Raw genomic sequence first — 72089 nt, forward strand, 5'->3', positions numbered from 1 at the left:
CAAAAGCTTATTTCCCCTTATTCTCTAAGCACTAAGGGATCTCTCTAGGAAATAACTCTCTGGAATAATCAAGCCTCTATGGTGTATTTTCCAACCAAGTGCTTTGTGGATGGAAAATGGTGTGTCTTATAAGTGAGCATTAGGCTCCTATTTATAGAGTTTTGAGACATCATTTGAATTTCAAATTCCACCAACCCCCATGGCTGTTACCAATGATTAATTGAATGTTTATGGAATTAAAATAGAGATTTGGGAGTTACTTGGTTGTTGGAAACATTCAAAATTGGATAAAACCGAAGTTGGAAAATGCTGTTAGCCGCTCAGGCCGCGGCCTGAAAAACACGAGCCGTGGCCCACGGTGTTTTTTTTTTTGCCTATTTTTGCCTCTTGGGCCGCGGCTTGAAAAACATAGGCAGCGACCCAAGTAGTTTTTTCAGCAACTAATTTTCCAAATTTGCCAAAACGTTCCAAATTCATTCCCACTTGATTTTGTAACTTCCATACACATTATGGGAGTTAAAATCACATATCTAACAGCCATATTTCACATATGGCTTTAAGAAATTCAAATCAAAATGTGTAATAACAAATCTACACATTATTGGGTAATATTTGAGAGTTACAAGTTTGTAACTCCAAAATATGTTACATTTGGACACATAAATGTGTCTAATTTTGTGACTCTCAATAATATGTTACAAGGTGTGACAAATCACATTATGTCACATTATTTAATCTAACATTATATTATTTAAAATATTATAGCATTCCCCCACTTAGATTAAATAATCACTTTTTGTAACACTTATTTAATCAATCAAAACATTATATTAAAATATAATACCTTCCTCTTCCGCCTTGAACTTTATCTAAAGTGCATCCCATTTCTCCTTGGCCGATTTGGTCTCGGTGTAGAGGTCATAGAGCCTATCAGTAAGGGCGTTGAGGATATGACCCCTACAAAGGAGATTGTCCTCCTCCATCTTCCTTTTTTTCTCCACCTCCTCGGGAGTGTCCTTGTCGGATGGCGTTGGGAGAGGTTCTAGAGTGGATTCTAGAATGTAGGCGATTTTGAGAGTGGTCAAAAGGAATCTTACCTTGTCTTTCCACCTAGTGAAATTGGACCCATCAAACCTATCTGTTGACCCAGATTTTGGCCAACTGACACGGAGTCAAATTTTCCTGATGTGGATAGACACGTTAGAAAGAATGTGATGGCGAAATGATAAAGAACACAAAGGTTTATAGTGGTTCAGCCCTAGAATCTGGTAATAACCTACGTCCACTTGAATTGTTATTGATATAGGATTCAAAAGAGTGATCAAAGAACTAGGGTTCAATGAGTTTCACTCACTTCTGAAGAACAAGACAATGTATCAAATAGAATCACTCTAGTCTCAAATAATTCGAAAGCCAAAAGTCCATTCCTTGAACTATCTTTCTCTATTTATAGGCTAAAGGGGGATTACATTAATTTGTTACAGATATTCTTTTCTAAATAATTGGATACTCAGGAAATCATGGGAGTCAATTTCGGGATTGACCAAGATCTTTATAAAAGTATCGTGAGGCACGCGGAACCTGTGACCATACTGGTTGCAGGTAAGCTTCGATTGCCTTCTGCTTGTAATATCTCTTCTGGTTGATACCCTAGCAGATTTCCGCCAAGTGTCAGCCACGTGTCCAGGAATCACTTGCCACGCCATTCGTGCCTGTTTTATGGATAACACTATCCAACCTCACTAGGTCTTGATTCATTATCTTGATGGTTTCTCCTTCCATTGAAACAAACAAAAATAAGCTTTTGAATGTTAGGAAATTATGTATTTGTCTCAATGGAAATGGTAAGAAAATTACATCTCTATGCAAAAATATTACAATAGACAAGGATTGATTAAATAAAGTGTTACAAATCTATAACTGAAAATACAAATGAACAAAAGAAGAAGAAGAAGAAGAAGAAGAGAATAGTGAAATACAACTCTAAACAAAAGATTACAAATAAAGTAAAGTGTTTGAAACAAAAGAAAAGAAAAGAAAAGATTACAACTCTTAAACAAGAAATACAAGTAAATAGAAAAGAAGAATATAAAGATGAAAAGTAATAGAATAAAAGAAAGGAATAAGAAACAAAAGATAAACAACTCTCACTCACACTACCAAAGTGAAGAGTGTTGGGGATCACCAACTTGAACAAGGTTTGAAACCTTTGTCCAAAATCTTATTTTACCCTTAACTCAAGCACTAAGGGATCTCTCACAGATTATAGGAAATGCTTTATGGAATTATCAAGCCTCAAGGTGTTTCTAGCCAAGTGCTCTAATGGATAGAAAAATTGTGTCTTTCAAGTGAGCAATAGGCTCCTATTTATAGAGTTTAGAGACACCCTTTGAATTTCAAATTCCACCAACCCCTATGGCTGTTACCAATGATTAATTGGATTTTTATGGAATTAAAAATGAGATTTGGGAGTTATTTGGGTTTTGTGAGCTGTTCAACAAAGATTGAAAAAATGGTCAGTTTTTGACCTGTGGCTGCAGCCAGGGACATTAGTGGCCGTGGCCACTGCTCTCTGTCCCACAGGCTACGGCCACTGACCATTTTTAGCACAAAATTTTGTGCTGTTTTTCCAAAAGGTTCAAAACCCTCCCAAATGATTTTGTACCCCCCAAAACACATTATTAGGGTTAAAATCATACCTGTAACAACCATTTCACATATGACTTTTATGAAATTCATCTCAATATTGTGTAACAACAAATTTACACAATAAATGGTAAAATGTGGAAGTTACAAATTTGTAGCTGAATTTGTAACACCATATATGTTACATATTTGAATATTTATCATAGATCTAAATATTGTAACTCTCTATTCTATGTTACAATATGTGACACTCTTTGTCACATTTATTTAATCTAAAACATTATATTATAAAATAATATAACAAAGAGTACCCAGGAATTTCTAGACCGAGCAGATAGGTACATCAAGCTCGAGGAGGCCATTGCCAACGAAAGGAAGTCTCCCACGGACGACCAGGACCCAAAAGGATCTCCCGCCAAAGCCGCCAATGAGTCTAGAAAAACCAATGGCAACGACAAAAATAATGGGAAGAATGGGGGAAAAAGGGCGAACAACGAGCCAACAATGTCTGAGAACAAGCGCCTAAAAAGTAATAGATACGAGCCGAGGTTCACTAATTACACAGCCTTAGTCGATAGCCGAGCGGAGGTATATCAGGCCAATCATACTACTGTTCCCTTCAGGCGACTAGCCCCAATCAGGAAAGATATCTCTAAACGAGATACTACTAAGTTTTGTCATTTTCATAACAACTATGGCCATGACACCAACGAATGCAACCAACTTAGGGATGAGATTGAGTTCCTTATTAGACAAGGACACCTGAGGAGGTTTGTGCGAGCAGCTGGAGGTTCTATGCGAGAGGCTCAAGGAGGCAATGAGCAGGCACCTATATGCCAACGCTCGCCTCCTTTACAGCCAGCTCCAGTTGCTGGTAAATTGCTGACCATCTACGGAGGACCACACATAGCATGTGATAGTGGGAAGGCGAGGGAGAGATACGCTCGAACCTTACGTCATGACCAGGACATTGAAATGCTGAACGTAGATGAGCGAACTCCCAAAAAAGCTCGAACAGAGGAAGAATCGATAACTTTCTATGAGCTTGACGCACAACATGTTCGGTTTCCTCATTCGGATCCTCTGGTCATGGACGTCCAGATTGCCAATATGATGGTTAAGCGGGTGTTGGTAGATACAGGAAGCTCAATCAACATTCTGTATAAATCTTCACTGGAGAGGATGAAATTGTCAGTGCAATATTTGGAACCATGCAGCCAAACATTTATGGTTTTTCTGGCGAAGGGCTTGCCCCAACTGGGTCGATCAGGCTTCAGGTCACAGCAGGAACTACACATGTGAACAAGACATTACTCACTACTTTTATAATAGTTGATTGTCCTGCATATAATGCTGTGATTGGAAGGCCTATTCTAGTCGACTTGCGAGCCGTAACCTCAGTTTGGCACTTGGCCATGAAGTTTCCAACTGACGTAGAAATAGGGTGCGTGTTGGGAAACCAACGAGAAGCACAGGAATGTTATAATTCCTCAATCACCAAGGCAAAAAAGGGCAGATCACGGGAAAAAGCCAAGAAAAGGCTGCTGTTAGTAAATGAAGCACAAGCCCAATCAGGTGAACAAGTCACCAAATAGGGTGTTGCCCAAAGTGAGGATAGAGACTTAGATCCTCGCTTTGGGGATTTTAAAGAAAATGTTGGACCAGTAGAGGATCTCGAGGAGGTCCAACTAGAAGAAGGAGATCCGACAAGGGTTGTGAAAGTCGGTAAAAACTTAGAGACAAAAAAAAAAAAAAAAAAAAACTGGTGGAATTTTTGAAGGAGAACCACGAGGTGTTTGCCTAGTCGCATAAAGATATGGTTGGGATAGACCCAACGGTAATCAGCCATGTCTTAAATATAGACAAAAACTTTCCACCAGTACAACAAAAAAGAAGGCTCCTCAACAAAGACAGATCAAAGGCCCTAAGAGAGGAAGTCGAGAAGCTGAAGGAAAACAGATTCATCAGGGTAGTGTTTTATCCATCTTGGGTATCTAATCTCGTACTGGTTCCCAAGCCGAATGGAAAGTGGAGGACGTGCGTGGATTTCACAGACCTTAATAAAGCCTGCCCAAAAGATTGTTTCCCACTCCCAAGGATCGACCAGTTGGTCGATGCTACATTAGGACATGAGATTTTATCATTCATGGATGCATAATCTAGGTACAATCAGATCAGCATGCATCCACCTGATGAGGATCACACTAGCTTTTGAACAAATACAGGGTTATACTGCTACAAAGTAATGCCCTTCAGTTTGAAAAACGCTGGTGCGACTTACCAGCGACTGGTCAACCATATGTTCAAAGAACTGATCGGTGTTAGCATGGAGGTCTACGTCGATGACATACTGGTTATGTCAAAGAAAGCTGAAGAACACATCGAGGACCTTCGAAGATGCTTCAACATCTTGAACAAATATCAGATGAAGCTAAACCCCCACAAGTATTCGTTTGGTGTTGGATCAGGGAAATTTTCGGGATTCATAATGAACTCGCGAGGAATTGAGGATAATCTAAAAAAATTCAAGCCCTAATTGAGATGAAGTCTCCTGCCAAGATTAAAGATGTTCAAAGCCTAACTGGGAGGATCACCGCCCTGAGTAGATTCATATCCAAGTCGATGGACAAGTGTGTCCCATTTTTCAATCTACTCAGGGGGAACAAGAAATTTGAATGGACAGAAGAGTGCGAACAAGATTTTCAGGCGCTAAAGACCCACATGTCGCAACCATCAATCTTGTCCAAGCCGGTGGAAAAGGAAACTCTGTTCATCTATTTGGCAGTCACAGAATATGCTGCTAGTGCTGTTTTAATCAGAGAAGAAGACAACGTTCATAAAGCAGTGTATTATGTGAGCAAGAGGTTAGTGGGAGCAGAGTTGCGGTATCCACCCATTGAAAAGTTAGCCTATTGCTTGATTCTGGCCTCAAGGAAGTTGCGGACTTACTTTCAGGCTCACCCCATCGTGGTGCTCACCGACCAGCCATTACGACAAGTCTTGCAGAAACCAGAAGCCGCTGGTTAGTTATTGAAATGGGCAGTCGAACTAGGGCAGTTCGACATTTCTTATTCTCCACGGGCAGCTGTGAAAGGACAGGCTCTAGCAGATTTTTCGCAGAATTCACCAGGATCCCAATTAGCGAGCCAATGGAAGAAAATGAAAGTCAAATTCAAGTTCCTTCATGGAAATTGTTCGTAGATGGCTCTTCCAACGAGCACAATGCAGGAGCAGGTCTGATATTAGTTACACCAGAAGGACATCGATTCCATTGTGCAATCCAGTTTAACTTTACAGCGTCCAATAATTAAGTTGAATACGAAGCTCTGCTCGCAGGATTAAGGCTAGCCAACGACATGGATATAAAGTTACTAGAAATTCATAGTGATTCCCAGCTAGTATTTAATCAGATTATGGGAGAATATTAGGCTAGGGGTCTCAAAATGGTTGCTTATTTGAACAAAGCAAAAGACTTATTGGCACTGTTTGAAAGGTATACTCTCCAACAAGTGCCCCGTGATCAGAATTCGAATGCCGATGCCTTAGCCAAGTTAGCAAGCGCGAAGGATGCTGACACTTTGAACATAGTACCAGTTGAACATTTGTCGGCACCAAGCATTCAAGTAGAAGAGTCTTCACTGGTGATTCAAGCGACAGACACATGGATGGCACCCATCATTAGATTCCTTGAGCAGGGATTGCTGCCAGCGGAATGAACCAAAGCAAGGACTCTCCAGAGGCAGTCGGCTCGATTCATTCTGGTTGATAGAATTTTATATAGAAGAGGGTACTCAATGCCTTTGTTACGGTGTGTCTGTAAGGAGAAAGCTAAGGAACTAATGCAAGAAGTCCATGAAGGTTTTTGTGGAGATCACGCTGGGGGGCAAAGTTTGTCAAAAAAGATCTTAAGGCAAGGGTATTTCTGGCCTACCATGAATGAGGACTCTATGGATTTCGTTCAGAAATGTGACAAGTGCCAAAGATTCTCCAAAATACCACGAGCAGCCCCAAATAAGCTCAAACAGATGCAAAGCCCGTGGCCATTCGCAGTATGGGGGATTGATTTGATCGGGTCTTTACCCACAGGAAAAGGAAATGTCAAATATGTAGTAGTTGCTATGGACTACTTCACAAAGTGGGTCGAGGCTGAGCCACTGGCAACCATAACAACCAAGAAAGTTTTGGATTTTGTGGTCAAGAATATCGTGTGTCGATACGGGTTAGCAAGGAAAATTGTCTCAGACATTGGAGCACAATTTGACAGTGATCTTTTCACTGATTTCTGCGAGAGGCATGGGATTATAAAAAGTTTTTCATCGGTAGCTCATCCGCAAGCAAACGAACAAGTTGAGGCTGTCAACAAGACTCTGAAGGACACCCTGAAGAAAAGGCTCGAAGAAGCAAAAGGGGCATGGCTAGGACAGTTACCAGAAGTCCTTTGGTCGTATAGAACATCCCATCGAACAACAACAGACCATACTCTGTTTTCCTTAGCCTACGGGTTTGAGGCCATGTTGCCTGTTCTCAACCCACCATTACATAGAAGGCTGACATACGATCAAGGCACTAATGATCAATTATTGATGGAGTCCTTGGACTTGGTCGATGAGAGGCGCGAGCAAGCTCAACTTCGAGTAGCAGCTTACCAGCAAAAGGTCGCTCGATATTTTAACTCTAAAGTACGTGAAAGAAAGTTTAACATGGGAGATTTGGTACTTAGAAGAGTATTCTCAACACTTGCGACCAAGCTGCCGAAGTGCTCGGACCAAACTGGGAAGTTCTGTATCAAATTGAAGAAGTTCTTCAACCAGACACATATAAACTTTCTCGCTTAAACGGAGATCTCATTCCTTGATACTGGAATGGAGAACACCTGTGCAAGTACTATCAATAAACAATTCTTTTTAAAGAACTGGCTTGTATTAATTTTACTTTTTACAAGTTTATGAACAAGGGCTAGTCAGTTATATGGCTAGTCGCTTACAAGTGTAAGATTAATTTTTTGATCACTTGTACAGACACAATTTTGTCCACTTATTACGAGAAATAAAAGGAACTATGCGCAGCCAGTTATTCTTGCCGAATAATTGTATTTATTACAAGCATTTGCTCATTATGTGTGTTGTTTTACTATATTATCGTTATTGATTAAGAATACGCGAGTAATGTTCGAACATGACTTGGTCATGGCAAGTGATCGAGAACTCTAAGCTCCACGATCACTTAGGGGGCATATAAGATACCAAGCAAGCAAAGCATATCAACATATATATGTGAACACATGAGCAAAAGAAGGGAAAGCATACTACGGTACTTAGAGTATTTTTCAAAAATTTTAGTTTAAATTTTGTAAAAATCAAAACAAAGTGCTATGCTAAGTTTGGTCATACGGACATATGTTATAATAATAGCAAAAATTATAATATCAAAATGAAATGTTTTACGCCGCGAGCAGTTACTGCTCGGATGTAAATTAATAAATTAAAAGAAAAGCTACCTTGAGCTAAAAAATTGTCTTAACATTACGAACCGTAGTTCGTATGTTCCAGTTACAAAAATGAAATCAAAAATAAATTACTGAGTAGTAGGAGGATCTGGCTGAGATTGCTGGTCAACGGTGGTCCCTGCATCATCTTCGACAACCTCGGTGCCAGTCTCCAGGGAGATCTTTTTAGGGGACTCCTGAGCTTTCTGTTCCTCCGCTAGACGAGCAGCACACTATGTCAGCTTAGCCTTCTTTACTTGCTCGGGGAGATAGTCAAAGTTTGCCTCTGGATTGTTCTTCCAGAACAAGTAGAAGCAATTGAAAGTTTCTCCTTTGAACTTCTCCAGATTGTGAGCATTGGTTTCCTCGAGCAGTTTTGTTCGCTCCTCCAGCTCAGCGGTTTCCTTTCAACTGATTACTAGGTCATCTTGAAGTTTGGATTCTTTTTTGAAGTTAATCTCTGAAGCCTCCTTAAACTTCTGCTTGATCGCAAAATTTTTGACCACAGACTCTTGGCATCTCCTCAGCTCCTCGCTCAGGTCGGTAACCCTAGCCTCGGCCGCCTTAAGCTCTTCGGCAACTCTGATCTCGACCGCCTTCACCTCTTTGGCATGTTTGGCCTCGACCGCCTTCATCTCCTCGGCATATCTGGCCTTGATCGCCTTGATTTCCTCAGCAAATATGGCCTCAGTCTCCTCGGCTCGCCGCCAGCTATGTCCTATGGTGAGGATACCCTGTGAGCAGAAAAAGAAAAGTAAACCAGTCAGGAGCTGTTAAAGAAGGTGCTGATCGATTAAAAAGGAAAAAGAAGAAACACACTTAGGCTGAGGACTTCAGATAGTCCACGGCTGATGACCTGGCTGTTCGGTAGTGGAGGAAGAAGCGAGAAGGCTTCCTGGCTGCGGCGATGCTTTGAATGCCTTTGCAACTTCTCATAAGTAGCGTTGAAGGCGCTACTCAGCGAGTCATTGACCAAGGGTCTCCTCGCTGGTTCGGGGGGGGGGGGGGGAGGCTACTACGAGGAGGAGGAGGAGGAGGTGTCATATTCCTGGACGGATTGGGCCCTGGGAGAGGCGCCGAAGGATCCTCTGTTCAAGCTTTTTTCTTAGAGGGATCGCTGCTGCTCTCCCCTTGGTGGTTCTTGCTTGCCTTCTTTTTGGTCGTGGGAGCTTCAACGTTAGTGTATATGTCGAAGGCTTCCTCAGAAGGCATGACTGTAAGATAAAAACAATCGATCAAACTATATAATTTAGAAGAGCAAGGAAATAATGAAAAAAAGAAATTCTAAGTAATATACCCGAGCTATTACTACTGGTCGATACATTATTTATAGAACTACTGCTACACTCACCCTTTGGCTCGAAGAAGTTTGAATTAAACTGTAATGCCCCAAAATCCCTAATAAGGTTTAGGACCTTGATTAGGAGGCCGGAAGGGCTATAATTGATTTATTATGCTATTAAATAATTATATGCATGTTTATGTGAATTATATTATAATATGATGATAAATGCATGCATATGGGTCTATTTTTAATTATAAGGACATTTTGGTAATTTGGCCCGTTGAGGGCGTAATTGTGTATTTTCATGCATGTGGGTGAATTATGAATAATACCACATTATATGTGGATTTTTTCGAGCCATTCGACATGAGATGATCTTTGAATGCAAGCTATCGGTCTGGTCATAACGAGATTAATTTCGAGGTTCGGGGTGAGTCTTTGGGTAATTTTGAGGATTAGAACATTACCAGGAATTAAAGGGTAATGGGACATGATTTATTAGCATTTGAGGATATTGGGAATAATGGGAATTGGAGGGTGTTATTTATGATTCACGAGATAGGCGGGAAAGGACGATTTTGACCTTGGTGACTTTAAATAACCTAAGGGCATTTTAGTCTTTTAATCCTAAAGGATATATATTAGCCATTAGATGGCTGTGGAAGTAACCAAAACAGAGCAAAGCTTCCTCCTCTCTCGTGCACCATTTCTCCACCTTTTCTCTTTGAATTTTTGAGCTCAATTTGGGGAATCAAGCTAGGGAACCAAGCCTTGAGGGTTTTGGGTTATGCTCTACCATTGAAGAGGGTCCTAAGCTGAGATTGAGGTGAGTTTCTGGCCATTAAAACCTTAGTTCTTGCTTTGTTTTTCATTTGAGTTTCAGTTTGGTTTTTGAGTTGGAAAGTTGAGAATTTGATGGAAATTTTAGCTAAGGTTACTTGGGTTGTGATGCCTAGGACATATGTAGAGGGTATTTGGGTTCATTTGGGGGTTTAAATGAAGTTTGGGAGCTTGAGTTTCAGGTTGGAAATGGAGGATTCGAAGGAGGGGAAAAACTAGGGGGATCTGCCTGGTCCTAGCACTACAATGCCCAAAGGGAGCGCTACAGCGCTAGCCAGGGGTTTTTCATTCTGGTTGTAGCGCTGGGGCGCTAGGGGGCAGCGCTGTAGCGCTATCCTGCTCTTTCAGAATCCTTTTTTAGGAATTTTTGAGGGTTTTTGGCTCGGGGTTTCAATTCCTAAGGCTCGGGATCGAATCTACTCATCGTTTGGGTACAATTTGGGATCCCGGGAGTGAGGTTTAGGTTAAGACCCTTTTATTGTTGATTTCATTAATTGGAGATTGTATTTTGTTATGACTAGGTGACCGCTAAGGAATTAAAGGATCGATCGTTCTCACGGGTCGTTCTTAACGTATTTCTCGCTCGAACCAGAGGTAAGAAAACTGCACCCAGTATGTGATGCATGAGAAACATATGGTTAGGGCATGCCATGAATGTTGAATATGAGATTGATCAGAGCTTGAGTCTCTGTGTTTGTGCATGATCCTAATTATGCTAGCAATTGTTAAGTAAGCATGTTGAATGCCCTACATTTGGATATTTGACATATGATATATGCCTGGAAGCATTTCTTACTTGTGCGTGGCACTGACTTACTAGTCAGAATCAACAATGGTGTCAGAACTAACTGTGGAGTTGTGACTTACTAGTCAAGTTCGACAATAGTACTGAGCACTGGTGTATGTTATTGACCTATGAGTCAAGAGCGGCATAAGCGTCATGAACGCAGAGCCGAAAAGATTAGATCTAATCGACATCTGCATTGAATGACTCATCATGAACATTAATGCCAGACCGACCTCAAGTTCGATGAAAACTATAAGCGCTTGTCAAGTTTATGGCTAGTTACTCAGAGCCAGGGCCAGAAGGCCCAGGTGACTGTATCGTCACATGGCTAAGGGTACGAAACCCACACTAGTGACTCCTTAGTCACTCATCTAAGGGTGCAGATCCCATTTAATTAGGGCTATAAGCCCCATCATGGTTATCGAAACCTCAAGTGTAAATCACTCATTTGTTTAGGATTGACTTGATAGTCATCCATACAGGAGGGCAGGGCCCAAAACCATCATTATTTGAACTTATTTACATGCACGATTAAGGCTATTATTGCTATGCATGCACATTATGATTTGATGACATGTTATTACTGTTCATGAGCATATTGAGTTTTCTTGCTGGGCTTTGGCTCACGGGTGCTATGTGGTGCAGGTAAATGCAAAAGAAAGCTAGACCATCCTTGAGTTGGAGAGCTTAGGTGGCGATGTGTACATATGCAGCTGCTCGACCGCCACGGCCGAGGGTTGAAAGAGGAACTATGATTGAACCCTATTTTGCCGTTTAGGTCGGCTGGTTGTAAATATTTTGTTGTAATTAACCTTTAAATTATATTTTTGGGATCCCAATGTATACAATAAATGTTCTAGTGAAACGTTATATCTTAACCAAAAATTTTAACCCTAAATCGCTAATCATACTTAGTTACACAATTATGGCCAAATGACTCGATTAGCAAGTTTAGCACTGTTTAAAATACACACCGTAACGGTCCCTGGAGTTTAAAGCGTTACATAAACTGGTCGTAAATTTAAAGTTGCCATCCCTGTCAAATAAATGACAGGGGATAGGTAGGCTATCTAAGAGTGAGAAATCTATTTTCATCGGAGGACTCGAGTATAGGGTCAGTGTACTCCGAAAGTTTTTGCTTGCCTCTCCCGTGTTGAGAAGGGGCAGCAGCAGCCCGAGGGTTCCCGAATGGTCACTCCTGTAGCACGCTGTCTCGGGGGTTGTGACACATCCTGTTGCTGCTCGGGGATTTCCTCTCTAGTAGCACTCCCTGCGGTGGACTCTCTCACTTCCTGGTGAGGTGTCAAAAGGCTGACCAACCTCAGATTGCTTTCTGTGACTAGCTCTTTGACGCTCTTCTCAATATTCATTATGCTAGCTAGGGCTACGACCCTCATCTCCATCTCTGGAGTGGGGTCTGGTCGATACCATGGACCTAGACACAACATCAATGTTATAAGGACGGTGAAGAAAAAACTAGAAGAAAATAAACGACCTGTGATTTGAGAGAATTACCTCCTCGGGTGAAGGCCAGGTTTTCGGCGACTAGGTCTGTCGTAAGAAAGTACTCTTGGAAGTACTTTCCTATGTTGGATTTGTAGGTGACGTCACTCAGGAATATGGGAGTAGATTCCTGGTGACAAAAATGGAAAAACCCCGTGTTGTTCTGGTTGGGGTTGGACTTGAGATCGAACAGGTAGTTGATCTCGTGCGGTGTGGGGACATGCCACTTCTTATGGTTGTAAATGATATAGAATGCTGATAGTACTTTATATCCATTGGGACCTCAAAGTAATTGGCCACCCCTTGAAAAAATTTGTGCAGGGGCAAGATTGCCCCTGGCTCGATGTGTCACCTCAACCAGGCGCTGAAGGTGCCTCCAGATACGTTTGCCCATTGGTTGGAGGTAGGTTTGATTAAGGTAAACCCAGGAAGACCATACTTCTTGAGGTACCTTGTCACCGTCCTAGCCGAAATGACACTAGGAGGCGCGACATACCAGTTAACTTCTGGTCGAAGGCCGTCACGAGGCCAGGCTTTGGGTTGAATTTCTGGTGGTGCAATATTTATGGGATGAGGATCATTTGAAGGACCCTCGTTGTCGGTTGCTGGTCAGTTAGAAGGAGAATTTGTGGTTTTCTTTTTCCTACGGGCTATATGTTTAACATGACCCATGTGTAGTTGGCGGTCTGGGAAGCTGGTCGTGGGGTTTTGTTGTGAAGGTGGAAAGTCAAAGGAAGGAAGTGACGGTTGCTCTTGATCTTTGAACAACAACGTGAGATGATCGTCGTCTATTGGCCTCTCACCTCCCCAAGGATCGTGCATGAATATCTGAGAAGAGAAAATGGGAAATGAGAATATACGATCAATAGATAGAAGAAGAGGAAGTGAAAGGATAACGTTGCATGTATAAAAGTTAAGATTTTATACGACTAGCAGCATCCTAACATAAACACTAAAAACATGTGAACAGTTTGGAAAAACAGATCAAAAAGGGGAAGTGAAAAGTTTTTTCAAGAAAACTTTTCGACTCCGAAAAAAGGCAGGAAAAACCAAGTTTTTCCAAAAACAGTAAAATCGAATTTTTACTTCGATTTTGGGCCCTAAAACAATATTCCTATTTCCCACACTGATTTCTAAGCCTCACCTGATGTTTTTTTACTGCCTAAAATACCTAGTCTATCATGTTTCTGCATACAAACCCGATCACCCAGAATTTTTTCTCAAGAACGTCAAGAAACTCAAACCAGAAAACTTACGAAATTTATTCTAGAATATATAGCAGAGAAGACGAGTTCAAAAACTTACTTGAATTGCAGATTGCAAAGGAGTTGAGAATGTTGTCGCTCAGAACTGATCGAACACGTCTCGGATTACCAAAGTTTTCTGGGTTACTCTTGGGAGTTTTTCTGAGTTCTTGAGGAGAGAAGGATTTGGTAAAAAGTAAAAAGTGGGAAAAGTGACTTATTTATACTGATCGTGGTGCAGTTAAAGAGGTAATGATGGGGGTAAGTTTTCGATGCATGGGAAATCGCATTAGCCATCAAAATATTTTTGGGAAATTGTAACGGTCATGATTGTTTACTTTTTCGAAAAGGTGTTGACAGATGTGACAGGTCGGACGAAACGCTGGTCGAGTAAGTTTATTATTGCTGGTCGCAGTAAAATAAACTTGTGGGGCAAATGTTTACCTAAAAAAGATTCGCCTGATGATGTGGAAAAATAAATATGCATGTGGGGTGCACGTGACTATTCAAGTGGATACGTTTTGTTCGACCATTGACCAGAAGATGATTCACTCAACAGAAGGCATATTTCATAGGCGACCAGGCTGGTCGTAGTATTTCACATATCTTTTATAGATTTGTAGTCTCACATTTATGTAATAATGGTAATTTCCATTATTATTTGAAATATGCTTGTATTAAATGTAATTAAGGCCCACCGGCCCCTAAGAAACTCCTTGAGCCTATAAATAAGACTCAAATGGCTCAAGAAATGAGACTTTTTTTTTTCTTTTCTGGAGAGAGAGAATTATAGTGTTTTTATCCGCCAAATTTGTATTCATCTCCAAACTTGTGAAACTCGTGAATCCTAGTTCATTGATCACAAGTTTTGGAGTTCTACATTAATAAGAATACTAAGTGGACGTAGATCATTACCATCTCTGGGGCCGAACCACTATAAATTTTTGTATCATTTATCTTTTTGGCTTGATTTCATCTCATTTCTATCGTTTTACTTGACTCCGTGTCATTAACCAAATCCAGGGTCAACACCCTCTATCTATTTTTCCCTTTAATCTAATTTTATATTCATTTTATAGATTATAATAATATAGTAATTTAAAAAAATGTAAGTAGTTACATATTTTTTAAATTTAAATAAGATATTTACAAGATATTATTATTAACTCTATCTATTTTACACATTTAAAAAACTAAAATTGCTCCAAAACACTTTATCTATTTTCTCCTTTAATTTAATTTTTTATTCATTTTATAGATTATAATAATATAGTAATTTAAAAAAAAATGTAAGTAGTTACATGTTTTTTAAAATTTAAATAAGATATTATTATTTACTTTATCTATTTTAATCGTTTAGAAAAATAAAATTGCTCAAAAGCACTCTATTTATATTTAACCTTTTGACAAAACTTGAGGTATACAAGTTAAATTTTATAAATAAAGGTCCCAACGGGTAATCAGCTAAAATACAAGGTTCAAAATAATGTAAATCCTTACAAAAAACATAAATTACATATAATTTAATTTTTCTAAAGAATTTTGAACCTTTTGAATAAATATATGGTCCAAATGTTAATTTATAAAAATAAAGAGTCAAAATGGGTAATCGGCCAAAATACAATGTTCAAATAATCGATCTATCTAATCCTATATTTATCATTTTGACAAACCACGAGGTTTAAAAGTTAATTTTTAAAAATAAAGGGTTCAAATGGGTAATTTCTCAAAATAAGTCTTACACAAAACATATTTTCATATATATAATTTAGAATTTTTATAAAAAAAATCACACAAAGCGTATAATAATGATAAAAAATAAAAGCACACGTATAACAAGTTTTTTGAACTTTGTTTTCGACACTTTAATTATTTAGAATTTTTCAAAAACTTGCAAGATGTTTGCTATTACAATGAACACCATTATGAAAAAAAATTGTGGTCGAGACGCTCTTATGTGTCCATATAAAGATCATGTTGTACGAGTAAGGTGAAAAAGAATCCATGCCGTAACAATCTCCCAAAAAGTATTTTAAAATATGTATATTTTTTAATAATTACAAAGACTTGCTTAAAATGGAGTTATGTTTTCTAATTTTATTTTATAGGATGGGCTTATGGCACCTTATTATTGCTTCCTATTTTATAATTAGCAAGGTTTTATTAAAAAAAAAATAAATGGAGTGGCCAACCTTACCCCTGCCTCTTTCCCTTTCCCTCCCTCCCTATGAAGCCTACCCTCAAGCCCATTTTTTATTGCCTCACTCTCGACCGTTCGTCACTGAGAGTCGCCTAAGAAATTTCACTTCCCCGCCCATAGTGTCTCTCAATTTAAAAGAGAAAAGTATTATTATTTCTTCCCACCACACATGTGAGTGAAAAATAGTATGAAAAACATTTCTCAAAATAAAAATAAAAAAATTGAAATATATTTGGTTATGTGTGCGAGACTTAATTGTAAGACTACAAAACTAATAATTCCTCATATTTCTCAGTTGGCAATCTCTACAAATTGATCAGCTCAGATTGTACGATTCAGGGTACATACATATCATATTTTTTTTGGGATAATGGGATCGATTCGTTTTCTCGAAATAAAATTCCCTTTTACGACTGCCCAACCCCGACATTAACTCCTCTTCCACTGTAAACCATTTCAGTTTCGAACCAGACAACACAACCCGTCATTCGGTGGCGACTAAGAAGTGGTTTCAGTGGTTTAGCCACCACCCACCAATTCGGATCCGAACATTCGACCCATATCCAATTCACAATTCCTCCACCACAAACTGATTCGGATCACAACAGTCGACAGATACCCCACCCTAAATATTTGATAGCTTGCGACGGTGTGGAAGCACCAGACGCTCACCCGCGACCTCCCCCACCACAACATGTGTTGGAAAAATTATATTTTATATATAATAAATAGCCAATTTAGGCTAATGTGTGAATGGAAAATTGATGCCTTAAATGTGGTCCATTGATAGCTGCTAATAAATGCAGATTTGGTCAATGATGTAATCACCGTAAAAATGGTGAATATTCTGATCGATATCAGAAATTATGGTAAAGATTGTGATTGATCAATATCACTAATTTTGTGGGATTTTTGGCATTAATTCCCTTGTGTTCACACTTGGTATTCCACCCCATATGAAGCCTATAAAAAGAGGCTTCACCTTTCATTCTAGACACCAACAAAATAGAGTCACTCACTAAAAGCTCTCTTGTCTTCTTCTTTGTTTTTCGTAAGTCTTAAGGTGATAGAGTGAAGGTATTAATCCGAGTTCGCTGGAGTAGTGAAAGTGGTGTATTCTTCTACTCGTTAGTCGTTGTATCCTGGGAAGTGGTTGCTCACGTATCCTCTAACACCAATCAGGTAGAGGGGGCAAATCTGCTTTAAGGAAAGCGTGTTTTACGTGCCTCGGCTCTCTTTTCACTTATCAGTTTTATAATTTATTATTTTGTATTTATTTTTTCTGTTCTTCAATTAAATATATTACTATATATTTTGTTCTTCTCCACTATATTAGTTCTAACAATCTTAAAGCAGATTTTGGACTCCTTCGGAGAAGACGAAAATATTGAAGGGTGGAAATCATTTCTGAATTTTTTGTGGTTGATTGCTGCTGATAATAATTTTATTATCTTTCTATGCTCTCAATTTTCTTTAAGATATATATATATATATTTATGTATTAATATGAAAGTTTTACATATATTTTATATGCTTCATTTTCTTGTCTCAATTATTAACATATATGTGTTAGTCATATTTTACATATACACGTGATTCCTTTTAATGCATGTTTTATCAAGTTATCACATAAAATAGTCTACATGTGACTAGTTGGATTATTTCCAGGGAAAATCACGTGTTGCTATTCCAATTTTTTTTTTATATTGAGCTATTGTATTCAAGCACATATGGGCATATATCTATTTTCTTCGTGTATCATTTCGGTGGTAGCAATATATATATGCATAGTTATATGCACTGATTTTTTTTTCCCAGTACTTTCATATTCTGGTATGTTCCATATGAAATATATTCTTTGTATTTATATGCATGAAACACATATATAATGTCATATATGTTTAATGTATATTCTAGAATTTTAAATATATCATATATTTATAGTTTGAGCATATTGTCTAATTTAACTATGTATATGCATATTGATGAAATGTTCCACACATTTTTATAATAAATAGGGAAATGTATATGCATATTCACTTACCTTAATTGGTATTGTCATTACAACTATTTATTTATTTATATATATAATTTACTGCCACATATCAGTAGGTAATTATATAATTTTTTGGTTCACATATATTATCTTTCTAATGTTGTATTATTGCCTAATTATTTACGAATTATGTAACCAATCAGATATGGCTGAAAATATGGATGTCATTGCTACTGGAAGCATTGAAGGATCTCCCCGAACTCCAGCTTCAACCACCAAGGACCAATCTAAGGGTCAGGCTGTGCAAGTTTCGGTACCATTGGTACCAATGGTCTCAACGGTTCCTGTGAACCATAATGAGAAACCGGATAAGTTCACTGGGGTGAACTTCAAAACGTGGCAGCAGAAAATGCTTTTCTATCTGACAACATTGAATCTTGCGAGATTCCTAAAAGAGGATCCTCCCTTTATTGGAGAGGATGAGATAGATGTGCAAACTCAGCAAGCAATTGACGCTTGGAAGCACGCTGAATTCCTGTGTAGGAATTATCTTCTGAATGGCTTATCTGACACTCTGTATGGTGTGTACAGTGTGAAGAAAACAACCAAGGAATTGTGGAACTCTTTGGACCACAAATATAAGGCTGAAGATGCTGGCGCCAAGAAATTCTTGGTTGGTCAATTCTTGAACTTCAAGATGGTAGACTCCAAGAATGTGATAAGCCAAGTGCAAGAGCTTCAATTGATCATCCACGGGATCCATGCTGAAGGAATGGTTTTGAGTGAATCATTCCAAGTAGCTGCAATTATTGAGAAGCTACCCCCTGCATGGAAAGACTTCAAGAACTATTTGAAGCACAAGCGAAAGGAAATGAGTGTTGAAGATCTCATTCTCAGACTTCGCGTTGAAGAGAATAACCAAGGTAATGAGATGCGAACCTTGAATCCTAATGCTGCCAAGGCAAACTTGATGGAGCATGATAGAGGCTCAAAGGGGAAGAATCCTAAGCACAAGCAAGGGCCCAAGTTGGGACCAAAAGGTGGAATTGCAAAGAAGCCAAAGTTCCAAGGGAAGTGCTTTAACTGTGGTAAGATGGGACATAAATCATCTGAGTGCAAATTGCGCAAGAAGAAAAGCAATGAGACCTATATGGTGGACGCGATATCCCAAGAGGTCGCTGAATTAGACTTATGTGCCGTGGTCTCTGAAGTCAACCTGGTGGATGCGAATCCAAAGGAATGGTGGCTCGACACTGGAGCTACTCGTCATATATGTGCAAACAAGTCAGCATTCTCTGATCTGACTACACTGGAAAATGGAGAGAAGCTCTACATGGGCAACTCAGCAACCTCTGAGATAAAAGGGGAAGGAACTGTGTTCTTGAAGATGACGTCTGGAAAGAATGTCAAGCTGCAAAATGTACTGTATGTGCCTGACATTCGTAGGAATCTGATATCTGGAACTCTGCTGAGTGTACATGGGTTCAAGATGGTGTTTGAATCTCAGAAAATTGTACTCACTAAAGCGGGTGTTCCTATTGGGAAGGGTTATGTAAAAGAGGGCATGTGGAAGATGAATGTAATGGCTGTTAAGCCAAATGCTGGTATTGATAATAATAAAGCTAGTACTTCTTCTGTTTACCTTCTTGAGTCTTCAAATTTATGGCATGGTAGACTAGGTCATGTTAATTATAATTCTCTGCGTAGATTAATTAACTTGAATCACATACCCACGTTCAATATTGATTCAAAACATAAGTGCGAAACTTGTGTAGAAGCGAAATTAACCAGGTCATCGTTCAAAACAGTTGAAAGAGACACTGAACCCCTTGATTTAATTCACAGTGATATTTGTGAGTTAAAATTTGTTCAAACAAGAGGTGGTAACAAATACTTTATTACTTTTATTGATGATAGTACAAAGTATTGTTATGTGTACTTGCTAAAAAGCAAAGATGAGGCTATAGAGAAATTTACTCTCTATAAACAAGAGGTTGAAAATCAACTTAATAAGAAAATTAAGATGATAAGAAGTGATCGTGGTGGTGAGTATGTAGAACCATTTAGTGAAATTTGTGCACAAAATGGAATCATTCACGAGGTAACACCACCTTATTCTCCTGAATCCAATGGAGTAGCAGAACGGAAAAATCGCACTTTAAAAGAGATGATGAATGCCATGTTATTAAGTTCTGGATTACCGCAGAACATGTGGGGTGAAGCTATTTTGTCAGCTAATTATCTTTTAAATAAGATTCCCCAAAAGAAAGATCAAAAGACACCATATGAATTATGGAAAGGTAGACAACCTTCATACAAATACTTAAAAGTGTGGGGGTGTCTGGCTAAGGTGATTGCACCATTGCCAAAAAGAATGAAAATAGGTCCAAAAACAGTAGATTGTATTTTCATTGGTTATGCACAAAATAACAATGCATATCGATTTCTTGTACATGAGTCTAAAAACCCGGACATTCACAAGAATACGATAATGGAATCAAAGAATGCATCATTCTTTGAACATGTATTTCCTTGCAAAGATAATGGGGTTGGACCAAGCTCTTCTAAGCGAACATCTGAAGCGATGGATGATCGAGAACAAGAAGAGGAAACTGATGAAGTCCAAGTAGAGCCAAGGCGAAGCAAAAGGGCAAGGATAGAAAATTCTTTTGGACCAGGTTTTCTAATTTATATGATAGAGGCAGAACCTCGAACATATAAAGAAGCTGTGAGCTCTATTGAAGGTCCTTTTTGGAAGGAAGCCATAAGGAGTGAAATTGATTCCATCCTGCAAAATCATACTTGGGAACTAGTTGACCTTCCTCCTGGATGTAAACCTTTAGGTTCCAAGTGGATTTTCAAAAGGAAAATGAAAACAGATGGAACAATTGATAAGTACAAGGCCCGATTAGTAATAAAAGGTTACAAACAACAAGAAGGCTATGACTACTTTGATACTTATTCTCCGGTGACGAGAATAAATTCTATCAGGATGATTTTGGCAATTGCTGCATTGCAAAATCTAGAAGTCCATCAAATGGATGTAAAAACTGCCTTTCTAAATGGAGATCTTGATGAAGAAATATACATGGAACAACCCGAGGGTTTTGTAGTTCCAGGGAAAGAAAGGAAAGTTTGCAAACTTGTTAAGTCACTGTATGGACTTAAGCAAGCACCAAAGCAATGGCACGAAAAATTTGATAGTGTCATGATGACAAATGGATTTAAAATCAATGAGTGTGACAAATGTGTGTATATCAAAACCACAAACGAGGGATACATCATTCTATGTTTGTATGTAGATGACATACTCATTGTTGGAAGCAACCAACGAATGGTTAAATCCACCAAAACAATGTTAAACTCAAGGTTTGACATGAAGGATATGGGACTGGCTGATGTAATTTTAGGGATAAAAATTATAAGGACGCCAGATGGATTCAGTTTGAGTCAGTCACACTATGTGGACAAGATACTTGACAAATTCGGTAAAAATGATTCTGGAATTTCCAGAACACCAATTGATACAAGTCAGCATCTATCCAAGAATAATGGTGAAAGTGTGTCCCAAGTAGAATATGCTAGAGTAATAGGAAGTCTAATGTACTTGATGAGTTGTACTAGACCAGACATTGCCTATACTATAAGTACTTTGAGTCGATTCACGAGTAATCCAGGTGTTGAACACTGGAAAGCAATTGCAAGGGTACTTAGGTACTTAAGGTATACTCGTGACTATGGGCTAAACTACACCAGAGATCCAGCTGTGCTTGAAGGATACACTGATGCAAGTTGGATATCTGATATTCATAACTCAAAAGGTACTAGTGGATATGTCTTCACTCTAGGTGGTGCAGCGGTTTCATGGAAATCTTCGAAACAAACTGTAATCACTAGATCTACAATGGAATCTGAGTTTGTTGCTCTGGATAAATGTAGTGAAGAGGCAGAATGGCTATGTAATTTCCTAGAGGATATTCCAGACTGGCCTAAACCTGTGCCTGCAATATGTATATATTGTGATAATCAAGCAACAATTGGCAGAGCAAAGAATGCTTTATATAACGGTAAGTCAAGACATATACGTCGACGACATAATACCATTAGACAATTGATCTCAACTGGAGTTATCTCAATTGACTATGTGAAGTCAAAAGATAATATTGCGGATCCGCTAACCAAAGGGTTAAATAGAGATCAAGTTGAAAAGACATCAGAAGGAATGGGACTTAAGCCCAGAAGAAATAAGGTAGATATAAAGGAAAACCCAACCTAGTTGACTGGAGATCCCAAGATCTAGGTTCAATGGGACAACCTAATTATATAAACCTTGTAAGATCACTGTGGGGACTAACCCTACCCATTCTGTTGATGAAACAGTGATTCTCGTTGGAAAAAGGATAAGCATTAAGCTTTTAATGACCCTTATGCGTCGGAAGTCCGAACGGGGCAATGCGAGATTGTTCTTAATTAAGAGGTCACCTATGTGAGAGAGAAGTGGGGCCGCTTCAAAGGAGAATTGTGGGGGCTAAATTCTCTAAAACCTCTCGCAGAACCAGGCAGATGTTCATGGCCAAAATGAACATAATCATGAGAACCGATATGATGCCAGGAAGATACCTGTGTGAGATATATCATCATTTACATCAACAGCAGACAGTTCAAAGACATCGCGTCCACTGATCAGCTAGTAAGGTAAATATATTTTCACAAGGGAAGGTTCAAAGGTTAACACCCACCTATCCTATACAGGTATCTACCGTAGAATTCTATCACCGTGTTGAGTCGAGTCGAGTCTTGTCAATTCATTGTGAGTCTTTTCTCTGTGTATTCCTTATCGTTAATCAATTTCATTCATGTGGGGGATTGTTGGAAAAATTATATTTTATATATAATAAATAGCCAATTTAGGCTAATGTGTGAATGGAAAATTGATGCCTTAAATGTGGTCCATTGATAGCTGCTAATAAATGCAGATTTGGTCAAGGATGTAATCACCGTAAAAATGGTGAATATTCTGATCGATATCAGAAATTATGGTAAAGATTGTGATTGATCAATATCACTAATTTTGTGGGATTTTTGGCATTAATTCCCTTGTGTTCACACTTGGTATTCCACCCCATATGAAGCCTATAAAAAGAGGCTTCACCTTTCATTCTAGACACCAACAAAATAGAGTCACTCACTAAAAGCTCTCTTGTCTTCTTCTTTGTTTTTCGTAAGTCTTAAGGTGATAGAGTGAATGTATTAATCCGAGTTCGCTGGAGTAGTGAAAGTGGTGTATTCTTCTACTCGTTAGTCGTTGTATTCTGGGAAGTGGTTGCTCACGTATCCTCTAACACCAATCAGGTAGAGGGGCAAATCTGCTTTAAGGAAAGCGTGTTTTATGTGCCTCGGCTCTCTTTTCACTTATCAGTTTTATAATTTATTATTTTGTATTTATTTTTTCTGTTCTTCAATTAAATATATTACTATATATTTTGTTCTTCTCTACTATATTAGTTCTAACAACATGTACTATTTCTCATGTTCTTTTAGATTTTACAGTTGAGATGACATCTTAACATGAACTCATAATATATCAAACCATTATTATTAGAACAGATCATATTATTAATCATACCAAAACAAGTCTTTTACCACACAATCTCCGAGAATTAGTATATAGAAATGGCTTACATACATCATAATTAAGTGGCGAAAAATTACACGTAAGCATACAAACAAGAAGCTTATGAGTTTCGGTGTCCTCCTTTTCAATTCTGCGCATTTCCAAGTTCCGGTAAATATGGGTACACTTGGTTTAGCAAGGATCTGCATCTCCTACAAAATGAACACCACAAATAGAACCTTTCTATTTTTTTTCCTTTCAAAACTACACATTTTCTGTGTCTCTCTAGTAGTCATTCTCTCTCTCCTGTATATAGTGGGGTTGATCGCCTACAATTGTGACCACCTAAAACAACTTACACTTTCATTACGGGAAGCAACCCACAAAATTTACCAATTATTTCATGCTACGTGGATTAACTAGATAATTGGATTAAACTTTTAAATATAAAACTAATCTAATTCAATTTTTTTTTTTTTAGTTTTGGTTTAGCATGACATTTTAATTTGTAATTTTTTTAACATTTTTATTTATTTATTTTCATGCGTGTTTGTGCTTACTCTATGATAATTACTATCCAAACAAATTCACATAGAGGGGAGAAGCAAATAGAGGCAAGGAAAAGAATTGGAGGAAGGAGGCCGACCACTTGTTACGTGTTATTAGAACACTCTCAATGGATGAATTAAAATGTCTAATTCTTTATAATATAAAGAAAAAATGATTAAATAGTTTTTCGATAGGTGATGTAAACTTATATTTTTTTTTATCAATATAAATAGTATTTCTTTATATGTAGTGAAACACTATTCATCAAGTTATAAATATTTTATTATTTTTTTTTATAAACTTTTGTATATATATATGAGTGTGATACTATTATATTTAATTATTTTATTTCTTAAAATGAATAAAATATTTTTTTAAAAATATAATATTTAAATAATGTAGAGAAAAAATAGAGAAGTTGGTATATAATATAATGTAAAAGTTTAAGGTAAATTATAAAAAAATATATTTTGTAATATACATTCTCTATAATATTTAGCTAAAACTCACAAAAATATCTTCCATCAGCTCTTTTATACATATATTTATAATAGCTATGCACAAACTCCAATTAATCCATATATACATTTACATATTATTTATGTAATATTTTAATATTATTATTTTTCTTTATAAGATTTCTCTTTCATTTAGTATATATTTATTATTATTTTTTTTATTAATTATTTTATTTACTTTAATTAATAAAATATGTTTAAAGATATAATATTTAAATAATGTAGAGAAATATATAGAGAAATTGATGTATAGTATAATATAAAATTTAGTATTTTTTTTTTGAAATAAATAAAGTGTTAAAATAAAAAAATGTGTGTTTTTAGGAGATATTTAAAAAAATGGGTAGACGATTCATTAAGAATGCTCTTACTTTGTTTGATCCAAATTTTTACTAAATATGTGTCGGATGGTCTACACGATAATGACGTTTTATTGTAAAAAGGTAAATGAAATCATTGAATCTATAGTGGTGCATGTAATATTTTTTCCATCTTCTCCAACATTTTTATGGGTCATTTTGTTTTTAGGTGTCTTTTATTTTATTTTGTGTGATTTTTTATATTTCCCCCCCTTATTTATAATAAAGGTAGATATTCTACCATTTTCTACTGTTTGAGCTAGGAAGTCGTATAGTTTTCATTGGCGGTGTCCTAAACTGGTTTTACTTCACTTGGTTATAGGATCCAAGATCAACTAGGTAACAGTCATGTGTGACTACTTTACCAGCCATTTAATTATTGTAGTATATATATATATATATTGCGGGTGTAAATATAATTATACACGGTTATTAAAAAAAAAAAAATCATACACGGCAGTTGCCGGGAGCCAACGCAACGGCAGTTCCCGGGAGCCAACGCAACCCGCTTCGTTAGCACATTCAGCTTGAAAACCCCCCGCTCGCCACGAGTCGGAACTAAAAGCCTAAACAGAAACTCTAATTCCAGACACCTCTAAAGACTACTCCACATCCAACTACCGACACGTTTGTTCCCACTTCTTAGTAAAGTTTTCCGTGAGACTTGATTGAGTTTTTCCTCAACTGTCGTTTTTTTCCTCGGCTGCGTTTGCTTTTCTTTCCTCATTTGTTATTTATTGTCATGCCCAGTTCCTGACTAAGTTTGCTCTATAAAAGCCTTTGGATTGCACCTTTAACTTCCAAGATCATGGCATATTACAAAAGAGCCAAGCTTGCGCTTGATGGCTTTCACCGTATTGGTTCCATGATTTTTTCCAATATTCTTCTTACTCAACAGCCCACTTTGAAAATTTCTCAAACTGGGCCTTCGATTCTAGCACGGAATAGTGCTAAATTATTTGGGTTTTGCTCATATTCGACGATTTCGCAGAAATCGGTTTCGCAGTTGGGACTAGCTAGAAGCAAGTGTAATAGTCCCTTTCTCGGCGGCGGTAAGAGATATTACTATGTTGATCGGTACCAAGTTCAGCATTTTAGGCCGCGGGGTCCTCGGCGGTGGTTTCAGAATCCAAGAACAGTTTTGATTGTGGTTCTGGTGGGTTCGGGGGCTCTGATTACAGTTTATTTTGGGAATTTAGAGTCTATCCCTTATACCAAGAGAACCCATTTCGTGCTTTTGTCGAGAGCAATGGAGAGAAGGCTCGGAGAGGCCCAATTTGATCAGATGAAGGGTGCCTTCAAGGGAAAGATATTGCCGGCAATACACCCAGAGAGCGTTCGAGTTCGGTTGATAGCAAACGACATAATAAAGGCGTTGCAGAAAGGATTACGACATGAACAAGTTTGGAGCGACTTGGGTTATGCGTCCGAGAGTGTTGGGGCATCCCAGGAGGAAAGTGGGCACGATACGTTGATGGCTCTCAAGGAAAGTGGTGGAGAGGGGACAGTGGAAGAGAAGTGGTTCCGTGACGATGAGATTCTTGATGATAAATGGGTTGAGGAGACTAGGAAGAAAGGTCAACAAAGAGGGTCTCAATCTGCTACTTCCCATTTAGAGGGATTGAATTGGGAGGTTCTTGTGGTGAACGAGCCTGTTGTTAATGCTTTCTGTTTGCCTGGTGGGAAAATTGTTGTCTTTACAGGATTGCTTGAGCATTTTAGAAGTGATGCCGAGATAGCAACTATAATTGGCCATGAGGTATGAATAATTATACTTATACTCTATAGTTCTTTAGTAGGTTTTGTAGTTGATGTTATTTGTGAAATTAGTATGTTGTTTTAAATGGGATTTTGTTGATTGAATGTCTAGGTTGGGCATGCTGTGGCTAGACATGCCGCAGAGGGTATTACGAAGAATTTGTGGTTTGCCATTCTGCAATTGGTGCTTTATCAGTTTGTTATGCCCGATATTGTCAATACCATGTCAGCACTATTCTTAAGGCTTCCTTTTTCACGAAGGTAAGTACATTATTTTATTTTTCTTTTTCGATATGATAGTGATTTTATGAAAGATTCTTGTTGTAGCTGTAACTCATATACGTGGAAACGTCTCCCATTTTGATGATTTTTTTTTTCTTTGTTGTAAAATTAAACTTGTTATCAATGTATAATGAGAACCATAAGAATTAGTTTGGGTTGTTTCTTTTGCTTTGCTTCTGTTTTTATTTTTATTTGTTATCTAATATTATTTTTTGCCTTTCAATTGGACAAATTGTATTTGTAGCGAGTTTTAATGTATGTGTTTCTCGTGTACTTTGTGTTGCTTCCTGTACATTATGATGGTGTTTTAGTCTTTTAAAAGCAGCATCATCTGCATCTGTAGTGCCTTGCTGTTTTTTCCCCTTCATTCCATATATTTTTTCTCTGTTCGTTGCATTTCATTCATGTCACTCAGTCACTGGTCCCGCTAGTTGGACAAGAGTTGGTTAGAAGCTTTTCAAGAATGACAAAGTTCTGTACTGTTAGACAAAGGGTAAGGGGAAAATGTGGCATTGTTAGTACTGTAGTTGTGTATTATACAGATTTCAAGCAATATAGCCACATTAACATCAATCCAAGTTATTTCAGTTAGTAACATGTTGGGAATTTTATATCTTGTCAAGTGAATTTTCAGCACTAAGAGCTCCAACAATATTGGTAAAACAGGGACTACCATGGCAAGATTTTAGTTAATTGTATTTTACTATAAGAAATTGATTCACACACACCAAGGTTGCTATTTGAAAGTGTAGTGAGAAATTTATTTGCCTTGGTTCTTATAAACAGTACTTACTGCACAGCTGCAGTGATATAGTTTAGCTTATATATCAACATCAAAGCACTTCCTTTTGTCATGAATAAGAGAATTAACAGTATTGGTCACGAGTAGAGAAAAAATATTTTAAACAATGCTGCTTCTTTTTTGGTAAGCCAAAGACCAAATAAGAATGTTTTTGCTTTTTACGAGTCTGTAATACAATACAGGCAACACTAGATAGAATATAGCAGGTTCTGGTTCTGCTGTTAAAAACATTGGAAACTATAAATGTTTGTTTTCAAGATGGTCTTTTGACTCTCTTCCTTTATGGTGGCATGAAATTTCGGAACATTGATTTTAGGCTAACATAAGAGCTTTGCTTATAACATGCTTCCTTTGGAATCCATTTTTTTTGATGTTAATGCAATACAATATATTGTTCAAGTTACTTCCTTGACAATCTTTGAATTCTCTGTGTTTATTAGGATGGAAATGGAAGCTGATTACATTGGACTGCTATTGATCGCTTCAGCTGGGTATGATCCCAGAGTGGCACCAAAGGTGTATGAGAAGTTGGGCAAGGTTACTGGAGAATCTACATTAAGAGATAATCTTTCGACCCATCCGTCGGGAAAGAAGAGAGCTCAGTTGCTGGCTCAAGCCAAGGTCATGGAAGAGGCCCTTACTATATACAAAGATATCAGAGCTGGAAGAGGGGTCGAAGGTTTTCTTTAAGGACAAAAAGCAAAAACTAAGATCACCTGTACGCTGTACGGCTCGGGATTCTCACAGTTTTCTATCTTTTATTTTATTTTTCTTGAAACATACCCCTTGACGGATATAAGTTTATATTGTTTTATTTCAACTGTAATCAAGAATAATTCTTACAACCTCTCCAATTTATTTTGACTGGGGACAAATTTTGGCTGACAATAAATGAATAAATGTGTAAATTGGTCATCAGTTAGTGTATTCAATTTTTTTTAAAGCTTGATATTTGCTTTTCAGCTTGGTCCATGCATGGTTTGATAAGCAGGAATAACTATTTGAATATTACCAATTTTCTTTAAATGGTACAAGAATTGGAGGAGAAAAAGAAGGAAATACTATTTGGGTGTGTTTACAGCACCACAAGCTTCTGACTGCTGCAAAGCTTGCTATAACTTGGAGCCAAAGGATTAATGTCAAGTATGATTGAAGGTCAAAGACTAAATCTTAAGAACGTGATATTACGATTAATCGAAGAATGTAAGAATATGAGAGAGCTTAAACAAATCCATACCCAAATCATAAAATCTCCATTCATACACCAAACTGACCAACTTTTGCTCACTTCTCGTCTCCTTTTCTTTTGCGCCATTTTACACTCGGGTTCTCTCAGCTATGCGTCTGATGTTTTCCGGGTCTTTAAGAACCCAAATCTTCATGTCTATAACATAATGATCAGAGCCTACGCCAGTAAAAACTTTGGTTGGGATAAGACTCGTTCTTTCAAGTCATTGCTGCTGTATAAGGCAATGCTTTGTGATGGGATTTTGCCAAATTGCCTCACTTTTCCGTTTCTTGTCAAAGAATGTGCCACCAGGGTTGATGATGGCACCGGTAGAAGTATTCATTGTCAAATCGTTAGATATGGGTTTTACGACGATGTTTATGTGCAGAATTCATTGATAAATATGTATTCTGCATGTGGGTTTTTAAGTACTGCTCGAGTACTGTTTGATGAAATGCTTAAAAGAGATGCTGTTTCTTGGAACTCGATGATTGTTGGTTATCTGAGAAATGCGGGTCTAAAGGAGGCATTGGATCTATTTAGGATGATGAACAACAAGAACATAGTCACGTGGAATTCAATCATTGCAGGGTTTGTTCAAGGTGGTCGGCCAAAGGAGGCCTTGCAACTTTTCCATGAAATGCAGATAGTAAGCAGGGATATGGTCAGACCAGATAAGTTTACTATAGCTAGTGCACTGGCTGCTTGTGCTCATCTTGGTGCCATTGATCATGGAAAATGGGTGCATAGTTATATGAATATGTGTGGTGTGGAGTGTGATGTGGTGATTGGCACAGCTCTGGTTGACATGTATGGTAAATGTGGAAGCATTGAAAGAGCTTGTATGGTTTTTGAGGAAATGCCGGAGAAGGATACTTTAGCGTATACAGCAATGATTTCGGTATTAGCTCTCCATGGATTCAGTAAAGAGGCTTTTGATCTGTTTGGAGAGATGGAAATGAGTGGGGTGAAACCAAACCATGTAACGTTTGTTGGGCTACTATCAGCTTGTTCTCACGCTGGTTTGGTCGAGAAAGGTCGCTGGTGTTTTGATGTTATGAAACGTATTCACTTGATTGAACCACAGGTCCATCATTATGCATGTTTGGTTGATATACTTGGCCGAGCAGGGCTGTTTGATGAGGCAGAAAGGATTATAAGGTGCATGCCCATGGAGCCAGATGTATTTGTTTGGGGAGCATTACTTGGAGGCTGTCAAATGCATGGGAATGTAGAATTAGGGGAAAGGGTGGCGAAGTATTTAATTGATTTAGAACCTCTGAATCATGCTTTCTATGTGAATTTAAGTGATATATATGCCAAATCTCGTAGATTTAACGATGCAAAGAGCATTAGAACCTTGATGATAGAAACAGGAATCAAAAAGGAAGTTGTAGGCTGCAGCATGATTGAAATTGATGGGATGGTTCATGAATTTTCAGTAAGAGGATCGTCTGATGTGGGAATGGAGAGGTTACTGCGAGTCTTGAGTGTGTTATATAATGATATGAGATTTGAAAAGTTATCTGTGTTATTATGATGGTAATTATGAGGTGTCAGTGCTGTTGTAAATTTCTTGTCTACAAGTGTTTTGTCCCAAGCCATTCATGCATTAAATTCTAAGGCCTTGTTTGGAAGTCAGATTTTTCAAGGAAAAAAAAATTGAGGGAAATTTATCCTGTTTGGAGTTTTAGAAAATTGGAAAAACAATTAACCACGGAAAAAGTGAGGGAAACTTTTCTTTAAACAAAATATGGATTCCAGTGAAATAAACCATTAATAACAAATATATGATCCCCATTCTTCGAACCATCGCACTCTGAATCCCAATTCATTTCGTTTCGCAGTGATTATTCGAATAGAATCAAATAGAACTAAAGAGCAAGAAATTTTTGAAACAGAATTTTTGGAGAAACAAAGAGGAAAAGAATAAAGAAACCGCCCCTTTCCACCATCCTCATCATCTCCATTTCTCTTTACAGTATGTGAATTATATATTGGTCTTTTACAAATTCCATTTAGATATCATATTGTTAAATATCCTATATTATTCTCTAGATTGTGATAAGATGTGTGATTCTGTAGGAATTAGCATATAACATATATACATGATCATGGTGACTTTTCTTTACGATCATTATATTATTTATTTAGGGTCTGATAGTTTTATTTTTTAATTTATATGCGGTTTCTTCTTTTCTCAATTCGTCACCAAATCAAATAATTTTTAAACAAATAGTTTTCTTGGTCTCCATTTAGTCATTCTCTTCTTTTAAACACCAGTTATACTATTTGTTGCCCTCTTCTGTAAGTTGGCCTTATTTGTGCTCGCTCCTTTTAATCATAGTTGTATTGTCTTTTGGCTGTGTTTATCATGTACAAACTTTAAGGGAGTGACTTTCCCCAATAAACTAGGAGATATAAATCATGCAAAACGTGTTATTTTATGAAAAGAAGAAGAACTCCAAATGAGCTCATTATGAGCACATCGAAGGGCAGAGCCTAGAATAAACTCATCAAAGAAAAAAGCTAGCAAGAACTTATTCATCGAGTAGAATCCGACAGAGCTTGTTTAGATTAATGAGTTCTGGGCTCAATATGATTGAATAGATTGATGAGCTATGAGCACAATGTGATTGCACAGATTGATGAGTTGTGAGCTCAATGTGATTGCACGAATTGATGAGCTCTGAGCTCCTTGTGATTGAATAGACCGATTGCATAGGTTGATGAGCTCTGAGCTCAATGTGATTGCACAGATTGATGAGCTCTTATTTCAATATGATTGAATAGATTGATGAGCTCTGAGCTCAATGTGATTGCACATGTTAAAGAGCTCAGAGCTATTGTGATTGAATAGACCGATGAGCATCTGAGCTCATAAGATGAAGAAGAGAAAAGGGCAAGAAGGAAGTTAGTAAAGCAAGACATGCAGACCAATCCTGATAAACTTCTCTAACTTTTCTCTTTGTTACTTTTTCTATAAATAGTAGAAGGGGGACCAAATTTTGGGACCTTGGACTTTAGTTCAACTAAAGCTTGCATAGAATTGGGATTGAGTAAGAGTGCATTGTGCAGACTTAAGCATCGAAATATCTTTTGCAGGTACACCCCTTATGTTTTCTCAATTCATTCCATTGAAGAACACATTTATGCCATTGGCCTTGCCAATGGAATGTGTAAGTTATTGGTAATCTTCATCAACAAAGGAACAATCTCAGATTCCCAAATGCGTGGAATTCAAAGTAAAGATTTGGGAGGAAGATTTTGACCCAAACAGTTAGACTCGTCTATAGGAAACATATAAGAAAGCGATGTGCAATAATGATAGAGTTGATAAAAAAATCTTAACATTTCTTAATTTTTGTATGTTTTGAAAAATTGGATGGTAACAAGTAAAGAAAAAAATATGCCTCGTTCAAAAACACAACTAGAAGAAGACGCAAGCCAATCATCGCAAGTAGACTACTTGCAAGAGTTACACAAAGTGATGCAATATATGTAACAAATGAGAGAACAAGATGATGTTAGATTCTGATTGATCAAGGAATGACGACAACAGGCGGAAGATCGATACCAATAGTGTAATATCCGTTCAAGCATGTCATGGTATTTGGTAATTTGGCCTGAGAGGACAATTCGGTAATTTTACCCTAGAGGGGTATTTTCATAATATGGTAAACCATTAGGGGTATTTTCGTAATTTTATGTGAATACATGTTTTTGTGTCTATTTGACTATGTTTATGATTTGAATATGTTATGTGAGCAATTGTTGAAATTGTGTACATTTATGAGTAACAACAATAATTCCTTCAAGTTGTAAAAGCATAAGTGTCACATATTATGTAATTAAGGACCTTGATATAATATAAGGGACTTTTGGGTCATAAGTTAATTAAGGAAATTGAAAACTACTAGCTTTTGTGTGAAATTATTAAAAAGACTTGATTCTAGTTATGAGAAAGTTAGAATTGGGGGTAAATTAGTCTTTTCGTTCTAAGGTGAAAGCAAATTAAGAAGAGACTCTGGGTTAAGAGTATCGTAATATGGCTGCCACTTTCTCAAGCAAAGCAAGGAATCCTTTCATTCTCTCATTCAGACCTAGAAGGGTGGTGAATTAGGAATTGACTTTAGGTAAGATTCAATTACTCTATAGACTATAGGATATGGTTATTATAGTTCGTGGGAATTGGAGGTAGAAGTCATGATTTAATCGTTAGAATTGCATATTATGATGCCTATGATTGTGATTCAATGGTAAAAACATGCTAGGGAATGATCTATGGGTAATCATTAAGAATGTAGGTTATGGTTAATAGTTGTATAGAGGTTGAAGATGAAGTTAGGGTTGAACCCTAACAATGTATTTATGATAATAGTTAATGAATGCATGAAATGATGATAAATTAATGATTAGATATGTTTAGGAATGTGTGTTTTTTGATTATGGAATTGTTGTAGGTTGAAATCTGGGTTTGATGATGTTTAAGTATGTGTTCTTGGGGAAAATGGGTTAAAAATCGCATCATCTCATCAAGTGCATCCGCGCTCAAGCCTAGCACAACCGCGCTACGCGTCCAGAAAGTCAAAACTCTCTATGAGCGCGAACGCGCCCAGGCCCTAGTGCGATCGCGCTACTCACCCAGAAAGGGGAGTTTGTTTAGCTTTATGTTTTTGTTTTGATTTTTGTGTCTCCGATTAGGGGTTCTGTGTAGAATGGTTTTGAGACTTTTGTGAGGACATTTTGAGTATGAATCAACATTAAGAGGGGCATGGTACATTTATAACAGAGTCTTGGTTTGATATGAAACTTAAGATTTTGGCATTTTATGTTGCGACTAGGGCTCGGTAAGGGAACTTGAAGGGAATGGAATTATTGTTGCTTCTTGGACCCGAGATAAGAAGAGTGGACACCTACACGCAGGGCGTACGCTTGACGTACTTAAGAATAGTTTTATTTATATGTTATTAGTATGATTATGGTTTAAGCTAGGCATGATATGTGTATTCGTGATATGTATGTGTATGTTGTATGTTTTGCGTGACATGCTTACGGTATGGTAATTTGCATGTTTACGTTACGATGAATTGCATGCTTATGATGTGTTGAAATGCATGCTTATGTTTTCATGCTCAGTTGCACACTTGAACAGAATATTATTGGTCTACGATTGGAGTGTTTCTGGTATGGTATGATATGTTATGTTAGTTATGTTTTTTATATGATTTATTTTGATTGTGAACATGTTATGTTATGTTATAGTTATATCTTATTCTATGAATATATTGTGTATGTCTAGTATTGCTATGAGTATAATATTTTTGTTAGGCTATTTAGGATTCCCCCCCCCCCCTCCCCCCCAAACTATTACATATACCAAATCGTGCCCCCTCAGTTTTTAAGCCCGTTAAAAATTACCCCCGAACTATTGAGTGTGTTGAATTGTGAGACTTCCTTCCAGTTCCATTCAATTTTCATAACGGAGCTGTGATCTGGCATTTTTTTCATGTGACGTGGCTTGCACTTAGACCATCTATGGCTGGTGGTGTGGGAATTTTTAGGAGGGAAAATCGATTGTCTCAGATAAGTCTGGGGAGGAAAATAGGGCTGTCATTTGGGGAAATTTTTAGTGTGTTGAATTGTGAGTGTTGGGTCGATGATAATGGGGAGGAAGAAGGTTCGTGCTGGAAGAGAGAAAGGCCACCCGAAGCAGACGAGTGAGGATGCGATTCCATTTTATGGTAAGTTTTTTTTTCCTTCGTTTCATTTTCTCCTTTGTTTCGGCGTTTTCCTTTCCCGAAAATGTTATATGAACAAGGTGATGGGCTGCTATGGTTCCAAAAATAAATGCTTATGCTTATGCTTTAGGTTATTTATACACATAGAAATAGGTGTTTTTGGTCATTTTAGTGATGTTGGGTCCGAATGTAATTTTGTCCTTTTGCAGAGTATAGTGAAATTGTTTAAGACTTTTGATGGGTGATTGTGGTGGGGTATTGGTGTGTGTGTGCTTTAACTTGGTCAAGATTCCATTTATTAAATAAATACAAAGTTTTTTTGGGACCACTGATTGCTTAGTTTTGACAGATTAACATATTATATTTTGTTTTTTTATTGTGCAGAGCCAACATCTTCTGCATTCACTCTCAAGGTGCATCACAAAGGAGAAATAAAGTACATAGGTAACCTTCCTAGTACTTACATTGGTGGGGTGGTTAATCATGTGCATCACTGTAGTGTCGACACTATGAGCATATTTGAATTACATGGGATAGCAAGGGATTTAGGTTACTTGGATCCTGCTTCAATTGGTTATTATTTTAAGTGGGAAAATTGTAAGACACTGGAGTATGTAAGCAGTGACACTGTGTTACTTAAGAGAGTTAGTGCTTCTGTTAAGATTAATCAAGTGGTTGACTGGTTTTTTAGTCAAATTGAATTAAATGAAACTCAAGCTTCTGTTGTTACTAGAATTAATTTAGTGAGTGGGGTTAGTGTGGGACCTAGTTTGGGTGTTGAAAATGATGAACTCGGTTCTGGTTTGGGTGAGGAAAACTTGACCCAAAATGTAGAACATGACATTAGTTTGAATAGGTCTGATCTGGGAAGTGTTGGTGTTAATGTTGGGCCTGCTTTAGGTAATCAAAATGATGATGTTGGGACTCTTTTTGGTAGGCCAGATTTGGTTAATGAAACAACTCAGTTTGGGCCTGGTTTGGTAAAGGAGAAATTGAGAGAAAGTGCTCAAGATGATGTTGGGCCTCTTTTTGGTAGGCCTGATTTGGTAGAGGAAAACTTGACAAGAAATGCAGTTGATTTGGTAGGGGAACAATTGACAGAAAATGCTCTTCATTTGGTCGATGACACAACTCAGTTTGGTGATGAGGGTGCAGTTAGAAATGAATCTGAAGCTGGGGATGATAGTACTGAAGAAAGTGATGTTGAAACTGATGATTATGAAGGAGACCCGGAGTATGCACAGGATGATGATGGAATGGATGTCGACCAAATGGCCGAACAACATTTGCTAAGGAAGGGAAAAAGGCCTATAGAAATTGATGTAGGAGATGGGGGTATGGTGGAATCTGACAATGAAATGGGTGCACGTGATAGCTCAACTGAGGATGAGAGTGATGGGAATGATGGTAGTGAGTTCCACAAAGGAAAGAAAAGATTTAAAAAAGTGAAACTACCTGATTTGCCTGAGTTTGTAGCAGCAACTGACATGGCCAAACCAACCTTTAAATTGGGATTATTCTTTTTATCAGGAAAAGTGTTTAAGCAAGCAATAAGGGAGTATGCAATACAAAATGGAAATGATATATGGTTTAAGAAGAATGATCCACATAGATTCAGGGCACAATGTAAGGGTGTTAACTGCCCTTGGGTGTGTTTTGCATCTAAGGTTGATGACACTCCCACTTTTGTCATCAAAACATATGAAGCTGAACACAAGTGCTCTAGGACAAATAATAATCAGTTTGCAACTTCCCAGTGGTTGAGTGACAAATACTTGGAAGAGTTCAAGATTAATGAAAAGATAGGTGTTTCCACATTTATGCACAAGGTTAGTAAGGACCATGTGCTTGAAATATCAAGGGATAAAGCCTATAGAGCTCGGCTGATTGCAACAAAAAACATTGAAGGGAGGTATGAGGAACAATATGCTGCTCTTTGGGACTATGCAGAGGAAATTAAGTCAATTAATAGGGGTTCAACAGTTGAGTTTCTGACAGAAATTGCAGAAAATGGGGTGCCACGGTTTAAGAGGATGTACATATGCTATTATGGGTTGAGAGATGGTTTCAATGGAGGATGCAGACCCGGCATTGGTTTAGATGGGTGCCATATTAAAGGTGTACATCCAGGACAGCTACTAATAGCAGTTGATGTAGATGGAAACAACCAAATGTTTCCTGTTGCCTTTGCTGTGGTAGAAATAGAAAATAAAGACTCTTGGAGTTGGTTTGTGAACCTGCTGAGGATAGACTTGAAAATTGACAACTCTAACCACTGGACCTTTATCACAGACAAACAAAAAGGATTGGAACAAACTTTGAAGGGGATGTGGGAAGAAGGGTTACCTGAAGTTGAGCATAGACATTGTGCTAGGCATTTGGAGAAAAATTTCATCAAGGTTTTCAAGGATAAATCATTAAAAGACCTGTTATGGAAGGCTGCTAGAGAAGTAACTATTCGAAGATTTGAAGCAGTTATGGAAGAGATTAGAAAGATCAATAATGAAGCCTATGAGTGGTTGATTGCTGCAGGTCCAAAACATTGGTCTAGATCACACTTTAGGACTAACCCTAAATGTGATATTCTGTTGAATAACATGTGCGAGGCTTTTAATGGGACAAAAAAAATATTGGCTGCTAGAGACAGACCAATATTGTCAATGCTAGAGCGGCTCAGGATGTACTTGATGCAAAGAATGACCAAAAATAGACAGACTGCAAACACATGGAATTCTAACCTTGCACCAAAAATAGTGACCATTCTTGAAAAAATCAAGGTTGAAGCTGGATCACACTTGCCCACAAAGTCAGGAGATTTGATTTACCAGATCCAAACCATGTATGGGTTCATGTACTCTGTGGATTTGAAAACGTGGGTGTGTTCATGTAGAAAATGGGAACTTACTGGCATTCCATGTAGTCATGCAGTGGCTGCTATTTGGCATAATAAACAAGATCATGAGTTGTATGTCAGTAAGTGGTACATGAAAGAATACTACATGAAGGCTTACTCTCTCCAAATTTTTCCGATTAGAAATCAAGATGAGTGGCCTAGAAGTGGGAAGGTTGCAATGGTTAGCCCTATTTGCAAAAAACAGCTAGGTAGGCCAAAGAAATCAAGGAAATTGGAGCTTGATGAAATGACTTCAGCTACTGGAAAGAAATTGAAAAGAAGATATATCACAATTAAGTGTTCTGGCTGCGGTGGAAAGGGGCACAATTTTAGAACATGTGCAAGAAATGCAGCAACCTTGGTATGCTCTTTTTAATTTATTTATGATGTTGTTTCTATTTCAGTTTTGAAATTACATAAATGTTGTTGATTTGGTTGCTTTAACTTGTTTTATAGGCTAAGAAGAACCCACCAAAGGATCCTGGAACTTATGCAAGAAACCATAATCCAATGCCTCATGATTCAGTAAGCTCATCAACCCAAAAAACAAGTGCACAAGAAACCACTCAACAGTTTCAGGTACTTCAAACAACTTATGAAATCATCAATTATTATTAGCTTGGTTTTTTACACCTTTATAACCTTTGAACTTGTTGATTTTTGCAGAATAGAGCTCAGGCCAAGCAATTTATTCGAATGAAACCAGCAAACAAGCAAGATAAAGGTGGAAACATTTTGAGGAAGAAAGTGAGAGTTGCATCAATGTACAATGACCCATGAATGTGACCACTGCATGCTTTTTTTTTTTTTTTATACTGGGATGCTTTTCACCATTTTGAATGTGTATCATTTATGTGTATCAGCAGGGAAATTGGCAAATCATGTCTTCCATTTTGATTAGTTTGTGTAAAGGATGACCATGAACTTTGAGATTTTAGATTTGTCATATTGATAAGTTTATGTACAGCATCTCAGAAGGTTCTTAATTTTTGTCTGCCATTTCGATTAGTTTGTGATGATTGTGTAAAAGGCCTTTGTGGAACTCTTTGTAAACATGTTTCTTATTCAAGCACAAGTGCTATCATGAGTTCACATTATTGTTTGGAGTTCTTATTTTAACAGTTCATAACAACAAATGATACAGACTGCTAGATTAGTAACCATTCAAAAAAAAATTCATTTCTTTTAGTCATAACAACAAAATGATAATTGCTACCCATTACATATATCAATCACTACCTATTACATATATCAAACACTGCCAAAGATCAAATACAAAATAAAAGCAAATATTACAACACAAATACATACACCAAATTTAATATTTTTCAACAACTTTAACATTCTATCAACTTCTTCATTTATTTCTTCAACCAAAATTTGCAGCTGCTTAACATTAGCCTCAATCTCCTCCAACCTTCTAAACAACCCTCCTAAATCATTCCTATTTCTTGCACCGTGTATTGGGTCTATCCATCTAAGAAACCGACAACCATCATTCACATTTCTCTGCAAAACAAAAAGAAAAAATACGGCACTGGACCAATATTGTAAAACGTCATAACCCCATTTAAAAGAAAAATAATTAACTAACAACTAACCTTGTAATTTGGGCAGCCATAAAACCTTCTACTTGGATTATCAACTGTCCAAGAAGTGCGGATTACAGACTCGAACCCACAATCACAAATGGGTTTATTAAATTGAATCTCTTCCTCATACCTTCTACCACTATTGATTGAATTGCTGGAATAAGACATATTTGCTGGCTGCCCATGAAAAATGAAGGTCTTCGCTGGTGCTGATTGAGAGAAAAAAACTGAATAAGTCGATTGCACATGAAGAACTATGTTCTTAACAAAGACCCTAAACCATTATATATAGAACTAGGGTTATTTTTTGTATTATTTTTCAATAAATTTATCAACAATTACTGACGTGTTAGGTCACATGGTAGGGGTAATTGCCAGATCACAACTCCGTTATGAAAATTGAACGGAATTGGAAGGAAGTCTCACAATTCAACACACTCAATAGTTCGGGGGGAATTTTTAACGGGTTTAAAAACTGAGGGGGCATGATTTGGTATATGTAATAGTTCGGGGGGGAAAAAAATCCTAAATAGCCTTTTTGTTATATGTTGTTTGTAGTAAGGGTTGGAGGGTTGTGTCCTACACAACTCTTCTTACTAGGCGTTAACTCATGGGTACTCTGCGTTGCATGTACCATAAGTTGTTTTGTTTCATGACGATGGGCGAAGTCCAATCCAGAAACGAATGTATATCATGAAAGCCATTCAACCTTGTTACGATCAAAGGGACGTTAACGCTAAAGTTTTACTTTATATTGTTATTCATATGGTTTTAAAGATGTTTTAATGTGAATTGAGACCAGAAATAGTTTTGTTTGTTTACTGACATTTAAATTAATTTTTATTTTAAATTATGGATATCCGAATAATGCATGTTTTAAATAAGAATGTTTTAATGAAGTTTTATGCATTATTTATTCTATCATTTTGTTTTCAATCTTTAAAATGATTTGAAATGACTAGTACCCTGGTGTGGTCTCGGGGTTAGGAATATGGGATGTTACAAATAGCGAATAGAAGAAATGGCTGCACAACAGGCCAATTTGATGGCGGAACTAACCATGATGAGGAAAGAGAAATATATATATCAAGGGCGAGCTAAAGCCACAGTGGCAGGAGTTGCTGGTGAAACTCAACCGGAAGTAAACCCGGAGCTGTAAAAAATGGAGGAAGATGCCCCAGAGATCTACGAAGAGGAGGGACAAAAATCATCCTAGAAAGAAAAAGAGCACAGTGCAACATATATTTAGCAAAAAAAAAAAAAAAAGATTGAGATGCCAACCACACAAAAACAGTCACAGGCTCGACAATCTCCATCGACACTTGTGATACCGTCAGACTGGAAAGAACAAATGATGAAGGAAGTCCTTGTTAGGAATAATGCCCTAAAAGCATGTAAAGACTTTTTATTGATTTAAATAAAAGTACAATTTTATTATATTTGAATGTTATAATTAATGTTTGAATGAATTATATAATAATATCAAGAAAATTCCTTATTCATTCATGAGAATATGATCTTGTATAAGTATGAGAGAATTAAGATCATATATAATGAATAAAATAGTCAGTGACATATTAAAGTAAGGAATGTTTAATGAATAGTTACTAGTGCAGTTTACTAAGCATACAAGATGCGAGTGATCTAGATTCATATTACTGATGTGGATAGACATCTTAGTAAATGTGCTATATATAAGAGAGATTATATATGACATGATCGATGAGAATTAATTATCTTTATAAACTTGCCGTTTAACATAAAGATTTAATTCTTATCATAATAGATGATCATATGTAGATCAGTCTAAATCCTGAGTATTCATGAACTCCTGTTTGTGTTTATTGGATCTTTTGATTCACTCGTTAAGGTTTCTTAGGATAATGATGCTAATAACTTTTGTTTTGGAGATTCAATACCATGAATGGCTGGGAACATGATTTACAATAATGGAATGCATAGTTTCGTAACATATCAATTATTAGTTCCCTTAAGGGTTAATTTTAGAACTGAATAGTTATTGGACTCAAATCTATAATTTAATTATAGATTAATTATTCGCTAGTGAATTAATGATACTTAAGGATTAAGAGGTAATTAGAAGGGTAAAACGCTAATATTAACTAACTTTAATTAACAAACCAATAAATGGAGGACATAACTACATTTATTGATTATATCAATGGACTACAAGAGATAATTATGTAAATATAATTCTATAAATATTTAGAGTGCAATTCCATATTTATAATGGATTAATCATGGAATTAATAAATAAGATTATTAGATTAAATAGTTTAATTAATAATCTAGTTTATTGGAGGTTCGTATTATAGGTCCATGGTCCCCAAATCACCTTTGTCCTACACTGTCAAGGGTAAGGCTGTCAAAAGAAAAATTTGTAGAGAGAATAACTTAATTGCAAAGAAATTAATTTTTTAGGGCAAGGAAATAATTATGTGATAATAATGGGCAATTGATTAATTATGAATTAATTAATTATTTAACTATATAGTTTTTATTTTGAAAAACTGTAGGTTAAAATTAATATTAATTATGTTTGGATTGATATGAAAGAGAGATTAATAATTATCTTATTTATAATAAGATGGTTATTTATTTATTTAAAAAAAATATTTTAAGATGAAGTTAATTTTGAATTAACAAATATTTATGATGCCGATTTTTACCCAATTTGATGGAAGTTCAGATCCGTCGAATCACATCTTAAAATTTCAACAAAAGATAGTGATGGAAACTGAGAATGAAGCAATGCAGTGCATGGCCTTTGCGACCACTTTGGCAGGGCCAACACTACGGTGGTTTAAGCAGTTGAAACTAAAGTTGGTAAATTCTTTTGTGGAGCTAGGCGAGTTGTTCGTGCAGCAGTATGGAGGAAATACTGAAACACCAAAAACAATGGGTGACTTGTATTCGATACAACAAGGGGTAAATGAGCACCCCCGTGCATATCTGAAAATGTATTTGAAGTTGGTGCATTTGATTAATAACGTAGATAAGGCAAGAGCAACGAATCTGTTCAGAGAGAGTTTGCGAAAGGGGTCGTTGTTGATTGAGCAAGTATGCTTAAACCCACCAAGAGACCTCTTAGAGATAAAATGAGAGCAGAAGGAGTGTTTAAGATATTGGAGATAAGAGAGGAAGAGGCTAGGTGCACATCATTAATTACTAAGCTCGCTGAAGGGAATCCTCCCCCTTAGGTGACAAAAGAGACAAGAGGAGAGCAGAACAATCCATCACGGGAACCAAGAATGGCCCAAAATGCTCAAGAGAAGAAAATGCTATCAAATACCCGCATATAGAAACTACAATGTCGATGGATCAAATTTACAACGAGAACAGATATAAGCCAATTTGGAGGGAGCCATTTAAAATAACTTTGTTGGTGGAACGAAGAGATCAAACTAGTAGTGTGCATTCCACAAAGACGTGGACCATACCTTAGTAGAATGCATATCACTGTACAATCAAGTGCAACATCTTGCAAATGGGAGGATTGTCATAGAATGTCAAAATCGCACAGAATGTAGCACAACAACATCGAGCATTGACAAAGTCACCTGCACAGGCAGTGGCGGATCTGAATGCCTAGTCGTAAGTAGAAACAGAAGAACAACCTCAACGACCGTTGAAACAAATCCCGATGATATTTGGATACGCGGAACCCTCAGTAGAAAGGGAAGCATAGATGAAATTCAAGAAAAGAACTGAGGAAAGGGTGAAGAGAATGCACTATCTGCACCACTCAGTCAATTACATGGCCCCAACTGAACGATATTTCCCTGCGCATCCCATCACCTTCATTGAAGACGATTTGAAAGAAGTGAATCTGTCGCATGATGATGATGCGTTGGTGATTAAGTCACAGATAGAGAACTGCGGTTGAGCAGAGTATTAGTAGATGTGGGAACCAGAAGAGAGGCTGAGAGCATCCACTTTCCATATTCTATCATTTAACAACACAGAAGTGATACCCAAAGGAGCGATTGAGTTGAAGGTAATGGCCCCTGAGTGCACCCTAGTTGTAGACTTCATAGTCATTGACGCTTATTCGGGATATAATGCAGTTATGGGAAGGCCGTGGGTGCACATAATGCAAGGAGTTGCTTTAACCTTACACCAGATACTGAGGTGTCAATCACCTTGTGGGACTTACACTATCGACATAAAAGTATGTCAAAAACAAGCTAAGAAATGTTATGTCCTGTTAAAAGAGGTAAATCAAGTGGGAAAAGGAGAAGAAGCGATGGAAGAGGAGGCATAGCAATTAAAAGGAAAGTTACCAACCTATTTAAAAGCTCTTGAAGATGAAGAAGAATGTGTAGAACCGCGGTCGACTGTCGATGAGTTAGAAGAAGTACAGTTAGATGTTGAATGCGCTAAAAAGACTGTGGTGGTAAATGCTCAAATGAATGATGAGAAGAAATGCTTGCTAGTAGAATTATTGGCAAAAGACATCTCCACGTTCGCATGGACAGCAAATGAAATGCCAGGAATAGACCCTACGGTTATGACGCATCAGTTGAACATAGATAAGCGATTCCCGACAGTAAAGCAAAGACAGAGACGATTTGCCCTAGAGATAAATTAGGTCATTAACGAAGAAGTGGAACGATTATTTCAAATAGAAGCCATCGAGGAATGCTTATACCCGTCTTGGACATCAAATCCCGTAGTTGTACCAAATAAAAACAGGAAGAAACTGTTAGGATTAATGCCCTAAAAGCATGTAAAGACACTTTATTAGTTTGAAATAAAATTACAATTTTATTATATATGAATGTTATAATTATTGTTTGAATTAATTATATAATAATATCAAGAAAATTCCCTATTCATTCATGAGAATATGATCTTGTATAAGTACGAGAGAATTAAGATCATATATAATGAATAAAATAGTCAGTAACATATTAAAGTAATGAATCTTTAATAAATGGTTACTAGTACGATTTGCTAAGCATATGAGATGCAAGTAATCTAGATTTGGATTATTGATGTGGATAGACATCTTAGTAAATGTGCTGTATATAATAGAGATTATATATGACAAGACTGATGAGAATTAATTATCTTTATAAACTTGCCGTTTGACGTAAAGATTTAATTCTTGTCATGGTAGATGATCATTTGTAGATCAGTCTAAATGCTGAGTATTTATGAACTCCTATTTATGTTTATTAGATCTTTTGTGTAACGCCCTACTACCTAGGGACTGTTACGGTGTGCATTTTAAACACTGCTAAACTCGCTAATCGAGTCATTTTGCCATAATCGTGTAACTAAGTATGATTAACGGTTTAGGGTTAAAATTTTTGGTTAAGATACAAAGTTTCACTAAAACGTTAACTGTATACATTGGGATCCCAAAATATAATTTAAAGGTTAATTACAATAAAATATTTACAACTAGACGACCTAAGCGGCAAAATAGGGTTTAACCCTAGTTCCTCTTTAAACCCTCGGCCGTGGTGGTCGTGCAGCCGCATATGTACACATCGTCACCTAAGCTCTCCAACTCAAGGATGGTCTAGCTTTCTTTTGCCTTTACCTGCACCACATAGCACCCGTGAGCCGAAGCTCAGCAAGAAAACTCAATATGCTCATGAACAGTAATAACATGTTACTAAATCATAATAGGCATGCGTAGCAATAATAGCCCTATTCGTGCATGTAGATAAGTCCAGATAATGATGGTGGATCTTGTCCTCCTGTGTTGATGACTATCAAGTCAATCCTAATTAGATGAGTGATTCACACTTTGAGATTTTGATAATCATGCTGGGGCTTATAGCCCTAATCAGATGAGTGATTAACACTTTGAGGTTCTGATAATCATACTGGGGCGTGTAGCCCTAATCAGATGAGTGACTGATGAGTAAATCACTAACTTAAACCAGATGAGTGACTGATGAGTGAGTCACTAACTTAAACCAGATGAGTGATTAATGAGTGAGTCACTAACTTGGGCTCCGCACCCTTAGCCATGTGACGATGCAGTCACCTGGGCCTTCTGGCCCTGACTCTAAGTAACTAGCCATTAGGCTAGACAAGCGCTTTTAATTTTCATCGAACTTGAGGTCGGTTAGGAATTAATGCTCATGATGAGTCATTCAATGCTTATGTCAATTAGATCTAATCTTTTTGGCTTGTGTTGAACACATCAATGCCGTTCTTGACTCTTAAGCCAATACCATACGACTAGTGCTGATTTCTGACTCATGGGTCAGTGCCATACACAAGTAAGCAATGCAACCAGGCATATATCATATGTCAAATATCCAAATGTAGGGCATTCAACATGCTTACTTAACAATCACTAGCATAATTATGATCACACACACTTACAGAGACTAAAGCTCTGATCAATCTCATATTCAATATTAATGTCATGCCTTAATCACATGTTTCTCATGCATCACATGCATCACATACTGGATGCAGTTTTCTTACCTCTGGTTCGAGCGAGAAATAACAAATGAATGACCCTTGAGAACGATCAATCCTTTGATCTCTTAGCGATCACCTAGTCATAACCAAATATAATTCCCATCAATGAAAATTAGTAGATTCAATCTCGAACCTTAGGAATTCAAACCCCAAGCCAAAAACTCTCAAAAGTGCCCAAAATATGAATTAGGAAAAGTAGGGTAGCGCTATAGCATTGCCCCCTAGCGCCCCAGCGCTACAGCCAGAGCTGTCTGGCCCTGGACAGCGCTGTAGCGCCCTCCCTTAGGCGCTATAACGCTGGGACTAGGCTGAAACAACCTTGGTTCTTCTTCCTTCAATTTTTCCAATTCCAAGCTTCAAAAACTGATCCCAAACTTCATTCAAACTCCCAAATGAGCCCAAATATCCACTCTATAAGTCCTAGGCATCAAAACCTAATCAACCTTTGCCAAAAGCTCCCATCAATTCTCAACTATCCAACTCAAAATCCCAGCTGAAAACCAAATGAAAACAGAGCAGAAAACTAGAGTTTCAACGGCTAGAAACTTACCTCAAGCTCAGAATCACAAACTCTTCAATGGTAGAACATAACCCTAGACCATCAAGGCTCAACTCCCTAGCTTGGTTCCTCAAATGGAGCTTCAAAATTCAAAGAGAAAAGAAGGGAAAATGATGATCGGGAGAGGAAGAAATGATGCTTCATTTTTCTTAGCTTTATACAGCCTTCTCAATGGTTTATATCTATCCTTAGGTGAAAAGACTAAAATACCCCTAGGCTTAAGTAAAACCCTTGACAGCCACCAAGGGAAAAATCGTCCTTTCTCCTCTAATCTTGCTAATCATAATTAACACCCTCCAATTCCCGTTATTCCCAATATTCTCAAATGTTAATAAATCATATCCCATTACCCTTTAATTCCCGGTAATGTACTAATCACCAAATTACCCCGAGACTCACCTCGAGCCTCGAAATTAACGCCGTTATGACCAAACCGATAACTTGTATTCAAAGTCTCATGCCGAATGGCTCGAACAAATCCACATTATGATGTGGTCTTACTCATAATTCACCAACATGCATGAAAATATACAAATGTACCCTCAACGGGTCAAATTACAAAAATGCCCTTATAATGAAAAGTGGACCCATATGCATGCATTTATCATCATATAATAATATAATTCACATAAACATGCATATAATCATTTAATGGCATAATAAATAAATTATGGCCCTCCCGGCCTCCTAATCAAGGTCCTAAACCTTATTAGGAAATTTGGGTCATTACATTTTGATTCACTCGTTAAGGTCTCTTAGAATAATGAGGCTAATGATTTTTGTTTTGGAGATTCAATATCATGGATGGCTGAGAACATGAATTACAATATTGGAATCCATGCTTTCCTAACAGATCGAATATTGGTTCCCTAATCTATAATTATATTATAGATTAATTATTCACTAATGAATTAATGGTACTTAAGGATCAAGAGGTAATTAGAAGGGTAAAACGATAATTTTTACCAGCTTTAATTAACGAACAAATAATGGAGGACATAACTACATATATTGATTATATCAATGGACTACTAGAGAAAACTCTGTAAATATAATTCTATAAATACTTAGAGAACAATTCCATATTTATAGTGGAGTAATCATGGAATTAATAAATAAGATTATTAGATTAAAGAGTTTAGTTAATATTCTGGTTTATTGGAGCTTCGTATTATAGGTCCATGGTCCCCAGATCACCTCTGTCTTACACTGTCAAGAGTAAGTATGTCAAAAGAAAGATTTGTAAAGAGAAATGATTAAATTGTAAAAGAATTAATTTTCCAGGGTAAGGAAATAATTATTTGATAATTATGGATAATTGATTAATTTTGAATTAATTAATTATTTAACTATATAGTTTTTATTTTGAAAAAATATAGGTTAAAATTAATATTAATTTTGTTTGGATTAATATAAATAGAGAGAATAATAAATATCTTATTTATAATATGATATTTATTTATTTAATTTAGTACTGATATTTTAAGATAAAATTAATTTTGAATTAACTGATATTTATGTTGGGATAAATATATTATCTTAAAAGTTGATTAAATAAATAAATGAGAAAATTAGAGAAACTCTAATAGGGCTGGGCGACACACACTGTACAATACAGTGTGTGGCGCCTAGCATCAGAGATTTTTATCCCCGAGATTTGAAATTTGAATTTCAAATAAGTTTGTTTAATCAATTATTTAATTATTCTTTTCAAATATGATTTAAATAAATAATTAAATGAAAATATCTAATCAGTTTTTAATTTGAATTATATTTTAATTAAATAGAGATTATTTAATAAGATTAAATATCTTTATAATACGTGACTTTCAGAAATAGGCTTGAATTATTATTTTGAATAATAAAAATACAGACTCTCTTTCTAGAGCGATAGTTTTCTCTAAACCTGAAAACTATTCTAAACCTTCTCTCTGTCAAAACTCTCTAAATCTCATGTGTTGAGTATATCTAGGGAGTCACATAAATCAACTTTTCAAATCCTACGTACACACACACGTCCTTGTGTGTTTGAGGATTGGTCTGGAAGATCAGTGTGTGAGATCTCAGAATACTGGATAGGAAGATCGTTGATTTATACAAAAAGACTCAAGGACACTTGATAGGCACAAGAGGTAATCCTTGATTTATTTGTATGTGATTTAATATTTATATATGTGGATGATCTTGGTTGGTAATAATATTTATTAAAGTGGGTCCATATATTCTGCTGCGTACCTTTGATTTGATCATTTAATACCAACAATTGGTACCATAGCAGTCTATACATATATATATTAAATATTGTGTGGGTTTCTTGCATTTGTTATATGTATGTTGATATCTATATTGAATGAATGGATTTGTTTTTTGAATGTATGGTTGAATGATGGATTGTTAATTATATGGTGCTATTGGGTTAGGAATTTTATTGTTTTTCTAGATCTTGTGTAAGCCATAAAGGGCATAGGATTTTTGTAAATTTATTTGAGAAGTATGTGTTTAAAAAAATCTGTACACAAAGATGAGGAAGAACCCGAGTCATGCACCTAAGAGGCACACGACTCGAGCCCCTGCTCACCCATGCGCACGCACAAGGCCCGAGCCTCCTGTTGCCGCGCGCGCCAGACGTAGCCCCAGCCTCGTGGCTCCCAGTGCGCACCTCATGCCCATGCACGCTCGCACCCGCCTGTCTCTGCGCTTACCAAGTCCGTGCGCCAGGTCCCTGGCTGAGCCCTTGCACGCCAGCCAGCCACCCCACCCAAGCCCTTGGCTCCTTGTGCCACCGGGCCTAGGGCACCATTTTGATGCCCAAAACCCTAATTCCTAAGTTGTTGAGAATATCTTTCATTTAATTAATTTTTAAATTATTTGAATTTAAAAGTTTAATTATCTTATTTTATTTTATTAGAAAATAATATATCTTTAGTTGGTTAAGATATTTTATATCTTAAGTTTAAATAATTATTTGAATTTGATTCTTTAATTATTTAAATTCTACTAAATTGAAAAGATGACAAAAATAGTTATTTAATTAAAAGTTAGTTTTAATTAAATAAATTAATTAGAAAATTTGTTTCTAATTAATAAGTTGGGCAAAATAAAGTTCCTAAAGATAACAAGAAAGCCTAAAGGAGAGGAGGAGCATTCTTGGAGAGTCTTGAAAGCTACATAGGCTTAGATTGCAATTTTATTTCTAATTTTTTCAAAGGGTTGTAAATCTTAGAAATACCCATTAGTACTCGGTTCATCATTTATTATTTAAATAAATGTGCATTAATGTTTGATTGATATCATGATCATGCATTAATCAATTGCATGCCATTCACGAAACCCCACACAATTTCTCATTAATCATGCATCTTTTAGAAACATGATTATCTAGGATTGTTCTATTTGTTTATATGAATTGTTTTGGAGAAACCAATTGCATGTAAACTACTAAGTATTAAATTAGTTAAAACTTGGTAAATCACACCATAATAAAGACAATAGATTTTATAGGCCTTTAACATAACCAACTTTATGTAAAAAGCGTTTTAGTAAAGTTAGATGAATGTAATGGGTAGTTATTTAGATCACATTAATTATAGAAACAAACTCTTTTATAATTATGAATTTTGTAATTAATTACATTCATAGGGTTATTAATAAAATAGTAATTAATTTGGAATTAATTGATTAGTTTAATAAAACACATTTAATCTAAAATAGTAAGTGGGAGAAGGTGAACATCTCAATGTGACCATGGTCTCCATTATTAGTACAATACCGTGAGATATGTATAAGTTTCTGTCCCCCTAAGGAAGACTTCTAGACATATTAATATCAAGGTTGACTTCTTATGAAGATAGGAGGAAGTGATGTATTTTAGGCTTGACCGACCCTAAGGCGGCACTCTCTAAGTTAAGTCATGAATTCTGAAATAATGGGTTACACTTACAAAGATGTAATTAAGATTTTGCGGTGGATAATTACATCTTGACCAAACTAGCGATACATTATATTTAAAAGAGAAAATAAAGAGTTATTTTAAGTTTTAAATTATAAAGATAAGATTGTCTTATAAACTATCTGAATTTAACTTGACTGACCCTAAGGCGACACTTTATTTGTTGGATAGTTTTATCATGGAAAAGTAAATGTTATTTTATGTGTTTTAATTATTACATTCATGCATCATATTTACTTTCCAAAACATTGATATTTTTTAAATGATAATATTATTGTTTTTTATTTATTTCAGCAATGTCGAACGGTGGCAATCCAATAACTGCTTTTCTATCACTTGAAAAAACTTAATGATGATAATTTTATAAGATGGAAATCAAATCTAAATCTTATGTTAATCTGTGAGAACCACAAATTTGTTCTGACTGAGGAATGTCTTGAAGAGCTCGTTGCCATTGCCCCGAAGAATGCTCGGGATAAGTATGATGCCTGGATTCAATCCAATAATAAGGCAAAGTGTTACATGCTTGTCATCATGAATGATGTTTTGAGAACAAAGCATGAAACCATGGAAATTGCGTTTGAGATAGTGGATTCTCTGCAAGCCATGTTTGGGCAGCAATCTGATCAAAGTAGACATAAGGCTACTAGAACCTACATGACTACTAAGATGAAGAAAGGTGTCTCTGTACGTGAACATGTTTTAGACATAATTAATGTGATGTATGAAGAAAAAATATATGGGGTCGTCATTGATGAGCGTACACAAGTAAGCATCATACTGGAATCTCTCACTCCTGCCTTTTCTGCGTTCACCACCAACTATATTATGAATAAGTTGGAATTCAACATGACCTAGCCATTGAATGAACTGCAGACATTTGAGTCTCTTAACAAATCCATTACAAAAGAGACTGATGCAAATGTGGTAGAGGAGAAACCTTCAAACTCTGAGGAGAAATCCAAGAAGAGAAAGAAGGACAATGATAATGACAAAGGAAATGGCAAAAAGTCCAATAAAGGAAAGAAGGCACCAAAAGCCAAGGTGAACAAAAATGACAACAACTCCAAGAAGAAAGAACCAAAAGGAAAATGTTTCCATTGTGGAGTTGAAGGTCACTGGAAGAGAAACTGCAAGAAGTATCTCTCTAAGCTGAAAAAGAAAGGTAAATATGATTTTCTTGTACTTGAAGCTTGTGTAGTTGAAGACAATGTGTCATCTTGGATTTTAGATTCAGGAGCCACTAACCATGTTTGTTCTTCCATGTAGATACTTGAGTCATCAAGGGAGCTGGTAGATGGCGAGGTGACCATGCGAGTTGGAAGTGGAGCGCTTGTTTCAGCAAGAGCAAAGGGAATAATCCGTTTAAATTTTGGGACAATTATTTAGTTTTGAACAATGTTTATTTTATTCCTGGATTTTCTAGAAACTTAGTTTCTTTATCTATGTTGTATGAACAATTTTTTGATATTTCTTTTAGTAATAATGCGATTATTATTTCAAAGAATGGTTTCAAAATATGTCAAGCAGAACATAATAATGGACTCTATATGCTCAAACCAAATGAACGAACGCTCAATAATTCAGAATTAAGTAGCAAATCGTAAGGTAACAAAAGACAAAAAGTTTCAAACGAGAATGACACATATATTTGGCATCTTAGACTTGGTCATACAGGCCTAGATAGGATAAACCACTTAACAAAAGATGGACCTTTGAGATAACTAAGAGTTGGAACTCTTCCGGTTTGTGAATCTTGTCTAGAAGGCAAGATGACCAAACGTTCTTTCTCAGCAAAAGGCAATAGAGCCAAAGAACCTTTGGAGCTTGTACACAGTGATGTCTGTGGTCCAATCAATGTAAAAGCAAGAGGTGGGTATGAGTATTTCGTCACTTTTATTGACGTTACTCAAGATATGGTCATGCTTACCTAATGCTTAGGAAATTTGAAACCTTTGGTAAGTTTCAAGAATTCAAAGTTGAGGCTGAGAAGAAATTAGGTAAGACTCTAAAGACACTTCGATCTGATCGAGGTGGAGAATATTTGGATTTAAAATTCAAAGATTTCTTGCTGGAGTATGGTATTCTATCCTAACTCACAGCACCAGGAACACCACAACAAATGGTGTTTTTGAAAGAAGAAACAGATGCTTGTCGGACATGGTCAGGTCTATGATAAGCTGCTCTTCACTTTCTCTCTCATTCTGGGGATATGCACTTCAAACGACGACGTACATTTTGAATGTAGTCCCATCTAACACCATTAGCAAAACACCACTGGAACTATGGAATGGAAACAAACCTAGTTTGCACCATTTACGTATTTGGGGCTGTCCTGCTCATGTTCTTAGACCTAAATCAGGGAAACTTGAATCAAGGTCGGAAGTGTGCATTTTGTTGGATACGCTCCAGAAACAAGAGGTGGTTCTTTTTATAGTCCCAAGGATCAAAAGGTATTTGTTTCCACAAATGCGACCTTCCTTGGACATGACTATATGAAAATTATAAACCTCGGAGCAAGATAGTATTGGAGGAACTCACAACTGTAAGATTCCATCACAATCATCTTCATCATTATATGATAAATGAAAAATCAAGGAAACCATGTTCCTGGAAAAGAAACCCCGGTGCAGTGTCGTAGTGGGAGGATTGTAAGACAACCTATTCGCTACGAACATGAGGCATATGTCCTTATTTTTGATACAGACAAGGACGATACATTAACCTGTAAAGAGGCAATGGATGATCCTGAAAAGGAGAAATGTCAAGAAGCCATGAACCAAGAAATGGAATCGATGTATTCCAATTATGTCTGGGAACTTGTGGATCCACCTGAAGATGTCAGGCCCATAGGGTGTAAGTGGATATACAAGAAGAAAAGAGGTGTAGATGGGAAAGTAGAGACTTGTAGCCAAAGGTTACACTCTAAGAGAAGGTGTTGATTATGAAGCAACATTTTCTCCTGTGGCCATGCTCAAATCCATTCATATCCTCTTATCCATAGCAGCTGCCAATAATTATGAGATATGGAAAATGTACGTCATGACAACATTTCTGAATGGCTATCTTGATGAAAGTATCTATATGGTACAACCAGAAGGGTTCATAAAGAAAGGGGACGATCAAAAGGTGTGTAAGTTGCTGAAGTACATTTATGGATTAAAACAAGCATCTAGATCTTGGAATATCACTTTTGATGAAACAATTAAAACATATGGCTTCGAACAGAATGTCGACGAAGCATGTGTGTATAAATGCATCAAAGGAAAAGTGGTGGTTTTCTTAGTTCTTTACGTTGATGACATTTTGCTCATTGGGAAAAATGTTGAGACATTGTCAAATGTAAAGAAGTGGTTAGCTGAAAAGTTCCAAATGAAAGATTTGGGCAAGGTGAGCTATGTTCTGGGAATCCAATTCCTAAGGGATAGGAAGAACAAGCTCTTGGCACTTTCACAGGCTAATTATATAGATAAGGTGCTTGAAAGATTCCTTATGGAGAATTCCAAGAAAGGTAAATTACCGACCAGACATGGAATTGCCCTCTCCAAGGAGCAATGTCCCAAGACACCTCAGGAGGAAGAGGATATGAGAAAGTATCCCTATGCTTCAGCAGTTGGGAGTCTGATGTATGCTATGTTGTGTACTAGGCCCGACATATGTTATGCAGTTGGGATTGTAAGTTGTTATCGATCAAAAACTGGTTTGGAACACTGGATTGCAGTAAAGTACATTCTCAAGTATCTTAGGAGAACGAGAGACTATATGATGGTATATTCAGGTGGTGAGCTAAACCCTACTGGATACAATGATTCTGATTTCCAATCAGACAAAGATAGTCAAAAATCGACATCTGGGTCAGTGTTCAATCTTGGTGGAGGAGCTGTTTTATGGAGAAGCATTAAGTAATCCAGCATAGCTGATTCAACCATGGAAGCCGAATACATAGCGGCTTGTGCAGCATCTAAATAGGCGGTTTTGTTGAGGAAGTTCTAAACTGATCTGGAAGTTGTTCCAGATATGGATAAGCCACTAATTCTGTATTGTGACAACAGTGGAGCAGTATCTAATTCCAAAGAACCGAGAAGCCACAAGAGAGGGAAGCCTATAGAAAGGAAATACCATATGGCAAGAGAGATTGTACACCGAGGTGATGTGACTATTATGAAGATAATGTCGGAGCAGAACTTGGTTGACCCATTAACCAAGACAATTCCTGCAAAGTCGTTCACGGGTCACATGCGTAATATGGGATTAAGGGAGATGCCTCACTTGCTTTGAGGGAAAGTGGGAGATTGTTAGGATTAATGCCTCGAAAGCCTGTAAAGATATTTGATTGGTTTTAAATAAAAGTAAAATTTTATTATATTTGAATGTTATAATTATTGTTTGAATTAATTATATAATAATATAAAGAAAATTCCCTATTCATTCATGGGAAAATGATCTTGTATAAGTAAGAGAGAGTTAAGATATATATAATGAATAAAATAGTCAATAACATATCAAAGTAAGGAATCCTTAATGAATAGTTACTAGTACAGTTTGCTAAGCATACGAGATGCAAGTAATCTAGATTCGGATTACTGATGTGGATAGAAATCTTAGTAAAGGTGCTGTATATAATAGAGATTACACATGACAGGATCAATGAGAATTAATTATCTTTATAAACTTGTCATTTGATATAAAGATTTAATTCTTGTCATAATAGATGATCATTTGTAGGTCAGTCTAAATGTTGAGTATTCATGAACTCCTGTTTATCTTTTGATTCACTCGTTAAGGTCTCTTAGAATAATGAGGCTAATGACTTTTGTTTTGGAAATTCAATATCATGGATGGCTGGGAACATGAATTACAATATTGGAATCCATCATTTCCTAACAGATCGAATATTGGTTCCCTTAAGGGTTGATTCTAGAACTGAATAGTTATTGAGATCAAATATACAATTATATTATAGATTAATTATTCACTAGTGAATTAATGGTACTTAAGGATCAAGAGGTAATTAGAAGGGTAAAATGATAATTTTGACCAGCTCTAATTAACGAACCAATAATGGAGGACAAAACTACATATATTGATTGTATCAATGGACTACTAGAGAAAACTCTATAAATATAATTCTATAAATACTTAGAGTGCAATTCCATATTTATAGTGGAGTAATCATGGAATTAATAACTAAGATTATTAGATTAAAGAGTTTCATTAATAATTTGGTTTATTGAAGCTTCGTATTATAGGTCCATGGTCCCCAAATCACCTCTGTCCTACAATGTCAAGGGTAAGGATGTCAAAAGAAAGATTTGTAAAGAGAAATGACTAAATTGCAAAGGAATTAATTTTCCAGGGCAAGGAAATAATTATTTGATAATTATGGGTAATTGATTAATTGTGAATTAATTAATTATTTAACTATATAGTTTTTATTTTGAAAAAATATAGGTTAAAATTAATATTAATCTTGTTTGGATTAATATAAAGAGAGAGAATAATAAATATCTTATTTATAATATGATATTTATTTATTTAATTTAAAACTGATATTTTAAGATAAAGTTGATTTTGAATTAACTAATATTTATGTTGGGATAAATATATTATCTTAAAAATTGATTAAATAAACAAATGAGAAAATTAGGAAAACCCTAATAGGGTTGGGCGACACACACTGTACAGGACAGTGTGTGGCGCCCAGCATCAGGAATTTTTATCCCTAAGATTTGAATTTTTAATTTCAAATAAGTTTGTTTAATCATTTATTTAATTATTCTTTTTAAATATGATTTAAATAAATAATTAAATGAAAATATCTAATAAGTTTTTAATTTGAATTATATTTTAATTAAATAAAGAATATTTAATTAGATTAAATATCTTTTTAAGTCTGATAGTACGTGAATTTCAGAAATAGGCTTGAATTATTATTTTGCATAATAAAAATACAGGCTCTCTCTAGAGCGATAGTTTTCTCTAAACCTAAAAACTATTCTAAACCTTCTCTCTATCAAAACTCTCTGGATCTCATGTGTTGAGTACATCTAGGGAGTCATATAAATCAACCTTTTGAATCCTACGTGCCCACACACGTCCTTGCGTGTTTGAGGATTGGTCTGGAAGATCAGGGTGTGAGATCTTAGAACACTGGATAGGAAGATCGTTGATTTATACAAAAAAACTCAAGGGCACTTGATAGGCTACAAAAGGTAATCCCTGATTTATTTGTATGTGATTTAATATTTATATATGTAACGACCCAAATTCGCTAATAAGGCTTAGGGGCCTTGATTAGCATGCCGGTAGGGCATAAATGGGATTAGAGTGGATATTGTTGACTTATATGTGTGAATATGTGATTAATGTTAATTATATGATAGTTGATGATATTATGTGATAATATGAAATAAATATGTGATATATGTGAGAACCACATTATTATGTGGACAGGTTCGCAGAGCACGACTCGAGACTATCCTAGGGTCAGATAGCGGGAAAAGTCACAATGGGACTTAAGATATGACTTTGAATAAGTCGGGGGTATTTTAGGTATCGAGTAGCGATTTAGACTATTGGGTCATAAAAATAAATATATGGAGATATATTTGAGGTTAGGATGTCTAGGCGGGAATATTGGGGGATTTTACCATTTTGGCCTCGGGGACGGTTCCAGCACCCCGAGCCTTGGGATTGACTTAGCAATAAGATAGACTTAAGGAAACTTTTAGAAGAAAAGATAAACCAACCAAAACTCTTTTCCTCAGTTCTCTCTCACTCTTAAGGAAAAACAAAAGGGAAGGAAAACACTGAAATCTTAAGGGAATCAAGTTGGAGTTTCTGAGGATTGAGGTGGGGATTTGGAGGCTTAGCTCAGGGATTAATCAAGAACTGAGTCAGGGTTAAGGTAAGCAATTTAATCTTCTCTTCTGTGGTTGGAAATTCTGGGTTTTGGTTAAGTTTTGAGGCAAACATGGTTTTGATGTTTTAAGGCAGAATTGAGGAGGAAACTTGGGGACTTAGCTTGGCTTTGGCTTGGTGAAGTGGTTCAACAGAAGAGGTAAGTTTCAACTCATGGTTTAGAGGTTTTGAATTGGATTTGAATGGCTAGTTTGAGTGTTTATAGCTCTTGAGTTTCAGAAATTGAAAAGAGAAGATTAGTGTGTGTTAGGTTGTGTATTCTGTGGAATTATGTTGTTTAAGTCATGCTAAAGGAGTTGGGATTAATTGGTTATGAGTTGGGGAGCTTTGGGATGGTTTAAGGTGAGGTTTCAAGCTTAGAAATGATGGGTTTTCTGGGCATGAAGGGGAGGGCCGTGACTCTGTTCTAGAGCGTTGCGGCCCTAGGATGAAAAAGGGCCAAGGTGGCTCGGCCAGGGGAGGGCGCTGCGGCGCCCAAAGCAAGGGCCACGACGCGTGTTATGTTTGGGAAGGCATGGGTTCTGTTTTGAGGCTAGGGCCACGGCTAAGCTTCAAGGGCCGCAGCCCTTGGTTGCACACATGAGTTTTTGAGGGTTTTAGGCACGGGAAAGTGGTCTAGTATGCTCGGGATTGGTTTCACCACCGTGCTTGGTGGAATTCGGATTCTCGGAAGTTAGTTTTGTAACTGGAAACCTATATTTGAGTATTAATGGAACCCTATACTTTGGTTGTGACTAGGTGATAAAGGCTTAGGCTCGGGAACGGATCGTGCTTGAGGGGTGTTGCTCGTAATTCAATAACTGTACAGACTAAAGGTAAGAAAACTGCACTTGGTTGAATATATGTGACAGGACTAAGGGCTCCCTATTGTAAACGCTTGAAAAGATGGTATTATGCCATGCAAGCCATTTAGTAAACCAACGACCTAAGGGTGCCAAGGGTTTCACTAGCGCACAGGGCGCGGCTCGGCCACTGGTAGCCAAGGACATCTTATTATGCACTGAGCTCGGTTTAAGCGGGCCGGAGTCAGTGGGTTAAACAGAGGGTGCGGCCTAAGTCACCGGCCCTGAATATTATGTGATATGAGTGTAATATGTGATTGATTGTATCTTGAATTTGAATGCATGTGCTGAATATTTGTTGTGGATTATCTGATGGGAATACATGCATAATGAATTAACTGTCTGTTATCATTGATTGAGTTGTATAAGATGTTTTCTTGCTGGGCCTTGGCTCACGGGTGCTACGTGGTGCAGGTAAAGGCAAGGGTAAGTTAGATCAGCCTTGATTGGAGAGCTCAGCGATCAGAATGTACATAGCCAGTTGCCCGACCGCCACGATTAAGGTTTAGACAGGGACGCGAGACCTGAAGATTGTCTATTTTGCCTTAATATGGCTAGTGATTACTCATGTACTTTTGGGAGTCTGTAAACTTATTTTAATTATGTTTTCTTATGGGATCCCATGTTTATAATAGTTTAAATATATGAAATGAGTCTTTTGAGACCAAAACCCCTTTTTGACCCTAGCTCTTACATGTTTAGCGACACGTTTTTAAAATAATGACTTGATTAGCAAGTCTTGCACATTTATAAATACACAGTGTAACGGTCTTGGCTATCCAGGGCGTTACAATATATGTGTATGATCCGGGCTGGTATTAATATTTATTGAAATGGGTCCATATATTCTGCTGCGTACCTTTGATTTGATCATTTAATACTAACAGAAATGAGAGTTGGCATTGATTTCACCAATCTGAAAAAGGCTTGCCCAATGGATAGTTTCCTGTTGCAGAGAATAGATCAGATGGTGGACGCGACTATTGGGTATGAGCAAATTAGCTTTTTGGACGCTTATTCTGGTTATAATCAGATTCCAATGGTAGAAGAAGACATAATCCATACAACATTCAAAACTTAGCGAGGGCTATACTGTTATAGAGTCATGCCCTTTGGGCTGCACAATGCTGGAGCAATATATATGAGACTTATGAACAAAATCTTCGCTGAAAAGCTGAGATGGATAATGGAGGTGTATATCGATGATATGGTTGTAAAGTCCAAAAAGGAGGCCGATCATTTGAAACATTTGGAGGAATACTTTGATGTGTTGAATAAATATAATATGAAGTTAAACACGACAAAATGTGCGTTCGAAGTAACTTCTGGACATTTCTTGGGCCATATTGTGAGTAAAAGAGGAACTGAAGCAAATCCAACATAGATAGCAACTTTTTCGTAGATCATTGAACCAAGCACTGTATGAGATGTACAAAAAATTACAAGCAAAATTGCTGCATTAGGTTGTTTCATTGCACGAATGTCAGACTGTTGTGAACCCTTCTTTCAATGTATAAAAAAGAATTCACAATCATTATGGGGATATGAGCAGTGTAGAGCATTTGAATAATTGAAAAGTTATCTAAGTACGCCACCAGTGCTAAGCGCCCTAGAGCAAGATGAAGAGTTGTATATGTACTTAACAGTGTCAGCTGTTGCAGTGGGCGCAGTACTGTTAAAAAAGCTAGAGGGAAAGCTGTTGTACCCTAATTTTAGCACGAGTTCATTCACTCAGCTTAGATACAGCTGGCAGATAAATACTTGGAAAGATAATCAAGTAGGATATCTGATTGTTAGCCATTTGGACAACTCGAGATTCATAATGGTCACACCTAGTGTTAGGCGCCCTGACTTTACCACGAACTAAGATAAGATAGTTGTCAAAGCGCTGGCTTGGGGTCAGATAGCTGTAAGAGCATAAGCTCGTGAGAGATATGCAGCTCATGGTGATTCAAATATAACACATATTAAAGGATCCCCAAAGATTCAGGATTTGTTTATATGTTTATTAATGACCAGACTGTCATATTTATTATCCGAGATAGCAGGAACATATTTATTTTGTTATCAAATCATATCCCAACATAACTAGGAACGATTTATGTTAAATATAGACATTATGTAATTACGTGATTGACTCATGCTTACCCAAACCTGTTCATGGAATTCCCCTATAAATACTGGGAATATTGAACAGGGAAGGGGGCCACCATTATTCTGTAATACCGAAACTCTACCAATATAGAGAGAAACAACAATAATAGACTCGTGGACTAGGTGGATTTTAACCATTGAACCACGTAAAAGTTTTGTGTTCTCGAATGAATTCTTGTTATTTTTGTTACGGTTTACCATTAAGCACTAATCTGCCCTTATTATTTCTTAATACACTGTTGGAGAAAAACCGCGTCAATAGTTTGGTGCTTTCGTTGAGAGCAAATTAGTGCTTCACCAAAATCCCAGTCGATTTCCATCATGGTGCTCACTCGATCAATGCATGATAATGAGATAGAACAACTTGGTGGGCAGGAGGCCCATCATACTGCTATTTCGAATGAACGTGGCCCTGAGATTCAGCAACGACTGAGAAAACAACCGGCGGGTCAAGGCGACACTGGGAGTTCGACGTCATTACCACCAAACCCAAACCTAGGCTATCTAACTACCACTGAGATGAAGAAGATGCAATTGAGGAGCCATCTTGCTAGGGAAAACATGCAGATTGAGGAGATTTTGGCTTGGAATAATCGATCCAAACCGAGTTGATCAGTCAGAACCGCTACTCCAAGTTCTATACATGCATGGTGAGATCACCAGAATGCTTGACCTAGCAAGCATCACAGGGGTCGTCAGCATGTCAGTCGATCGGTTAGGAGTGCAACCCCAAGTTTGGTGCCTTCATCACAGGTCCCCAGGAATGCCCATGAAAATCCACAAGGAGGGGTTGAGACAACCTCACGAAGACAAAATGCTCCAACAAATCCTCCTACGTCGCAATCGGATCACCAGGCACAACAAACTAGAGACATTGGAGTAGAATAGAGGTAGGATAATTTAGTCCGTCCTGATGGAACGAGGATAGCCTCCCCAATAAGGCATCCCCCGTCACTTATAAGATATCCAACACCACCTCGTCCTCAACGGGATATTCCAGATCATGGAGACAGTAGGAGAAATCCTCCCCCATCTGCCAATACTTACGTCCCACGAACACGTGTCAAGAATCTAGGTCCTCAGCCCCAACTGCGAGCTGTAAGCTTCGCAAATGCGAGTTACTGGACCAAAAGACATCGAAACGGCAGGTCTGAGAGAGACCTAAGAAATCATTTGAGTTTAGCGCAGAGCCCTCGGTATGACCTGCAACCCGATTTGCGTGATCATCTGAACTCGTAGAGAAGGTATACAACTCGAGATGAAGATATTAGCTATACACGACAAGAGGGAGGTCTGTCCATAGTATGCGATAATGGGAATGGCCCGCAAAGCCAAGCTCGAGCTTGGAGGGACAATAACCCATCAAACACATACGATAGGATGAGAGCTGTTGAACAGCCCCCAGTTAACCTAGGGATTAGGGACCAAACCATCGAAAGGCTAGATTTGATGGAAAAGCAAATGAAGAGGCTTTTGTCCAGAAAAGAAAAGGATGATTGCGACTCAGATGAGGAGCTCGAACCTTTTGCTCCAAATGTTGCGGCGGCCACGTATCTGGTAGGCTTTAGAATGGCACTCCTGTCAAAATTTGATGGAGATGGGGATCCGTCGGATCACCTCAGAATGTTTAACACCATGATGATGGCTCATAATGTCGGGCTTGATCTAAGGTATATTTTGTTCCCTGCAACTCTGGTCGGGCCATCTAGGCAGTGGTTTAAACAATACAAGAGGCATTCCAAAAGCTTGTGGAAGAAGTTTTCTTCTGATTTCATAAAAGCATTTCGAGCTTCCCAGGTAGCTCGAGTTGAGGCTAAATCATTAGCTAATGTAAAGAAACAACCTGGCGAGACATTGAAGGCATACCTGAGTAGATTTGCCAATGTTGCTGCTCGAGCTAGGGATGTTGATGACAACTCCAAACTCATGGAAATGAGGAAAGGAATCCTCGTCGGGGGCGACCTATGGCAGGAACTCCAAAGAAAAGTTAAAAGTGTGGATGAATGATTAGCTCGAGCTCAAGAGTGGATAAATCTCGAGGAGGCGCGAGCTTCTGTTGCACGAACCAGCAAGACCCCTACCCAACCCATTGGAGCAGTAACGGATGCAGCAGCCACGACCCAAACCGTTACCTAGAATAATCCGACCAGAGCGGGACAAAAAAGAAAAGCCCACAGAGAAGTTCAAGCCTATCTATTCCATGTATACCGACCTAACGGACACACGTGAGCACATTTTTCTGGCTAACTCTATTCGCCTTCCATGGAAGAAGCCATAACCATTGAAGAACCAGAGGGTGAAGAGAGATCCCTCAAAATTCTACCGGCTCCACAACAACATCGGTCATAACACTGATGATTGCCGGCAGCTAAAGGATGAGATTGGAACTCTCATTAGGGCGAGACCTTTGGCCCAGTACGCCCGAAATTGAGTGAATCCGAGTCAGCCCGCTTGGCAGAACCTGCTACCTATTCTAGAAGCTCCGACAAACCAACCTAGAGCTCAAGCAAATCAGGTTGACCCTCCTCCGATAATAGGGGGAGATATAATCACCATTGCGGGAGGACCTCATTTGGCGGGCACGAGCAGCAGGGCCCAAAAGAGGTACATTAATGAACATATGTCTCTTAACAGGAAAAGCAACCGATCATTTTCACGGAAGAGGATGCTAGCCATGTCCGATTTCCGCATAACGATCCGCTAGTGGTAACCGTTCAGCTAGCCAATCGAAGGGTCTGAAGAACACTAGTGGATAACGGAAGTTCTGTGAATCAACTTTTCAAGTCCACCCTGGAAAAAATGGGGTTATCCGTAACTAATTTGAAGGCAACTTCGATGAATTTGTACGGGTTTTTGGGTGAGGGATCAGTAGCCATCGGGACAATTGAATTGGTGGTGACATTGGAAGAAGAGTCACGAACTATTTCCAAATTACTTGAGTTCGTGGTAATCGATTGTCCGGCTGCATACAATGCGATTTTGGGTCGACCTATGCTGATGGCATTTGAATCCATAACCTCTATCCACCACCTGGCAATGAAATTCCCCTTAGTTTCGAGAATATGCACAGTTAGAGGCGATCAACTCACTTCCATGGAATGCTATAGCATTTCTATGAAGGGAAAATCACAACCCAGGCAGCAAGCGATGGTCATAAATAACGGAGATGAGGAGTTCCAAGAAGTAGAAGTTACTCATGGGACGGAAGAATCTCAGCAAAAAGAGGATAGTGGGGTCGCCCAACATGACGACATTGACCCACGAATAGGCGAAGACAGATCAGAGCTCAAAGCCATAGAAGAGCTGGAGGAAGTAAACATCGATCCCAAAGAAGCTTCAAGAGTCATAAAGATTGGAAAGAACCTTGACGACAAAAGGAAGAAGGAGCTAGTTGATTTCTTACAGAAATACCTGGACATCTTCGCTTGGTCGCATGAAGATATGGATGGACTAAGTTAGAATATAAAAATGCACACCTTAAATTTGGACAAGAATGTGCCTGCAAAATCCTAAAAATGGAGACGTTTGGGAACGGTCCAAGCTAATGCCCTTGAGGAAGAAGTCGCTTGATTATTAAAATGCAGGTTTATCCAGGAGGAAAAATACACGATCTGGGTTGCCAATCCCGTGCTGGTCCCAAAGCCGAACGGGAAGTGGATAACCTGTATCAACTTCTCCGATCTAAATAAAGCTTGTCCCAAGGACTGTTTCCCACTGCCAAGTAATGACCAGTTGGTAGAGACCACGGCAGGTCACGAGCTCATGTCCTTCATGGACGCGTATTCTGGATATAACCAGATCGCAATGAACCCTGCGGACCAGGAGCATTCTAGTTTCATGACCAAACATAACGTATATTGCTACAAAGTTATGCCATTCGGGTTAAAAAATGCTGGGGCCACGTACCAAAGCTTGGTCAACAAAATGTTCGCTAACAAGATCGGGAGAAATATGGAGGTGTATGTCGATGGCATGCTTGTCAAGTCAAAGACTACCAATAACCATGTATTCGATTTGGAAGAGTGTTTTGGAATATTAAGGAAATATGAGATGAAGCTAAATCCTTAGAAATGCACCTTCGTAATGGCATCTGGAAAGTTCCTTGGCTTCATAGTCAACATGAGGGGAATAGAGGTGAACCCTGAAAAAATCAGATCGTTATTAGAAATGCCTTCGCCCAGGTCCCGTAAAGAAGTTCAAAGCTTAACTGGAAGGGTGGTAGCTTTGAATTGATTCATTTCGAAATCCACTGACAAGTGTCTCCCATTATACAACTTGCTCAGATGAAGCAAGAAATTTGAGTGGACCGAGGAGTGCGAACAGGCGTTCCACGATCTAAAAACGCACCTAGCCGAGCCCCCGGTATTATCTAAACCTATGTCTGGAGAATCTCTGTTCCTTTATTTGGCCGTAACAAAGAATGCAATCAGTGCCGTGTTAGTTCGAGAAGAATACTGTGCTCAGAAACCAATATATTATGTAAGCAAGGGACTTCTCGAAGCCGTGTCACGATACCCACTGATAGAGATGCTAGCATTCTGTCTGATATTGGCTTCCAAAAAGCTCTGACCATATTTCCAATCCCATTCAATCAACGTCTTAATAGACCAACCTTTAAGGCAGGTTTGCAAAAACTTGAAACGTCGAGATGTCTCTTAAAATGGGCCATCCAACTTAGCTAGTTCGAGATATTGTACATGCCACAGACCTCAATTAAGAGTCAGTCCCTTGCTGACTTTATGGATGAATGCACCACTTTTCAAGAAGAGTTCTTGAGGGAGCCGGTGCAGGAATTATGGAAAATCTTCGTTGACGGATCGTCAAACGAGAATGGATCAGGAGCTGGGATCATTTTAATCTCACCAGAAGGTAATCAATTTCATACAACTATGAGATTCACATTTGAGGCATCCAACAACGAAGTAGAATATGAGGCCTTACTGGCAGGGCTGAGGGAGGCGAGAGAGCTCAAGGCGAAAGCCATCCAATGCTATAGCGATTCCTAACTCGTGGTCAATCAGGTATTGGGAAAGTATCTAGCTCGAGGTACTAAGATGGCGGCCTACCTACCTAAGGTAAAGGGAGAGTTGTCTGAATTTGAGTACAGCTCTATTGAACAAATACCCCACGGGCATAACTCTAACATCGATGCTTTGGCACGACTTGCTACCACAAAAGAGGCAGAGACATTGAATGTAGTGCCAGTGGAGTTCTTGGAGAGCCTGAGTGTGATGGGAGAAATGATAGAGGTCGGAATGATCGACATAAGACCGACCTGGATGACTCCCATAATGGAATACCTCGCAAGTGGAAAGCTACCTGATGAAAGAAAAGATGCGAGAAAAATACTCTATCAAGCTCCACGGTACGTAATAGTGGATGGAACCTTATATCGGCGCGGTCATTCGTTGCCTCTCCTGTGATGTGTTCCACCCAAGGAAGCCAAAACCATTTTATAAGAAATACACGAAGGCCTTTGTGGAGATCATGCTGGGGGGCAAAACCTGGAACTAAAGATACTAAGACAGGGCTATTTTTGGCCCACTTTAACGAAAGACTCGATCTCATATGTTCAGAAGTGCAACAAATGCCAGCGTTTCACCATAGTTGCCAGAGCTGCTCCAGTCGAGCTAACGATGATTTCATCCCTGTGGCCATTTGTAGTATGGGGAATTGACCTAATAGGTTCCCTACCTATGGGAAAGGGAGGAGTTCGATATGCGGTGGGTGGAGATCGATTATTTCACAAAGTGGGTAGAAGCTGAGCCTCTGGCAACCATCACCTCAAAAAGAGTCATGGATTCGTGGTGAAGAGTATTATATGTCGATTTGGACTTCCTAAGAAAATCATGTCAGACAACAGGACGCAAATTCGATAGTGATCTTTTCACTGACTTTTGTGAAAAATATGGCATCATGAAGAGTTTCTCGTCGGTGGCATACCCACAAGCCAACGGGCAGGTCGAGGCTGTAAACAAAACCCTTAAGGCGAGCCTGAAGAAGAGGTTAGACGAAGCCAAAGGACTATGGCCTGAACAGCTCCCGCAAGTACTTTGGGCCTACCTAACTTCTCATAGGACCTCCACGAGGCATACTCCTTTTTCCTTAACTTTTGGAAGCGAGGCCGTGCTTCCAATTGAAGCCATGGTAGCTACTCACAGGCAAAGAACATTTAATCAAGAATAGAATGATGGGCTACTTAACGCTTCCCTTGATCTGATCGAAGAAAAATGAGAGGAATCACAGTTACAGCTCGCCCATTATCAACAAAAAATCACTTGCTATTTCAATTCTAAAGTTAAGGGGCGCAGACTTGGATTGGGTGACTAGTTCTCTGAAGGGTATTTTTGGAAAATAAAGACCCCAAGGATGGTGTATTAGGCCCGAACTGGGAGGGACCATACCAGAGTCTTGCATGAGGGAACTTCCAAGATAGCTCGATTGAATGGGGAAGTAGTCCCATAGACCTGGAATGCTCTGCACTTGAAAAAGTATTATCAATTGTACCGCCATCAATGTAAGGCTTATTTATAAAAGCCATTTTGATTAAATAATAGATGGATTATTTAATAACCATTCTTAGTGTTATTATTGCAAGCTCGTGTTCTCATATTTGTAAGGCAACCAAGAAAGTTTATACATTCTGGTTACTTGGGGGGCACATAACTGAGGTTGGAAAAATTAAGCCTATTCAGATAAGGTCCAAAACTTAGAAATCTTGGAAAAATTGATTATTTAATGGCTTTTTAAAGCTCAAGTTTTCAATAAACCTAGCGCGAACTAAGTTTAAATCATCTAAAACCCTGGATGTAACCAGGTCCAAAACTTAGAAGCTTGGAAAAATTGATTATTCAATGGCTTTTTAGACCTCAAGTTTTCAATAAACCTAGCGCGAAATCATTTTAAATCATTAAAAACCTTGGATATAACCAGGTTCGAGGCCTGATTCTTAACAGGTTCGCCCCGCCGAAGTGACCTCCTTACCATCTCCCTCTGTTGCTCCAGAAGCCTCACCAGTCTCCGAGGGTTCTTGCAAGAACCGAGCCTTGAATTTAGCAAGGTACCAATCCCACAACCCAGGCTCCATAAAGGAGAAGTTCCTGTCCTAGTTGAAAGCCCAGCAATGGTAAAGCATCTTCTCCATGGTTGATGATGACGTCGACGTTTCATCCTTGGCTTTAACTTCAGCCTCGAGTAGTTTCGCTTTGAGCTCACCATTCTCGACCTGAAGCTGTTTAGCACGGTGGTTTGCCTCTGCGACCTAAGTTTGGGAGGGGGATAGTGAAGTTTTTGCGGATTGCTCTGTAATGACCTGGATTTTCAAGACTCGATAATGCGAAAATATAAATGTTTTCATTTAACAAAATGTCTCAAAAACCCGTATAAAAAAAACTTTTTAAGAAGTCGTATGGACATACTTAACATTTAATTACAAACATATTTTATAAAGAGTAGAGTGACCCTAGTTTAGGAAAATTACACAACATTTCCAAAAATAAAACAACTTCCCAAAAGGTCGGTCCACATGTACATTTGCAAGGTAGACTCCAGCGCTCACTGCTCTGCCTTGCCCTTGTTCTTACCTACAATAGGAAACAACTAGGCAAGCGAAAATGCTTAGTAAGTTCAACTTTAAAACAAAAGCATGCAGAGAATTGGGGTTTCAGATCCATCCGGACCCTACTCAATCAATTTCAAGAACGCAAAGCGTCTTGGAAAACTTATGGTCATGTCTGATAACCAATGAAAAATTATTTCATATAACCAGATAAATTCCTGCACTAAGAAAATCCCAGAACAAGCAGATATATTATATCACAACTATATCTTATAAACAAATATATATCCATGCACTCAGAAAAGCCCAGAGCAAGCAGATATAATATATCACAATATAATTCGAGACCAACGCTCGATAATTTCCAACAATTCGGGCATAACACACCCTCCAGCATAAATGCTAATCTGTAAGAGAGAACCGAGTCTCAACACTAAGATCTAGCCAATAAATATCCCCATCAAGGGTAACTATTGTGTTAGTTAGGGCATCACTACTTATCCAAGAGTAAATCCCTCACAAGGGTAACCATCAAGTTACCTAGGGTATCAATACATATCCAAGAGTGTAATCGAATTTACACGATTTTACAGGGACTTCTATGGTAATCAGTGGTGCTGATGAGCAGTTGCCCCTAGGGTGTTCAGCCTTACTCAAACTTGGCAACCCCTAGTATCTCTAGGCACTCTCACTGAATGGCCAATATTCACGACTGCTATTCGGGAATAACTTATCAGAGCACTTGCTCGGGTTCTAACCGTTCACTAATTAAGTAAGCATGAGGGCCCCTAGGTCCCATTCATTTTGGCGGCCCTAGGTTTAACCAGAAATCCTCACATCTTGGCCACTCGTCGCAATAGTGAACCAGACATAATAAAATCAAGTAGTGTGACAGGGATCATCCATCTAGGATATGACGGATATCTACTGTTCATATTTTCTAAATCAGCACCCACTAGACTAACGTCTCTAAGCAACTTTCTACAAAGTGTATATATGTGCATGTGTCCCTATACTAACATACAATACAATAGTCGTTTCATGTTGCAGCCACACAATATAAGTTGACTTACTTGGAGTCCTTAGCACTCAGCAGGTTTTCACCCTCCAACGTTTAGTCCAGTTACGCTAGCAAATAATGTAGTTATCCATATAATATACTCGGATTAATTATGACACTCACAATTCATTATTATTATTTTGGCAGTTTGGTCCTTTTAATAAAAATCATTTGTAAGGATTAATGATCCTTATTTGGTTTTAAACCCATTAAGGAAATTAATACAAAAATATTTGAGACTAAACCCTAAGTCTCGAGGAGACCTATCCTATGGTCTCGATACCTAAGCTCGGGTATCACAATAATATTTTCCCACAATCCCTTAAAAAAATATTGTTCTTTAAACACATCGCTATTAACCCATACTTTCAACAAGTCGGTTAAATATATGGATGATTTTAGCCGGTATTATATCCAGAAAATACTAATTAATTCCTTAATTATTTTTAAAGAAAATAAACTCTTAATTTTCCTTTTATTTTTCTTAAGATTTTAATCTCTAAAAACCATTTTAAGAAAATTGCCTAATTTTTCTTAATTAGGAAAACCGTTAAAAATTTCCCATCTTGACTAGTTAATCTTTCCAAAGTCAATTAATCAAGTTTACTTATTAGAAAAATAATTCACTCAATTATTTTCTCAAAAGATAGGGTTTTAAACCCTCTTTTAATTTATTAACTTATTAATAAATAAATTCTTTTATTTTTTGAAAGAATAAAAATTCTTTATAAAAAATAATTCCCACTAAACTGAAAGTGGTATTTTAGGTCAAAATATGTTTTCAAGACTTGCCAAGTTTTATCTTGCAATAAGCAAAATTTTACTTTTTACCTTAAGTTCCAAAATCTCATTTTTGCACTAAGTGTGAAAACCCTATTTTTCACATTTTTAACTACATACTTTGTTAGTTCATAACATGAAATTTACTTACCCAAATTTTCCAATTCCATTTTTGGTATGCCTTTAAGGTCTTTGTAAAATCGTAGGTCAAAAGGAGCATTTTTGATTTGTGAAATTATTTTCCAACAATGAGGTAAAAATGACCTTATTTTCAAGTCCTTAATTTTTTTCTTCCAAATTTTGACACTTAATAACTTTCAAACCGTTCAGTATTTTCTTACCAAATTTTACATTGGAATACTAGGTTATGCCAATAATATGTCCACCAAATTTTAGAAAAAACTGGGCTCATTTTCCCTAGACAGTGGCTGTCCAAACTTGGTCCCAAAATTATGAATACGAAAAAATAGTTTTTTTTACCTAAACTTTGAAATAGCATAACTCACTCATTTTTAAATATTTTTGAGTGTTTCAAATGATAAATTTTATTTACTCAATCTCAACAACATCACAATATAATTAAATTTTACAAACTCAATATACAGTGGATGCTTGACCCCTTGGAAGTCACAGCTCAAAACATGTATTTTGTTTTAGGGTTTCCTACAAAACCCTTGGGGGTTTTGATCCCTATTTTCAAAAATCAACACACAAGCATCATAAAAATTATAAAAAAACTACCATAACCTTATTACATCACCAATAAGAAACTTTAAGCATTAACTATACAAAATAATGCTTAAAACTAAAAACTATACAATAACAATCATAAAAGTAAACTTTTTACCTCTTGTTGTTCTTGCTTAAGGTTTGGATCTTCCTATTAGCTTTGGATCCTTCAAAACCTTAACTAACTCCCCCAACAACATATATAATCAGCTATTGAAAAATCTATGGTTAAACTTTACAAGAGTCTAGTTTTTTGAAACTTTACCTTAGGGAAACCCTTTCTAGACCAAGGCTTAGCTTCCAAGCCTTCTTAGTGTTCTTGAGGTTGAAGAAGGAGAGAAAACTTGATAGAGAGTTTTCAAATAAGATGAGAGTGATTGTGAGAGAGAGAGAGGGTCTAATTTTTTTTTTTTTTTGGGGGGGGGGGGGGTTAGAAGGGTTTAGACTACTCTAAAATGGAATTTAAAACTTAATTAATTTTGTTCACACCATTTAAAACCCCACATGGCCGGCCACCTCTTTCTATATATGCATTTATATATATATATATTTTTTATAAAGGTGAATCAATATTTCCTAAGTTGAAAAATCCAAATTGGCTTTCTATAACATTTTTTCACTCTTATTAAGTTTTAAAAACAAAACTTCACACATAATAATTAAATTAAATTTCTCTCACATTTCATTTAATTAATCACACAATAAAATTTAACCTAAGGTCCATTCATGGAATAAAATTCCCCATTTCGGTAAAATTAAGCATTTAACACAAAATGCCCTAAAATTCCATTTTCTCTTGGGTTTATTATTTTTGACCAAACTTTAATTTTTATGAATGTATTTTATACCCAAAATATATTTTCCATAGTTTTTCATTTTATTTTCCGAGATTTTTACCCGATTAGGGTTTTCGTGTCGGTCCAAGATCGAAAGTCTTATCTTGACTTTTAAATCACAAAATTCATAATTTGGCTAGCAATAACTCATGGAAATAAATTCCAAACAAATATATTATTATTTAAAATAATATTCTTAACTCGGGGAAAAAAAATCCCGACTTGAGTCGTTTAAAGGTACTTGAAACGCAGGACGTTACATGCTCGCTTTCTTGGGAAGAGATAAGAGCAGCCTTAGCAACATGCTCATTCTTCAGAGCAACTGTCAAGGCAGCTTTGGCGGCCTGCTCACCTTTCTTGGGAGTGGCCAGCTCAGCTCGAAGCTCTTCAATTCTGGGCCTAGCACGAGCTATGCTTTGGTATTGGGCCAGGACGGACTACAAAATAACAAAAAAAGTAAAAAATATAAGAGGAAGAACACTTAAAAAAATTAGATGTGGGAGAAGGACTCACAGTGAGATTCATCCCTATAGCAGAATCGAGGACATCCTCTGAGCTGCGCTCCTCAATGGCCCTCAAATCCGTCGCACTAGATTTTTATGCATGGCCCACCATATGAGTCGCTGTCTCGTACACGATACCCCAAAAGGCTTCCGGGATCTTTTCCAGGTCCTGGGGCTTAATCGGTATTCGGACGGTGGGGGCATCGACTTGTATTACTTGGGGAGGAGGAGGCATGTGTCGAGAAGGAGGAGGAGGAACCTGCCCAACGGTGGCGGAAGTCACCAGAGATGGTTCCTGAGTGGAGCTCGTGTCTTTACCCTTAGAGGGGGATTTTTTAGTATCTCCCATTTTAGGGGTGACCTTCTTCACCACCCTGGGCCTCTTCATGACGGGGCTCATTTCAG

At 37.4% G+C, this 72089-nt stretch overlaps 2 protein-coding genes across 2 annotated transcripts; both read left to right on the forward strand.

The window, feature by feature from the left end:
• Positions 1–25280: 25280 nt before the first annotated feature.
• Positions 25281–28786, forward strand: LOC133777660 (mitochondrial metalloendopeptidase OMA1-like). The gene is made up of 3 exons (XM_062217353.1): positions 25281–26785; positions 26897–27045; positions 28309–28786. The coding sequence occupies exons 1-3, from the start codon at positions 25835–25837 to the stop codon at positions 28556–28558; spliced, it is 1350 nt and encodes a 449-aa protein (XP_062073337.1). The 5' UTR covers positions 25281–25834; the 3' UTR covers positions 28559–28786.
• A 119-nt stretch (positions 28787–28905) lies between these two features.
• Positions 28906–30953, forward strand: LOC133777659 (pentatricopeptide repeat-containing protein At5g66520-like). The gene has a single exon (XM_062217352.1). It carries the CDS (start codon positions 29005–29007, stop codon positions 30634–30636), a length of 1632 nt encoding a protein of 543 aa, XP_062073336.1. The 5' UTR covers positions 28906–29004; the 3' UTR covers positions 30637–30953.
• Positions 30954–72089: the final 41136 nt, after the last annotated feature.

This window comes from Humulus lupulus, chromosome 5 (assembly GCF_963169125.1).
Source record: "Humulus lupulus chromosome 5, drHumLupu1.1, whole genome shotgun sequence".
NCBI classification, from domain to species: domain Eukaryota; kingdom Viridiplantae; phylum Streptophyta; class Magnoliopsida; order Rosales; family Cannabaceae; genus Humulus; species Humulus lupulus.

Bases quoted from the DNA above. Each gene is read 5' to 3' on its own strand.
- LOC133777660 (XM_062217353.1), top strand. From the start codon at position 25,835: ATGGCATATTACAAAAGAGCCAAGCTTGCGCTTGATGGCTTTCACCGT. The intron at 26,786-26,896 runs GTATGAATAATT...TTGAATGTCTAG, and splicing joins CAACTATAATTGGCCATGAG to GTTGGGCATGCTGTGGCTAG. The intron at 27,046-28,308 runs GTAAGTACATTA...TGTGTTTATTAG, and splicing joins AGGCTTCCTTTTTCACGAAG to GATGGAAATGGAAGCTGATT.
- LOC133777659 (XM_062217352.1), top strand. From the start codon at position 29,005: ATGTCAAGTATGATTGAAGGTCAAAGACTAAATCTTAAGAACGTGATA.